Here is a 60,279-nt window from a genome sequence, read left to right as displayed (position 1 = left end):
GCGGCTGTAGCCTGAGTGCTCACAGAGGGAATGGGAGGAAATAAATCAAAGCAGAAGTGAACAATAACAAGTAATAGGAAACAAAGACGGGAAAGCACTGTGTTTTGTAGTTTTATATGGGCCAGACTCTTTGTTTTTCTGCATCACTGTGCAGCTCACACTGTCCAGACTGCTGACTGCTGAAAACGCTCTGGACTAATGGCCTTGCTGGCATTTCTGCAAATGCTTGACAGTAACATGGCAGCTGGCAGGCGGCCTAAGGAGGGCGAGTGACCTTAAGGGAGCAGCAGAGAAGCCATCACGATCTTAAAGAGACAGAAACCACGGCGTGTTTCTCACCATACAGTGTGTCTCTCACCATACAGTGTGTCTCCAGCCCATTTTATTTTTATTTTTATCACCACAAGGAAGATAGTAAACATCGTCAAAGCAATGAGAAGCAGTGTCACAGACTACACCAGAGCGGCTGTAAAAGCAGCTCTTACTATGCCAACAACTGTAACAACAAGCCTGAATGAAATGAAAACACATTAATCTTTGCTATGGTGAAATGGAGGCCATTCAAAGCAGTTGTGCAAACACTAAGCAAAGAAGATATATGTTGAAATACATATAGCTTGACCTTGGACCTGAGGAGGGGGCATGATCGTGGTATTTTAGTTCACCCATGGGTTTAGTGCTGAAACAGCATGCTGGTAAGGACGTGAACCCGGTGGCACTCTAAAACCGAGTGAATCAACTCAGAGAAGGCCCATATTGCAGGAAGCACAAACAATGAAGACGAAACAGGGAAATCTGGTTTACATGAGTATATCCTCAAAGGGAAGACTGTCTGAGGAAGGTGGAAGGATAGCAAAGAAGACAATGGCAGGAGGTCTTTTCCATTCATTATAAATGGAAATATGTTATTCAGGAACAAAAATAGCAGCTTGGATTGTACAAAGATCAAACCTCTCAAGCATACAAGCACAATTCACGTACAGACATAACACAATAACTGCATTCATTTTAAGGTCTTTATGGTATCATATTTATATTCTGATTTACCGAGCTCTTCTTGCTTAGTTCTTCTTCTACTCCTCGCGTGTGGGAAAGTCCTCATCATTTCGTCACCTAAAAGTCAAGGAAAATCTCAACGAAACATTTAAACTGCTTCAGTGAATGTATACTTGCTGACATTGACTGTTACAATAGTACCCCATCTAAGCACTAATTTTAAGAACTGAGGCTGAAAAGTTAAATCATTTTAAAATGTTGCTTTTCTGTTTAGATTTTTATTTATAATGTTCAGAAATAATTTTTTAAAATGCATGGATTCCGGACAAATAATGAGACAGACTCATTGTTTTAGCTGTACACCATGATCACCCCACTGAAGGCCCATTTGATGCCAGGAAAAAACCCTGTAAACAGAGTTGTTAGTGGAAATCTTGACATATTGCTAATGCAAGAGAAAAAGCTAAACAATCCCAAACCTCTTTTAGGATTTGTAGTGAGTGTAGAGATGGCTGGGTACAAATCCATGGATACCATACTGTGTTCAGCTATAATACAGGCCACTTGAGTCCAACATGGACAAACAGACACACCTAAATGAACAAACCTCTTCATTTATGCCACTGATATATTGATTTTAGTAAAGGGTGAAACAATAAAATATCTTTCTATTTTCATAATTGAGCTTTTCCAAGGATTAAATTGATGGGAAGATTAAAAAACATGCTGAAAACCAAAGTTTGCTAAGGCACAAACATAAAAAATTGCCAAATCAATGAAGGAACAAATTAGAAACACTGGCTCTCTCAGAAGCCTCGCTAGTAGCTCATTCTTGTTTATAAAATCCTCCAAGCTGGATAATAGCAGGTCAACTAAAGGCTGTATAGCATTGAGTGTATTAACTGAAACTACCTAGCCATAACACTCTTGAAAAAGGTTAAAGGTTGACTTAGATTGTAGGTGACTAGGTGATGACAAATGTAAACAAGGGTAGAGTCCCAGTGAAGAGAGTCCTTACACATTGGCACCAACTAAACCTGTAAAAATATACAATAAACACAAAGATACACATATATGCATAGGTGAGTGTGCTTCTCATATGTGATACTTGTAAATAGCTGCGTGAAGGGTCATAGTGTTTCTTGAGTATAGATAGCAAAAGTAATACAATGTTGCAATATAGCAGGGAAGAATTCAGAATCTAGAAATTTGACACAAACTCGAGGTGTGGTCAAAAAGCAAAAAAACAGTTTATTCTTTATTTAGATTTTATAGCACAGTACTGCCCACTACTCAAAAAAGTATTAGAATAACAACTAAAACCCCTTGAGACCCAGAGCTTACTCTTAGACTATAAGAAAATCACTACTCAGGCTAAATTACTGCATCAGTAAAAACATAAACCTAATTTTTTTTGCACTTCCTGTCACTGAGTTCATTATTCTTTAATGCCAATCTGTGTAAAAGTTGCATAAAAAGCACAGTTGGAGTGCTATAAATTCTTAAGAAGGCAGCAACGTGGAGGGTCAGACGAGAATCCCGGGGCCACTTGGAGCAGAAAAGAAAAAAAGAAAAAGGCAGAGCAGCCAGGATCTTGTGCGAACTGTAACACAAGGAGTGCTGAGCCTCGTGAGAGCTTGACACACATCTGAAAAGTAGGACAAAGTATCCAGGAAAGAGTGCTGTAGCTTGCATTTCCTATTCTCTGGGTGTCTGTGATAGAGACCAGGCTTGCTTGAGCGATTCAAACCACCGTGGATCTCTAACAGATGTACTGCTGCCTTAAGGATTGAGCTGGCATGAGCTGACATTACCCTGAGAGCAGAGTAAAAGTCCTGAGAGCGGTCACTGCCCTGAGCCCCCAAGAGAGTGTGGGTGGTGGGAGAGAGTGCAAAAAGACAGCGCTCTCCTCACAGATTTGTCCTCGCTGTTCTTCTGAAACAGGCAGTGCTCTTTTGAAATGGTGCCAGCGGAGGCTGGCCCAAATCTTTGCAGCTGAAACTTTTACAAGCTCGTGAGCAGAACGGGAAAGACACAGAGTAAGATCTGTGCAAGGAGTTTGCAGCTCCTACGTCTTCCTCAGCCTGTCGAGATATAAAAAAAGCAAAGAGCCACGCTTTCTTTCTTTGACAATGTATATAGTCTTCAAGATTATCAACAGAAATGTTCTGGATCGAAGACTGCATTGGAAGAGAAAGGCTTCAAAGTATGTGTAAGAAATGAATAAAAGAAAAATGAAGACTCAGTGACGTCACTCAGGAAGCTGTCTTGGATGTTGCCTGAGGAAAGATGCATTGTCTGTGGCATTCTTGGCAGGGACACCCTCGAACATTAAACCTGTACGCTCTATTCAAGACTGGAATATGGGATTATCAAAGTGATTTTCATTTCTCGGTGAAGCTCCGTGTGCAACATTATTTTGAATCTGTTTATTTTCACAGATTGGCTGCACTGTTGCCTTTGTTTTTGCTTCATAGCTCGATGACACAGTTTGTTACTTCAGGTTGTATTGTGGTAAACACCCGAGGCCACTCATTTATTTCGCTATGTTGACAGTAAACAGGGCCTTCCACTCTCAGCTACAACAAAACTACACCAAAGTCTGAAAGGCGAACTCTGCCTTTGCTGCTTTGCTCAAAATCTGACTAAAGACACAGGCAGGTGCAGAACAACTAAAGACGTCCTGAGCGACGATGAAAATGGGAGGCATGTACTACCTGGGAATGATGCCAACTGCTGACAAAAGCCTTTAATGCTCAGCTCCAAGAGAAGCCTTTAACTCATTTGACCTGAAATGCTACAGGAATACTGAAGTCTTTCCCAACTGTAGATAAATCTGTCAAACCTTTTGGCTTTGTTACAACACAGCATGTAAGTACTCACTTCTGATTTCTTTGCCCAAGCTTACATCTCTGTCTTTTTCTCTGCATTTCTTATCCCCTCCCAGCTGCAAATCCTACAGTAAAGTGAGATGTCTATTTGATGACACATAATCTTTGCTTCATATGGCTTTTCCCATTTAGTGTGGGGAACTTCAATTCTAAGCTACATGAAGTTTGTATATATTGTGGAACCATGTAAGTAAAATTTAGTGACTATGTGATTTGTTTGCCGAGCTCCCTTTCTCCTACTGTCTCTCTCTCTTGGCAGTAAGGCAAAAGTGGGCAGGGAGAGAGGAGGGCATGGCCCAAAAACTGCTCTCAAGCCCCAGCCCCTGTTCGAGTGGGGTTGCTTGCTGGTACACTACTCAGCCTTTCCCTAGTCTTGCAAGCAAAAGAGAGGGATGTGGAAATGTATTCTTGACTCTTTTCTAAGCCGCCTTTATTTTTCGTCTGCACCACCGCCTTATTGTTTGTTGGTGAACGCTATCCTGATCTTGACAAAAAAACAAAAACAAACCCTCAGGTATTTCTCATTTTTGATTATCTTTCTGTTTAGGCCTTGATGTTCCTCTTTGTATTCAAGCCTCCCTTTATTCATGTCTGCACTTTTACACTCCCTTTACTGTCACCTTCCACACTGTACACGTGTCTAATTCGCTTGCACCGAACACAAAGCCTAAATCTTAACCGCTACTGAGAAGGGATTTTGTTCCACATACTATTTGTTCTGCTAAATGCATTGCAAGCAAAGCTTTTGTATAAACTTACTGATGTGAGAAGTCTGTTTACGTAGCACTATTTGATAAAAACACATGCCACCAAGTAAAAAGAAATTTTAATACTGACATTACTGCCTCTTAAAGCACAAACCTGCAGCAGAAATAAAAATTCTGGCATATTTTACAGCAAGTCGTAGCCTAAAGACATCGTAACTGCAGTAGTTTGAACAAACTTTGCCCTTGGAAAAAAAAAAGTGATTATTAGCCCCACGTTTCAAACAGGAAATTCTCTGTAATAAAAAGGCAGTTGGTGCTTTTTTCTAAGAACTTTGGTGTTTGTGTTGCAGGACTGCTGCATAGATGCACGAATTCTGCAACATCAAAAAATCCCCCCGCTGCACTGTATCTGCTGTTAAACATCTATTACTGCGAAAATGAAAAAGCATCCTGTGGTTTCAATCATACAGTGAAACTAGATTATTAATGTAGTTTTCTTGAATACTGCTGTTTGACAGGCCTGTTTGAAAACCAGTATGAACCAGATCCATCTGTTGCAAGCACTGTACAATACATGAAGGGGCTTGTATTAAGGATTACAGCACTATGTTTCACATCAAGCCTCTCTGGTTTATTAGTGTTTGTTTTCAATCTTAAAAGCTATTGAAAGCAGCGTTAATAGTTTAAGTTAGTAAATCTACAGGAAAATTCATTTTTTAGACAAATTACACTCTTGCATGAATTAGACTTATGCGAATTGACTTTGTAAACATTTTGGCATGTGCTGCTTTGTTTGCATACAGTCGAGTCAGCTCTTAAGTTTGTGTTGAGTGTGTGCAACACTATTATTGCATACTGTACAGAAAGGCTGAATGAAGAAAAAAAGGAGTGGGAGGAACGCAGGGAGGATGGGCAGAAAGGGAGAGAGAGAGAACGAGAAAGAAAATGAACTTATTCCCTCCTCCCCCCAAGTTCTCCTCAAATGAACTTGCTTTGCTGCTTGATGACATGTTGTTTGGAAAGCCATATCCTCTGCTATTTGTGCTTCTCTCCTCCCCGTAATTGGAGTTACTTTGTAGTTACCAGGATCAAAGTCTCTCTTTTGGTGTTGCTTTTTTATCAAGTCGTGCCACATACACACTTCAGCTCTTCCTGTTAAAGAAAAAAATAATTTTGGGCTATAAACACCACGTCTCATTCTTTAGACATCAGCCGTTTTACACAGTCTTGAAATCAACAAAGTTACGAGCAAAAGCCATGAGAGATGGTTCACCACTATATTAGCAATTTTGTTAATATCTGTTGAATATTAAGTCAGAAAGAGGACAGATCATATAACAGTAGTTTCCTACTATTGCTAGTAAAAACTCTACTTTAAAAACACAGCCATGTGATCATTTACACTTGCAAACACTCACTGTACTGATACTAAGGAGCCAATGTTGACAAAAATATGACATTAAAGAGTATTTGCTAAGATTTCTTTTTAACCCAGGTCTCATGAGAATGTCACTGTATGTGTATATAAAGATTCATATGTGAAGCTGTTCTTAACTCAGAAGTACGTATAGCATGACAGGAACATGGCCTGCAGTTATAGACCGAGGAAAACTTCCCAGCCTGTAACAAAATATGAACCACAGACAGAAGCCTTCGAGCCTCATCGCAGTAGTAAAATACCACAAAATAAACAAACCCACTCTTGCACTTTACTTCACATTAGATGAAAATATTTTAAAAGTGCAAGTTGTCAGCATTAGCCTTTTAGCAGTGATGTAAAATGTTATTTTAGTTTAGTCCATGGTTAATGCACAATTTTCCTCAGTGGAAGTGTTTAGAATTACAAAAATAAAATTATAGTAAGTTTTCAGTAGTATCTTAAAATATCTTTACACTGCACTTTCATTGGAAGACAAAAAAAAAGAAAAAACTGCAGCAATTCAGATACCATTGAGCTGAATGTATTAAAGAGGAAGCCGATATGTAACCACTGATAACAAACAGCAACAGCTCATATGTTAAATAATTTTAAACACAGAATTTACTGCATTAACTGCAAATCAGCACAGCAACTCTGAACTATAGACCAACTGAAGTCCACACCAAATGTCCTTCAGATCTGGGCACATTTAATTTGTTATAGGGTCAGAGATTCAAAAACTAAAACCAGTCTAAGGGTATTCTAGCATGCTGTTGGGAGTTAGCCCTGTTCGAATCAGAAGCAGATATTTAATGGTGGTCCAGTGGGTCTACCTTGTCGCCACAAGAATGAACACCAGCGTGTGGGATTAGACCCAGAGACACTTGAACATCTCCACCTGGAGCAGAAACTCATTCCCACTCATGCATAGTGCCCTTTTCTGGCTGAGAACCATGGTTTCAAACTTGGACATGCTAATTTCTCATCCCAAGGCAGTGTAAGCAGAAGCCTAAAAAACCCACATGATCTGCAAAATGTAGAGATGGGATCCTGACCCCACCAAACCTAACACCCTCCACTTCTTGGCTGTGCCATGAAATGCTATTACTAAAAATGAACAGAATGCGAGTAAATAACACTGAATCCTCTTTCTAAAAGAATTGCTCAATCCTTTTAGCAAGTACTTCTTGTAAGAAATTGAAAAAAGTCAGCTATTTGATTTTCAGTTGACATGAAATATGTTTTAATATAAAGACATACTGCCCACAAGATGTATATTCACTCTTTTTACTTTACTTTAAACAGGATCAGGATGGACTCACACAAAAAATAAATACCTGTTCAACATATGGACGAAGCATGCTTATGGAACAATGGACCTTTCTTTAGTAGTATACACCTAGCTCACATAGCCGGCAATGCACTGAGCATCTGGCAGCAGGCTACACCACCATACCTTACTGTGTGGCATCACAACCCTTGTCTGACATGGCATTCTCTGATTGCTTGGCTGCCAACACTCTCCTCCCCCCTCAGTTATGGGCTCTGCCATGCTGCATCCACGACATCACCCACTTTTGTCTCACTGAGATTCAGCTTGGAGGGCAGACAATGCCCATTTCTTGGCACAAAACATTGGAAGGAGCAGCATAGGAGAACCCAGATCAGTCCCCGACACGCATGCCCTGTATTCCGCAAATCATCACGGACCAGCGCCAGTTTGAAATGGGTATTTTTTATGCATTATTATTGCCTAAATACTCAGTTGTTTGCTATCTGAGCATTTGACAACACAGATTTCGTTAAGAAGTCGTAAGTTTGCTGCTGTGAAATGAGCTTCTCTGGGCATATATACATACCCGAGGCAAAAGAGAATAACTGTGTCAGTGATATACTGATTGGAATGCTAATTGTTCTGAGTATCAGATAAAAGTTATGGATGAACAACAGAGCAGCCATTTCCCTTTGATCTGCAGCTTGTGAATAAGACTATTTTAAAGTGTCACTTCCGGTTGTAAAAAGCGAAATTCTTCTAAGAAACATATGAGTCTAAACGGTCACATATCATGTTACATTATGCAGGTGGGGTGCTAGTTTATCATGCTGACTGAATGGAAGAAATGGTGCAAGTTATATTATTACTGTAAACAGATGTTAAACCTAGCTATAAATTATTAGTGAATCGTATAGTGATAGTTGGTCACAACACAAATTTGACAAATTTGTTCTTGCTTTCTCTCCATCCCCTCTGCATTGGCCAGCCAGTTAGAAGAATCTGGTACCATTAAGCATCTGATTAATTCATCATCTCAGTTAATGCCACTCACTCCCTCAAGCCCCAGTGAGCATGCCCTGTCACCACAGCCACACAGACTGCCAAAACATTTCAATCACTGTTGACATTAATTGGGCCAAAGAGGAATTCAGAATGTTAATGAGCAGCCAAGCAGCTTTTCAGTGACCACCGTTCACATGCAAATTTATGCAAAATGTTCCAGCCTTTGCACGGTCTGGTCATCTACCACAACACTGCCTGGGCTGAGCTGTTTCGACCAAAGCATGGTTCTGTCTGGACTTGGACAGCTCCACCCAGCTTGTGTCCCAGACTCCAGCTGGCACAGTAAAGAAACTTCTTTCTCAGTGGCTTTAAATTGGCTGACTGAGCAAAAAGGGCAATTTTGAGAAGTCAAACCTTCCGTTTCTCTACTAAAGACCCCCCCCCCCCCCCCCCCCACACACACACACACACACACACAACAACCACCACCAAAAACACCCAAGAACAACCAATTTACATTGCTCTTTGTACATTCCCCAACATTGTTTGGAGAGGTCTATATTTTCAAGAATTGCAAGGAGGAGACAGTCGCTCCACAGATGTTGAGGATGGGTGCCAAACAGCTCCCTAAAATGGCTGAGGTACAGCCATTTTTCTTCCTTCATTACTTTCTGGTTGTAGAGATGGAGGGAAGCAAACTATAAAAAAAAGACATGATTATAAAGAACTTGGTTTTTCTAGTTGTCTTGAATTATGGACAAATTATTATAAACTTTTGTCTTACTTTATGTGCTATTTTTTTTTTATTAACTTTAATTACACAGGGTAACATGTCTGTCACATTTCAGTCTTTAACACTTGTCAAATATATTTCATATGTCAAGAGCCAGTAGTCAGATACAGGATATCAGTTACGCAAACACAGCAGCTCTATAATGAACTAGGCCTTGATTTTAGAGCTTAGGTTACAGTGGAATGTGGAAATGAAGCTAGAAAGTAATTCTTGGTAAATCTGCTACCATACTACATCATTCTGTGGTATCAGTGTATTTAATCGATGTGGTCTATAGTGTGTAGTCAGTCGAAAAATGAAGAAACGACACTAAAATATTTCAGCAACTGTTTTTCCGAGGTGAATACTGACATCTAAAAACGTGTGTTTTTTCTCTTTGTCTCACAGTTTGACTGACACATTTTCTACTGCTACGTGAAAAACTATCTGTCCTTAAGGTTGAGGTAGTAGATTGAATAGTTGTGGGGTTTACATCCTCCTTTTGAGATAACTATACAATCTACTGTCTTTCCTAAGGAAACAGGTTAATCTGCGGAGATGCCAAATCCTATGTGCACGAGAAGATCCCTGGATAAAGGAACGCATCACTTATGAAAATACAAATAATCTACCCACACCTGTTTAAAGACAACTGCAGTCCAAAGAAAGACTGTCATTTAATTATGTAATCGAACAGTAGAACCTGTCTACCCTTTCTAATTGGTGTATACTGACCAAAGCCTTGTTATTAAGGCTTTTCATTTGGGTTTGAAGTTGAGCCTAGCAAGGTGAGGTAGTAGGTTGTATAGTTTGTGGGATGGACTCAATCCTATTCAGGTGATAACTATACAGCCTATTACCTTCCTTGAGAGGTACAATAAGTGCTTGAAGGAGCCACTCTGATGCCATCTTGTGGCAAAAAGACTATTATAGCTCCACAAATGATCTTAACTTTGGGACCTGTATTGTATTTTAACCTGCATTGTATATATCTGATATAGTAATAACAGATTTACAGAATAAAAAACAGGCATATTTTCACTTGACAAGTTGATTTTAAATGAGCTGCAATATAATTCAATGACAAAATGTATAGCTTAAAGAACGCATTTCAATGAGCAAATGTTAGCCATCTAATTTCCAGTATGACTTCAGATTTGTAAAACAATTTCTTTGACAGAATATGTAAATCCACAAGTATTTAATATCCAGTGTCACATTAGGGAATTTGTATTACGTTGATATTAATACTGTCAGAAAGATCACAGTAAAAGTTTTACATGAACAAAATTTTGCATTTTGCAACTTAGTGGAAGAACTATGCAACATTAGGTTAGCAGACGGGTAAACTGAAAAAGGAATTCTTGATAATATCGCAACTAACCACAAAGTAACAAAAGATACAAGACCTATACATAAAAAAGAAGAACTCGAAGCTCTGTTTCCCATGTTTGCCTTCTAAGCTATAATTTTTTTCAGGTTCTTTAAAATATGTTTGCAAAGATATAAGGAAAGTTTGTATAGAATAGATCTGTACTATAGACTCAAAGAGAAGAATACTGCCAAGAATATTGATACTGCCAGTTGAGTCTGATGAGTTTTAATGTACAGTAATTTACACAGTGATACATATAAAATAATCGTACTGATTGTCTGAAGTTGTTTTCATTACATTTATTATCCAAAATCAGTATCCGGGGTCTGCATCTGAGGGCTAAGGGGAAGGTAGTCTGAGTTATGTATGTATATACCCCTCTTTTTTTTAATCCCTGTCTTTACTGGCTTGCATTTTTTATAGAAACATGTAGACGTCAATGTAAATGCCCGCCTAAAGGAAACATTTCTAAATAAACATATCTGAAAACATTATCCAAAATCAGTTACTATAATAAAATTTATAATAAAATTAAAAGGTTGTACATTGAATTTTTTCCTTAAAACTAGCATAATCATTTCTTTATTAAGTCCTGATGGTTGAACTATATATATATATATATATATATATATATATATATATATATAAAATGACGCATCAGTGGCTTAAGAATTTTATAAATGTTCCTCCATTTTCATTTCATTTTAATGAATTGAATATTTTACTGCCAAGCAGTGTCATTATCAAGGTCTGGAGATGTGGGTACTGAAGGTACTGAAGATGTGAGTGCTGACAGACATAACATGATGAATTGCACACTCTAAAAAAGCTATACTCTGCACAGCAAATTGCTGCAAAACTGATTGGACAGCGCTGCTGCATACTGCAAACGCAACCCAGGAGTTTCTGAAGGCAAAGAAATGTCATTCTTCAATTCTGAAGTCAATGATTTTTTAGTTTAATAAAAGTCAGAACTCAGGCATCAGTTACCCCTACACAATTCCATTTTATTTTACTTTAACTACCACTTCAAAGAACAGTGAATATAATTTTCGAACAGAATACACTGTCTGTTGATATTAATGGAGAGTCTTCATATCAACATATGACGAACTAGAACTTGAACAGAAACAGAGAAAGAGTGATATGAAACTTTATCTAAAAACTTAACTTTAAAAACAAGAGGAAGTTGGTCTTTTTTTCTGCACCAGTTTACACAATATAGACAGAAACATGTGCTTTACATCTGTACACACTAGGGCTATCTCTAAAACAACTCAGCAGTAAGCTACAGCAAATATTTAAAGCTTTGGCTAGATAGTGAAACTGCTATATTAAAAAAAAATGTTTAGTCCCCTAGTTGGCCTTAATGAAGTGAACTAAAGCGGCATCATTACTAGTTTAAATGACATGGACTCCAAGGATGTAAGCTGAGATGGATTAAATTTCCACATTTAAAAGAAACTAATATTTAGTGTGCCCAGTGACAGACTGGCAACCTGTCCAGGGGGTACTGCCACCCCTTTCCCTATAACAGCTGGGATCTTGTGACCCTGAATTGGATAAGAGAATAGATGGATGGATGAAAATTTAAAACTGAATACCTAGCAAACATATGAGTATCTAAATAATATAATATTTGGTTCTAGGCCTGACACACACCAAGGTAATCATCAACTCACTGGTTTTAATACATACATTTCAAAAGCCAATCAAATTTGATCCCTAATAAAATAGAATCAAACAAGGACGTCAGCCTTCATTCATTTTGGGCCAGACTATCATTGTTACTGCTGGACTTGTCTGTTGTCTGGCTTATCTGTGATTCCTGCTTTTCTGTTCCACATGAAATGCACTCTTTCCAGATCTTTAGATATGCTCTTTTGATTTTTTGTATTTTGAATGCATAGACAACTGGGTTGACAGCTGAGTTAGCATGAGAGAGCACAATCCCAACATTAAAAGCTTGTTTTGGTACCTCACTATTTCCAAAGTGCTGAATACAGTTCATTATGTGGAGAGGGAGCCAGCACAGGGCAAACAAGGCCAGTACCAGAAACAGAGATCCCGCCAGCTGTTTCTCTTTCCTTAAGTAATTGTAAGAATTTCGGGCATGGCTCCCTGGTTTGTCTCGAAGGCTTCTTCTGATTGTGCAAAACACATAGATGTATAAAGCAGTCATTACCAACAGAGGCGTCAATGTGCAGAGAAAAAAGTTGAAATAAACCAGGTATGACATTGGGATGACATCTGTAAACTTGCAAGTTGTATAATTTAAAGTTTCATTCTCGTGCCATCCAAACATAGGAGTAAAGCTGAGAGGAATTGCAGCAAGCCAACATGCTGCTACCACACAACAAGAGAGTCTGTGTGTTACAGTCCTTTTGTACCTATAAGTAAAAAAAATTCCTATTAGTTTCAAACTAATTGTAATTATTTTTAATTACATAAAGTTTTCATAAAGTTATTAGTATGGTGAATGCTTATAAATTAAAGATCTGGTTATGCAGGCCATCCTACCTGATAGGGATACACACCCGAAGGAAACGGTCTACAGCAATAGCTGCAAGGCACAGAACTGAAACAAAAGTCAGCAGGATGACCACACAGCTGATGAAGAGACAGGTCTTGAATGAAGTCTTCACTCGTTCATCCACCACTACAGCCAATGGTATTGCCACGCAACCTACTAGAAAATCAGCCACAGCCAGCGAGACAATAAGGCAGAAGGTTGTCTGCTGAATGTTTCTACTGATCCAAAGGGCCAAAATTACCAGCATGTTACCCAGACAGCAAATAACAGCAATGAGCACTTCCACCACGGTATAAATAGTGTCTTCCTCCTTCATTGTGCGTCCAGTCTGGTTGGTGTGTGCAGGTTAATGGTGCAGCTGCATTATGTGCAAAAAGACTATTATCACCACATCTCCTTCCGGTGAAACATTTGAGGAAGTTTTTTTTCTTAACTTTCAATGAGGCTTGTTTTTTTCTTGATGTTTGACCACACACTAAGGTTTTGCATGGTTTTCAATATGCATGTTTTAACGAATGTCTGGTTGCACTTTAATATTTTTCTGGCCTAACAAAAAAGAAAAAGAAACCAAACTGTAGGCATGTTGCATTATGTGGTTTAGAAAAACAGTTTAAAAAAAGAACCCTCATAGTCTTTCTGCTGAGAGGAAATGAGATATATGCTGATAACAACTTGGCCAGATTATACTAAAAACATCTGCTAATAATTATTATAAGTTTACAGAAGCAGCTTTATGTTATATTAGATAAATTAGAGGTTTAGCAAAATATAGCAACATAAATATTTTGTCACTCTGTTAGGGAGTCCTTGTTTTGAAAATATCATTCTAGAGCCTGAATGGGTAAGGTGACCAACCCTTAAACAGACCATAAATAAGGTTAGACAAATATGTGATTTTACAACAACTCTCCCCTAAGCTGACAGGAGAGTTGCTGACTGGTATTGGCCAATATGCTTAAAAATGTCATAATGTGAAGTATCAGTACAAATTTTTAACAGTGAAACAGATCTGTACTAAAAACAATTTATTTAAATTACAAAAATGCAGTATAAGAAACTATGTATACTGTGAGCATGCATGGTGACAGTTAAAAAAAAACAAAAAAAACATGTTTTGGGAAGTGAGTGATTCTCTCTCTGCTGCAAGTATGTGGTTATAATATAACACATAAAGCCAGAGCACTGTAAAGTGCAGGAGGGGTTCTTTAATTTACCCTAAACCGCCATAACCAGTGTACCAGTCATCTAAATGTACCATGTTCATTGCACCAGTTATTAGGGTCATGCAATATCATACTGTCCATGAAAATACCAATATAAATGTTATGTAACATGCAAGTGCCATGTTGCTATAACAACACCATGCCTTTGTGCTCCCTAGTAAGTGTGCACGACGAGACAAGCCTAGTCGTCAGGGCTTGTCTGAAAGTAACAGCCACAAGGGAGTCTCCAATAATGATAAAAAGTGAGCTACTTCAACAACCCTCAGTTTTATTATGTGACGTTATCATGCACCTCCTGACAAGTGACCAGTTGAATCTATTTGCAAAACTAAAGCATTAAGCATTATGTTATACTTCTATTTAAAATGTCCAGGGAAAGCACTAGACCTAGGCTACCTTTGACTCATACCGTGTGTCTCTACTGTTGCACTATAATGCTGCTGCTTGCACATTGTTTCAATAAACACTACAGTAGCTAATTAAGAAATAAGGATGGAAAACATATTTCATTTACTTGTCTACAAGCTGCGAACACTGATAAAACATTGTTTAGTTTAACATGAGCATGCCAGAGAGGCTTAGACTAAATAAAAATGATCATGATTTCACATTGGAAAGACTAAATAGTTCCACAGTTTAATAATAAACGTTTAATTTTTTTTTAAAGCAAAGATTTTCAGGAGCTTAAAGATTTAATGAATCCAGAGAACTCGAAAAACCTTAAAATCATATTGAATGGCAATCATCGACTTGTGAAGCACTGCATTAGCAACAAAAAGGATTCTGGAGAAATCAATGCATGTGCTCTGAAACAGTTCTGAACACATTTCCATTATTGTTCATTTAACATAAATAATAATGCAAGTATTTAATGGCTGAGCACAAAACTGTCAGGATCTGTGTGCAGCAAGCAGGAAAGTAGGCCCCAAATGCAGACTCGTGAAAGTGAAACTTAAGCTAAAAACCCACAGCTTTATTTTTGGCATAGGTCAAAACAAAACCTGAACTGGGGCAGCTAGAAATTGAGTTAGAAACAGAGCACACAAGCCAGACTGAGGGTGTGAAAAATCAATGCAACAATGAATAGGAACACACGCAGACACTTCAAAATACTACTCTTCTTAATTTATTAAAATATTTAGATCCAAGTTTAATATTTAATATTACAGTTTGCCTTTTCTTAGAAGCTAAAATACTGCTTGACTGTCAATAACATTGTTTGTAATGCAATGAAGAACCAGCATATCAACCCTGAGTGATCAGTTGATCTGGGTTAAACTATACCTCAACTTTAAAAATATAAAAACAAAGCCCGCTCCAAGAAAACAATATTGTACATTCAAGGTAGGGTATAAAGCAGATTCTAGACCCATAGGCTGTCTCTTGTGTTCTGCGTTAATTAGTATTTTTCAGAGTAGGAAATAAGTACAACTAGCATCTTGCTAATGCTATTAGCATAACATTAGCTATCTTATTTTCAAAATCAGACTTTTTCCAAATATCCAAAATACATAAAATTTAAATTGGCATTCTGGTCTACATATAAATACATAAAATGCGACAATATTTGCGAACAGTTAAGTAGTGTCACATCGAAACGTCAGGAGACGGTAGGGTTGCCAACTCCCTGAAAAATAAATAAGGGACACCTCGTGGCCAGGGCCGGGCGACCCAGTTGTCTTCACCCTTCCCAGTGTGGTGAATTTTCTAGCTCTTTTTTTGTGTGTGAAATTATTTTTTTAACCCTTTGACTTGAATTTGATTTAAGTAGATGTGTATTCTTTGTGATATGAACACATGTGAAACAAATGATCATTTAGCCATTTATTTTTAGCTCAAAATGACAACATTAACACAATAAAACAGGTCTCCTTCTTAAACAGAAGCCTGTCATGCTTAACTTTTGAGAATATAAGTAAATCTTTCTTTAAAAGAACTCTGTCCTGCTTAACTTAAAATAATAGAAAACAATAGAAAGAAAAACATTCTTGTAACAGTGCACATTTAGTGCATTTAGTACAATCGGCTTCAGTTGAAATATTATTTCAGCTTTTCTAATGCTAATCAGCTGCTCCTGTTTGTAAACCCGCTTGTTCCCATGATTACGCATCTTAACTCATCATCATTATTCATCTATGTATTACTTTTATGTATTAGTCATCTATTTGTTGTAATCATCTATCCTTGCAGTTGTTTATTACACAAAATAAATTATATTATCACTTCTGGCCACATAGCGCTGATATTCATTGCACATGCCCATATTAACTTTTTCCAGCCAGGTGTTTTCCTTTTCCCATTCTTCCCTTTCTCTGAGGGGAACAAACATTGCTGCTCTAATGCTGGGCTCACACTGTGCGGTTTTAGGCCCATTTTGAGCCGATTTTTGACCGATTTTGGCCTTCATCGTGCATCGTGTAGTATACGTGGGGTAACGAGAAGTGATTAACACCTCACGACCAGCTCCCGATCATCAATCGCTCGTGAGGGTCTCATCACAGCCGCTCACACTGCGCGCGCGCAAACACGTAAACGTTGGTGTAAAAGATGGAGCAGCACGGCTGTGCAGCGTGTGATCTGGACACAAGCGATGGAGGCACAACTTGTAGAACTTTGGAAAGCTCATCCGAGCCTTTTCGATGTGGCATCACAAAATTATCACGACCACAACAACCGTGAAAACAGTTGGATTTACACTGCTGCTCAATCACAGCTGCCTGATCATGTTTTTCATTAGCAATTTAGCAAAGTTGATGGTGGTGGTGTGTGTGTCTGTGTGAGTGTAAGACGGAGAGAGAGAGCGCGACAGATTTTCTGTTATAACCTTCGTGTTATGGAGGCACAGTGTGAGCACTCAGGTCGCATCAGAGCATCGGGCGGTATAGTGTGAGACCCTGCATCGTGACCTACCAACTTCTAACCCCTGCGAGTCAATCGTGCAGTTTGAGCAGGAGCTGAATAACGTGACTGAAAAAATCGCACAGTGTTTGCCCAGCTTTAGGTGTACTGTCGTCCGAGACTTGCACCGCCGTGTCGGCGTTTGTTTCCCTGTTGGCCATGCTTCTTGTTGTGGTCATCTGTTGTCTTCCGGTATTTTCTCCGTAAGCGACCTTTCCTCGGGTAATCTGAATTGTCATACTCGAATTGTCATAAGTGTGCTGTCAGCTCATTGGTCACAAAGCAGGAGAGGGGCTGGGAATTATGTTTTCAAACAAAGCGTTAATTCCATTAAAAGTTATAGACTACTTTTGATTCTCACTGTATTACGGGACAAAGTGCGTCCCTTATTAGCTCAATACGGGACGTGTACTTTTGTTTCGAAATACGGGACGATTCCGTATTTTAAGGGACGGTTGGCAACCCTAGGAGACGGATTAAACAAACGATATTGCTAATAGTTGCATGAAAGATTTAGGAGTCTTTCATAAATAAAAACTAACTTACCAGTTTGTGTTAGCGTGGAACAACAATCCAGAAAGCAAAATGAAATTTTCTTGAAATCAGTAACCAGATTAATCCTCCATTAATACTATTGTCATTGGTCTGTACCATTCCTTCAAGTCTCCCAATCAACCCCCCCCCCCCCCCGCCCACAAAGAAAAAATAGTGAGTGTATAAACAGGTTCTGCAGTGTATTTACCCTTTACAGGTTTCACTCAGGTGCAGATGTGTATCTTTGCGTGAGCACAAAGAGGATGAACAGTGCTCTGAAGAGTGAGAAACAGAAGCGACCTATGGGGACTTATGTTTTTTTTTGGCAGCCTTTACATAGAGCCTAAGGTGTACAATCAAACTAAGAGGTGAATAAATTATTGTTCCTCCCTTTGAAACAACAGTGGCCACAGTGATAACTGGTAACATAAGTGGTAACTACAGGACTTTTAACCTCTGACCAATTATTTGGAACATCTGTTCATTTTTGTGGCCATTTTTCTAGTTCAGGGTCATGGGGGATTGAAGTCTACCCCAGCTATAAGGCAGGGTACATCCTGGGCAGGTCACCAGTCTGTCAAAGGGCTAAATGGGAACACAGACTATGAGTTGCAAACAGTGTTAGGGAGTAACAGAAGACACGTACTGGAGCTACGTATTTAAAATACAAAATATGAGTAACTCTATTCCGTTACAGTTACCGTTTAAAAAGGTGGTATTCAGAATACAGTTACTTTGCTGAAATAAAAGGATTACACAGCAGTCTTTTCCTGTTTCATATGTTAGGCTATGCCCTCTCTATTTCTGGTAATTCCACGCTGGTGGAAACCCAAACAAAACACGCATTAAGAGGCTCTAATGCCTGGGTCTTAATCTCGCAGCCCATGTCACCTCTACTTGCGGCCCGCATAATGACGTGAGGAATATTTTTTTAAATTATTGTTATTGTTCAAAAAATTATTTAATATGAAGACAATAGGCAGAGTGTTACAGGCATATCCCCAAAGAATGTAGCCTCATGGGCAGTGTAGTCCAGTTGTAAGTAAGCTATTCAGACTCGACTGTATATTGTGTTTGTGTTTTTCTCTGAAACAATAAGTTCCGTTGGAGCAGCCTTTCAACGCCTCTCTCTGTCTAGTTTTCGGCTGCAAGCCCAACACAGAACCCGACATATTAGCCAGAGGTCCCTTTATATGTTTCGGAGCTGCGGACCTGTTTTATTTGAAAAGTAACCTTCCCAACACTGGTTGCAAACGCATAATCTCTGTACTAGTGTTGTGATGGTCGCGAACGAAACGGCTCTTAGAGGCTGGCTCTTTGAGGGAAGGAGGGGAGTGTTTTTCTTTCTTTCTCTCACCCTCTCACTTTTTTTTTGCTACACGAACCTTGTGTTTGCTGAGCAGAGGGGGGGTGGGGTGGTAGTTACACTCAGGGTAGCACAGGAACAGAGCGGGAGTTAAGAGAAAGAGAGCCAGGCGCAACAACAAGAGATAACATTGTCACATTAGAAAGGTATAGTAAAGAAAATGGGTGACACTAAGAAAAGAAGCAAAATCTGGAACCATTTAAATTTTATTGACAATACAAAGGCAGAGTGTAGAGTCTGCAAGAAAAGGATATCAGATAGAGCCGGCTCCACAAATAACCTGCACTGGCACCTGAAAACTGTCCACCCATCAGTGCAATGAGAAGATGAAACAGAGTCTGTTGAGTGTGATATTAATGAAGGTGCCAGTGTATCTACTGCAACTGTTGATGCTGCTGCTGCTGCATCTACAGCGTATTCCACCACAACCACTTAAATCAACCCAGAGCTCTATTACACAGTTTTTGCAGAAGTCTGTGACCCCAGCAAGACAGAACTCAATTGATAAGGACCAGCCAAAAGTGATCGCACTTGATTTCCAACTATTTTCAGTTGTGAATGATAAAGGATTTGGAAAGTTTATTCATGCACTGAATCCTATGTATGTAATTCCAAGCAGGAAAACACTCTCCCAAAAAAATCCCATCCCATCCCAGGCCTATATGAGAGAGAACGGGCATCTTCTTTTTGTTTTGCATATTTGAAATTCATTGTGTTGTGGTTTGCAGTGTTTTGTGTGGTTTCACTTTAAATTTGTTTAAAAGGAAAAAGATGAAAATTTAAATAGTTAAAAGTTGAATTGTAAATAGTTGGTTTTTGTATTTTATAATTTATTTTTTTTTACATTTTATGTGGAGTGAATAAATAAATTTATTTATATAATAAATGTATGTAAATAAAAAACATATCGTTTTACATTAGTAATTTATTTTGTGCATAATTTTATATTATTGTTGATAATAAATTAATTAAAGCAACAAAACAACCCGAAGAGCCGGTTGGGAGTTGAAAGAGCCGGCTCTTTTTAGTGAGTCAAGCCAGAAGAGCTGGTTCTCTAAAAAGAGCCAGAATTCCAATCACTACTCAGCACAAAAAAGGCTGGACTGGTAATCTGGCATATGTTGTCTATTTTCATTACTGACACTGGATTGCACAATCAAATCTTTTAAGCCAACCGACCGTTGACGTACCTTGCCTGTGCATTCACGCACCCTGTAGAACAGAGTTTAGTGTGGAACAAGTGGTTGGGAAAGATGGGCAAACAAAATTTTTAAAAAGTGGCGCTAAAAAGCTAAAAAAAAACTAAAAACAACAACAAAAAAACAAACAAAACAGATGCAGCAAACTGTATCAAATTAGTAACAATAGTTACAGTACTATTAGCCACAACTGGTAATGAGTGCTTGCAGTCACAAGAGGCTGCTGTTGCTGGCACTTGCTTTGGAGCAGTGTAGGAGGAGGGACAGCAGTTCTAACAACAGAGTGAAGAGATGGAGAAAGGTTGTAAGAAAATAAATGGAAGAACATAATTAGGAAGGGAGAGATTCAAGGATACAAGTAAAATGATTTGCTACTTCCACCTGTTTATTTTGTTTCCCTTTTATTCCCCCCCCCCCCCCATCTACAGCATAATCCGACTTAGTGGTGTGTGTTTCACCTGAAAACTCAGCTAAATGATTATGCCAGAGTGAAATAAATTCTACATTGCACCGGGATGCTTGATGAGGATGTTGAGAATAATTTTGTTGATTGATACCGGTAATAGAAGTGTTACTGTCATGTAATCCCTGTGGCACATGTGGAAGCGGATCCCTGCAAGGCCATAATCAAATTTATTTTTTCTGTTTATAGGTAATGATGGTTTGTGCATAATGCAGGTTGTGGAGCAATCAGGTGGCTGATTTCATTGTACAGCCTGTGACAGATTGGGACAAAAATATTTTGTGTAAAGAAATTTAACAAGTCTTCACTATGTTTGATAAATGTATCGCCACTACAGAGGAATTTGTAGTATGTTCAATATGGGCTGTGCACTGTTATGTGTGTGACAGAATAACTGCCTTACTTACTGTGGTGCAATTCACAGATTAAAGGGGCTCTTTTTTATTTTCATAAAAGATTAGACAGCATAAATAATAGGGCAACATACTAATCAATCTTTTGGTGTGAGGTACACTTCAAGACCGCCTAAACCAAGACCAAGACAGACCGAGTCAAGACTAAGACAAAGTCGAGACGAGACCAAGACAGAGACCGAGACAAAAAAGTCTTTAAACTGCTGCCAGATGCTGCTTCGTTTACGGGTGTCAGGCATATTTATGTGTTTTTGCGATGCACTCGCACAGCCCTGCTCACCGCTGTCTACTGTCTCACTCACTTACTGAGAGGACAGACGGACTCTCCACTTGAGTGTCGCATCTCTCACCCTCTCTGTTTTTCACATAATGATAATATCCCATATCCTCACATGTGATTGGCCACAATATGGAGGGATTGAAGTATAGCTGAGCCACTGTGTGAGAGCTGAGCAGCAAAAGGAAATTGAGTGGGGCTTTTGCGTATGACACATTATCGAACATTACGTTGTGTGTCATGGATAGTGTTGACTCCAAATCTCCCGACCACTATATCGATCTGAGACATCAAGACCGAGACAGCAAGACCAAGACAAGACCGAAGTCCGTCAAGACCAACACAAGACCAAGACCACATAAAAGTGGCCTTGAGACCGATCTCGAGACCACTTTTACGTGACTTTACAAGACCGGTCTCGAGACATCCAACTCTAGTGTGAGGCGAAGAAAGAAGCCTGTAAAACCAATGCGTGACAACTTGATGGGGATAGATAACCATGACTTTGAATAAATAAATAATGGAACCAAATACATGTTTCTTAGGCATGTTACATTAGCTTTTAATAACCACATTGCCACTAAGGAATATTTTAACTTTACTGGACTGTTTCACGAGAAAAAGAGGGAACAAGGAAACTGTCATAAGGATATGGATAAACAACAACAGGGTTCTATGTTACAGTACTCTGTATTCACGGTTATTTCCTCAGTACTGATAATGTGTATAGATTGATTATGGAGTGACAGAGGCCTGTAAGTCTGATTCAATGTTTTCTCACAAATGTCCTAATGCATACACTCAGGCCTGAGATCTTAGGCAACCGGCCAAAACAACATCCAGAGTCATCGCTTTCTTTAAAGTGAAGTGATCTTACTGAATATACTTATGGGCAGACATTCAATCTGCTTGCTTAAGCAACTAAAGACCATCTCAGTGATTGCTCGCTCAGTAATGCTGCCAAAGTCTTTGCATCCTTGGATGGACAATTAAATTAAGCTTTATAAGTAAATGAAGTTTTTTCTACTACCTGTGGGTAATTCATGTTATAGAAAAGCAGTTCAAAAGAAAGACCTGGGAAACAGTTTGTGTTTTAAACTTCAAACAGTCAAATGTTTATTAGTTTATTTCCACATAAATGTGCATTCTTACATTTAAGCTGCTCTAAACTTAAGAGGTATTTGCAGTGACTGATTGGAATTATATCTGTAAGTGAAACGAGCAATACAAGAGAACTTGACCTGTCAAATTGTCTTTGTTTATATAAATCTCTCTTTGGAAACAAATGATAAGCATTTCAGGGGTTTTCTTTATTAATTTATGCAGTATAATAAATATACTATTAACTTAGTTTTCCTGTTAGCCAAATTTTGGTTACTAATGTTGGCTAGTAATAATTTCTGCATTAGCAAACATTGTGACTAATGCTAACTGAATGCTCAGACCATGCCATTGGTCAGTTGCAATGTTGATCCTGGACCAATGATGATGTAGGAACAATACAAACACAGGGATATCAGATCATTCGTATGTATTTGTATGCTAGCAATAATTTCCACCTATACAGTCTATGAATGCCATTTGCTAAGCTGGCTAAAATAAGCTGGTAATGTAGCACTCCACACCCTGATCCAAAGTGGGTCAAAGGCATGCCAGGTAGGCTTTATGCCAGTGTGCCAACACATGAAAAGCCAGAACTACAGGCAAGACATTTCAGGCATTGCTGCAGTAGTATTTTCTTAGAGGATTTTTATTACATTCTAGAAAGCACTTCAACTTTGGTTGTAGGCTGATATATGTAAATCATTTTATAATACCATATTGTACCACTTCATTTATAAAGCACTTTTAGAAAACAACAAGAGGGCTGACCAAAAAGCAGAAAGGGTAAGAGATGCAGAAAAACAAAAGAGCTGTAGAAGTTAAACAATAAAATAGTACATAAAAAGTATCTCAGAATAACTGTTAATATCTCTCACTGGGTCAAAGGTCAGGGAGTAAAACTGTTTTTTTTAAACAAAAAAAACCCCCAAAAAGAGAGTGACAGAGTGAGAGTGATATATGGGTACAGCAGTTCAGACAGATAAAATGGAGCACAACTGTTAAGAGACTTTAAACAACTAAATGGATTTTAAAATGGATTTGTAAACAAACCGGATGCCAGTGAAGGAAAGCTAAAATTGGAGTGATGTGCTCTCGCTTGCACCAATACTTTGAGTGGCAGTTTTCTTTTGCACGAGCTCTAGGAGAGCAATACAAGGCTGGCTAATTCAGATAAAAATTGCACTGCAGTAATAGAGATTAGACATTTTGAAAGCATGCCTTAATGTTTTAAGGTGAGTTTCGACATAAGACCCTTAATTTTTGACAGGAGCCTCAACTGGAAAAAGCAGGATATTAGCACCATACAAGGTAAGATAAAATGAGTTCTAATGCAGAGCCATCTTGAGGTTAAAGCTCGCTATTATTAAGCCCTTTTGACAGTATTTCCTGCCAGTTATTACAGACCGCAGTTCCTCTCAAAAACCGCAAACACACACACACACACACACACACACACACACACACACACACACACACACACACACACACACACACACACACACACACACACACACACACACACACACAGTCACACAGATACACACTTAATGCAAGTGAAACTCTTGCTGCAGGATGCTGCAGGAATCAAAGTCCCTCCCCTTGATTTTATGACTTGTGAGAGAGTGAGTTGGTGAGAGCGAGAGAGTAGAGGACGTAGAAGAGTGGTGATGCAGGGTATCCAGTCCTGTCCAGAGCTTGAATGACATTCTGAGGTTCAGTTCTTCACCATGCCACCATGAACATAAGCTCCACTCACTGTGAAAATGGCACAAATAGGAAATTCCTCCAGTCAGGTAAGGAACATAAATAATGATAAATGGAAAGTTTGAACTAAATGTATTTCTTTAAGATAAGTGGGATCTGTGAAGTGTAATAATGACTTCCTGTCCTGTCCAACCTCACGAGCACATGGATATGGTGTACATCTCCATTGAGACCACTATTGCTCTGGCCTCTGTGGTGGGGAATGTACTGGTGGTGCTGGTGGTGTATGAAAACCGGGCTCTCCGCAACGCAACCTTCTGCTTCATTGTGTCTCTGGCCATGGCTGACATCGCTGTGGGACTTTTGGTCATCCCTCTAGCTATCGTTATCAGTGTGGGATATTACACTCAGTTCTACACATGCCTCTTCCTGTCTTGCCTGATTCTGATGATCACCCAGAGCTCCATCTTTTCCCTACTGGCAATAGCCATCGACAGATATCTGCGAGTCAAAATTCCTACCAGGTGAGGAACTGATTTAAAAGCAGTTGTTTGTGTGTTTGTTTTTTTTATTGTTATTTGTTTTATCTGAAAAGGTAAAAATAAATTAATTGGAATAAAGTAGTGAAAGTTGAGAATTACAGTATCAATGTAGTAAATCATGATCTGTTTACATTAAGAAGAACTCAATATTCATAGCAGAACACCATAGGAAACTGATGTCAGCATCCTCCTTGACCGATAAAGACTGCCTGATCCAGTCCATTGCAGCTTTCCTGTCCAAAATTAATCATGCAAATTAGTCATCCACTGATCTAGGTTCTGTACAATATTCATCCTACTTATAAGCATAAATTTATTTCACAAACATTTTAATTGATATCACATTATATAGCATGTGTCTTTTGAACTTGAACTAGCAGAACATATGGTGTTAATCTCTTTTTAATTGTCTTTAGAGTCAGAGAGCCTAATATGTGCTCAATCGAGTGAATTGGGTTCTCCATCTTCATGACTGATATACAGCACCATATATCTTTGCAAGGTTTAATGCAAATAAAAACCTTTTAAGCAAATTAAAATGTTCCTGTCTATGTAAACAACTGACAGAGGTAGCATTTTTATGAAAGCTGGCGGTCTACCACACAACATTTTTATATATCAGTTGGATCCTGATGTCAAGTGTCAGTTGTGAGAACTTTGAAAAATCTCAAAGGCTGACATTGGACCAATGAAACACTATAACTATAGTACTCATATGCGCATTTAGGTGAATCGGAAACCTGTCTTTTCTTTTTCATCATACTGCGCAGGTACAGCATCATAGTGACTAATGGGCGAGCGTTCGTGGCAATTTGTCTCTCTTGGATTCTTTCCTTCCTCACTGGATTGGTTCCGATGATTGGCTGGAATAACCGGGATACCGCAAACCGCAGCAACGCCAGTGAAATATGCTGCCAGTTCACCGCTGTTATAAGGATGGACTATATGGTGTACTTTAATTTCTTTGTCTGTGTGGCACCACCACTGCTGATAATGATCACTCTGTATGTGGAGATCTTTAGGGTCATACGGAAGCAACTTAACCGCCGTGCTGAGGCCACCTGTGATGGAGACAAGTACTTCCGGAAGGAGCTGAAACTAGCCAAATCGTTGGCCTTGGTGGTGTTTCTGTTTGCTTTGTGCTGGCTCCCAATACATATCATGAACTGCGTGACTTTATTTTGCCCAAATTGTATCAATCCGATAGCCTCAAAGGTAGGGATTTTCATGTCCCATGTAAACTCGGCTCTTAACCCGCTGGTTTATGCATTCAAGATGAAGCATTTCCGTGCCACACTCATCCAAATCATACGCCGCTGCATGTTATGTAAACCCTTAGAAGCGACCGCATACCCTACAAGCACAGTAGTCCTAAATTAGAGAGTGAATTTAAGTGTAAAAAAAGGACTGCGATATTTCTGTTCTTGGTTTCCAGTGATGGTGTATCAACAATACTAATGGGATTACATGATATATGGAACTGATAAGGAAAATAAACCCATTAGCTGGAATAACACAGCACTTCACTGAGTCTTGGGAAACACCCATATCTTAACCATTTACATTTCTGTGAGTTTCATTAGAATAAACCAAGGTTGCAGTGAGAAAAACTGAAAGAAAATTATATCTTCATCAGTCTGGCATTTGATTTGTTTTGTTTTTGTTATTAAGTTCTTTCCTTACTGATTCATATTGAATTTTTTAATCATTGTAATGTGCTGTAGATAAACATCATAAATGATGCATTCAATATTTCATGTTCAGAATGCTTCAAAGTGGAAACAAGAGATGTATTTCCCATTTTAACAAAATACATTCTACTCAGTGAGATGTTGCAGGTATGTCTTAGACATCGCCAAAGTTATTATATTTCAAGGACATTATCCATGTTTGTGTGAAAGCCAGTGGCATTCCATAGTGGGCGAAATATTGCAATATGTGCCAAAGTGGTCGACTGACTTATAAATGAGATTAGATTCATTGCAAAGATTGAATTTGGAAAACCACATACTAGATGCTTGATGAGTCACATGAACACAGTCAGAAGAGTGAAGAGATTTACTGGCATAATATCAATACAGAGTGCAGTTTGTTCTCTGGGTTTCACATAAACAGTTCAATATATGCTGAGATGAAAAGGCTCTGCCTTGAATGCAAATTAATCAATTCAGGCACTACACCAAATGAGACAAAAACTCTGCCAATATCAAAGCCTTTCAGCCATAAGTCTTTATCATAGGATGCAGGGACTTCCTCAGCGAATTCACATAGTTGAGGCCATATTTCACAAGCTGTGGCAGAATGGTGAAAAGGCTCTGGCGCATTTAAAGAAATTAACAACAGAGCATTATGCTCAAGTGATTTATTCCAACTCCAAGGCTAAAGCTTCTGCTAAAGCCGCATCGGTTCTGCATCGTCATCAGTTTGACCTCAGGACTACATCCACTCAGTACTTAATACATAAAAGCGGTATAATCCTTTTAGAATATTAAATGATTTTCCATTTGATATGCTCAGAACACCAGGCTTTGTGTTAAAACAATGGGGTTCAAAAAGGTATTTAATTATCGCTCAACATGTCAATATGTACTATATATTACCATCTCTAACCTTCATCCTCGCTGAGGGATTTGAAACTGCTGAGTGTGGTCTAATCCCCAGCACTCATCTTAGAGAAGCAGGTGCCGCATAACCAACCTGGCATTTACTGCCTTTGCACCACACAGCCCTGTGAGCACTGGCCTAACAATATCTACAGTAGAGAGGTAAAAGCATGGTGTAAGTAGGAAGTGTCTATCGTGACTTCATCACACAGAAACTGAAATCTTCGCAAGGTAAGACTATTTATATGTATATTTGGAGAAACATTTAAGGCTTCTACAAAACACTATCACTACATCAGTTTGCAAAATCATTTCTTACGTTTGCTTTTTTAACATTTTCAAGCAGCAACAGAATTTTGCATGCCCAACCAACTATAAGATGGCTGACACTCATAGAGAAGGAGAGGAACAAGGGGAAGAACAAGATCTAGAGGCTCCAGAAGAAGAGATGGACGAACATAATGCCTTGCTACACTTAAGCAAATACCGTGAAGCTCAGTTTGCAAAACCGTGGGAGCAGTGGACCTTCAGAGATAAAGCAAACTATTACATGGACCGCATCTTCCTTGGGCTTTTGGTCACTTTTTTGGTCATTTTTATTGGAGAATGTGGCTATAAAATCTGGTACTTGACAAACGTGAATGCGATTGTGGAGTTTGTTTCAGATTTGGTGGTCTTTTTGTTCGATTGGCTCTTCACGCAGGACAGACAGGAGCAGGTGGCTGAACTATAGGCTGCAATGAAAGGATTACTTGATTTTGTCTTTTTTTGTGTGTATTTTCTGCAATGTTTAAAACACAAAAGATCACTAGAGAATTTGTCTGCATCTTAGTAAGGAATTTTTGTAATATTACCAGTACCTGAGCACTATTTCTGATCATTTTTGATGGAAGTAAACATATTGAATGAGCTGTCTCACTGTCATGCAGTTCAATGATTTGTACCATGTGGTTTTTCCCCCAAACCAACTATGTAATTAAAAAAATTATTAATTTCAGCTATGATTTATGAATGACAACTGCTATAACTATGTTAGTTTCTGTTACGGGCTAATTAATATGTTAATATATTTTAAAGTTGGAACATTGAAACATGCAGTGCAAATGCTTTGAAGAGTGCTGTAAAGCTGATTTAAAGGACTAATTTTTTAAGTGCCAATTCCTGTTTAATTCTCAATTTCCTTTACTCCTTAACATTTAGATGCATTTTATTAGATATCATGTTACATTTTTATTTATATATATTTAGAATTGATTTATATTTACTTATAAATATTAAATGTAGATATATGACTTAATTGTTACAAGCCAGTTAATTTACTATCCAATCTGTACATGGAAAGTGAATAATAATAACAACAATAGAATGTTTTTAGTGTATTTTTATGAAAGGTGTCATTCTGCTACAAAAATTTTCCACTAAATCATGTTTTATATATATATGTGTATATATATATATATATATATATATATATATATATATATATATATATATATATATATATATATATATATATATATAAACTTATAATGGAGCGAATACAAATGTAACTTAATTGTTCGACTTCTTCACCAAAAATCAATAATAACATGGTTTCTTACTTGTAAAGTTACATTTATAGGTGTAAAATTTGGCAAATTATAAGAGTAAAGTTATAATAGCAACGACCCAGTGCACAAAAACGATTTTCTGTGTGCTGTTTTCCTGGAGATAAGCCACCTAAGTTGTTTGCACAATGGAAAATAATTTCACCAATATTTTCAACAATAAAAAGAAATTATTCTCAGTTGGGCACTTCCAGAATAAATGTACAGTGGTCTTTAGATCCGAAACTGCAGTTTAGACCAGCGTGTATTTAATATTGAAATTATAATAATTGTTACCGATTTATTTGGTCAGTGAGACGCTCGACTTCATTCTGTACCACATTACCCACAATCCAAGTCCAACAATGATTCTGACGTATACATCTGTCATCAAGCAGACCAATGAAATCGACGCACTCTATCTCATACAACCTCCGGTACCGCCTCTCTTCCTCTTCCGGATTTTCTAGCGTGACCGACGTTTCGTGTCTATTTAGACTTAAAAGTAAGTCCAACTATCCGTCACATTATAGATGTTAGTTTGTATCTCCTTATGATTTTTTAAGGTGACCCGTGTTTGATGGTTGATTTTATTCGGCTACAAATGTGTCGTTGTTGCCTAAATTACTGTCAATAATGGAGGACTGCTACAGACAAACACTGGGCGCCATGCTGCCTCTGTCGGTCCCAACTGATGTATCCAGCTTACATGGTTCACACCAGCATAGAGGCTGTTACACCATGTGTTCTTGGCACTGAATACAAAGTCGAACAGCGACCTGCATATTTAGTATGGTGATTTTTGTCCGTGTGTAATGTTTAGTATTTTTATTTGTAAAACATCAGCTACACTACAGCTGAACTGCTAAACCTGGGTTCTCCGAACATATTTAAAGACTCAAAGTATAATCTTAAAAACACTAAAGAATCAAAATATTCTTATAGAACTACTAGTAGTTATACACTTCAGTTTTTTGCTTTATGAAAGTACTCATCGTTGTCCTTAAATAAATTCACCGAGGGTGCGTGCAGGCCCCCTAGTGGCAAACCTGGAGTATTTCTGAGTGTCAGACTACTCGATAAAAATACAATTTAGAAATCACCTTTTCCTGCTTTAAAAAAGAAAGGTGCTAATCTAACGTATTTTGGCCTTCCACTCAAAGGAATATTGCCAAGACTATGATTTATCATATTTTTAACCAGCTAGTACTGCACAAAATACACGTTTGCCGATCATACGGGCAGCAAAAAAACGACATTTCTGTTGAGACATGTAGAAAAGACTTGCTTTAACTATATATGGACTATTCATGTTTGCATGCGTGGTCACCCACTACAGGCCTATTTTGAGAGAAAAGAAATACAGCTAAACTTACACTTTCTGAAATTGTTACCTGTTTATCTTCTAGTAATATAATTAGCAGCATCAATGCTCATTATACTCAAGTTCTCTAATCTCATGATTTCTCCCTTTTAATTACTTAATGTAAAAAATCATCAGGCAATCAAGATTAACTGTAACACAAACCGGAATATTGAGATGCTTTTCGAAATGAAATTTTCCAATTTACATTCGTAACTTGGCACACAGATTCTTCACTTCTGTTTCGTTATCACTACAGAATGCGTTACGTGGCCGCTTACCTCCTGGCTGTTCTCGGTGGAAACGCCAATCCTTCTGCCAAGGACATCAAGTCCATCTTGGACAGCGTGGGAATTGAGGCCGATGATGAACGCTTAAATAAGGTTTGTTGCTAAAACATTGAGCCTTTTCCTCTGAAAACGTGCCGTGGCTGAGTTGTCTCTTCTCTGCAGGTCATTAGTGAGCTCAATGGTAAAGACATCAATGAAGTTGTGAACTCAGGTAAAGGCCCTTCTTTGAAAATAACTGCAGAGGTCAAGATGATATACACTGGAGCTGGCTAACAGTTGTGTATCACTTTTTTCTTCCACAGGCCTCTCTAAGTTAGCCTCCGTACCAGCAGGCGGTGCCGTGGCGGCACCTGCTGCAGCTGCCGCTGGTGGAGGTGCTGGGGCTGCGCCTGCTGCTGGTACGTATATATTTATATATCTGTCATTAAAGAAGAAAATTAAAGCTTCTGCAAGTTTGGATGATAAATTTGTACTAACGCTGTAAAAGTTTAGCTGTGTGGGATCTCAGCGCTGGTAACTACTCTCTGTACTTATCTTTTCATTAAACAACATCTTGTTGTTTGCAGTGGAAGAGAAAAAGGAAGAGAAGAAAGAAGAATCGGAAGAGTCCGACGAAGATATGGGTTTTGGTCTCTTTGATTAATCTGCCTTCTCTGTGTTTAAAAAGCAATAAAAATGTAAAAGGTTTACACAAAATCACCTTTTCTTACTGTCCTTTAATTGATATTTATTTTAAATAACCCTTACCTAATTGTGACTGGGCAAAAGTAATCATTCACAAAGATATTACAGTTTAAGTGTCTGGGGCTTGACGCTAAAGCTTTTGTCTCATGTTAAAAATAGACAAGACTAGGAAACCAGTCATCATTAGGCAAACCAGACCTTCCGTGTGGTCTGTCTGTCGTATTGTTGGTAAGATAATTGAAACCACATAATGGTATGAGCAGTGAGGGACAGTCCATGAACCAGACCAGACCAAAATAATAAAAAAACAAGATTGAAACTGGTGTGCTTAAGGTTTAGGAAACACATAAATGACCTGTAACAACAATTCAGTCACAAGGAGAAAAAAAAAAACAGTATAGAAATTTGTAAAACGGGTCTTTTGGAACATGGAAAAAAATACCAATAAAGTGTTGATAGTATAAATTGTATAATTATCAATGCAGCCATACAGACACAATGATTCTTAATTTTTAAAATTACTGCAAGACTCATGAGAACAGGATCAACGGGAAGGGGGGAAGAAGTCAATCAGTAGATTCAAACAACAGCTAGCATAATGTTCAGTGCTCTCAATAGTTATTTCTCATGGTAAAGACGTTTGATTGCCCAACAAGTTGAATAGTAATGCAGCTGGCATGGATGGACACCTTAGTGACCTGTCATTGATTACCTGTGTGGTTTCCCTGTCACAAGCCAAAACCCTGCAAGGGCATAAATTAGAAGTGAGTCATTAGTCACATCACAATATATCTTTTGCAATTGATTTTTTAAATTGCATGACAGCATAAATAGTCACTCAGCTGTGACCTGGATTTTTCCACTACCTGCCATCTTCCACAAACTGCTTTTGCCTTACATAAGATACCCGAATTAAGGTCAACGAAGTAAGCAACTTAATCTCTTAATGCTGCCTTTGAAATGACTAACTACGGTACTCAAAGAATTAACGCTGATGTGTGGGCTTACTTTGCTTCAAGTTTCACTAAATCAGATCTCAGTGGTTCATGTCATACACAACACTCATAACTGTGTTGTGTTCATCATGCAGTTCCATTTGTCTTTTTCTCGTTTTTTTTGTAGAGCACAGCACAAAATCACACGTGTTCATTATTTTTAGTAGGATACTGAGGCAGTCATAGTACTTCATAATAATTATATTGACTGTTGATTTCCATTTAATATTTGCTTATTCCAAATATATTAAAGTCTATCAAATGTATACAGATTCTTTATACACTTTGAATTGTCAATGTAAAGCTTTTTTTATTTATTGCAAAGCTGATGAAAACATACTTTATTTATAATTGCAGTAGTTTTAACAAGTCTGTTTTATTGTCAGGGTTGTACAGCTTTTAAAATATGTTGTTATATGTTAGTTGTAAAACACAAAGGTGTGGCTGACCCAAGGTCTTTTTATTGCTTCAGCTTGCATTCATCTGTTAGAACAGAGTTTCTAAGTTTTTGTCAACCTGCAGCTGCATACATTGTATGGACAAAAGTAGCGAGCCACTTGCACATTATACCTACACGAGCAACTCCCGTTACAGTACTATGCTGGAATTCGGTGAGCTCTTATTTCCACAGAAGTTTGGAAAGGTCTACCACATGGCTAGGAGCCTGATTTTATATAGCCGTGGCAATGGGATTGAAAACACCTGAATTCAAAGGTTAAGAGGTGTGGCCCATGTATGTCAGAAGCTGATGGCTTTATTTCTTGAAGCCTGCTTCCTAACAGGTATAAACAGAGATCTCTAGCCTCTCCTAAACAGGTTTGAGCAGGTATGTAATAGCCTAAGGCTGATGTTTGATTTGTTCTATTAGCTTCATTTTTCTGTTTCTCAGGTGGTGGAAGGATAATGAATTTTTTTTAATACTCTTCACAATAATTATTTTTCCAACAAATTAAGGGAGATGCAAGTCTTAATTTTTGCTGTTTTTATTGTCAAGTTGATCTTAAATTAAGCCAGCCTTTAGATATACATCAATTCTCAATGGAAAAAAATATAAACATCTTTTTAGTATTTAATATGAATGCCAGCATTCATGAAAAACAAACATCAGTCACATTTTAGAATACCAAAATATTCAAGAACCTTGCACCAAGTTGTTTAGCTTATACATAAAAAAATTGCACTGATCTTTCACATTTTTACAAATTCATATACACAACTCAACCTAGCAAAGTGTCACAGTTTTTTTAGTTTTGTGAAACCAGCTGTGTTTGTTAGTAGTTTACTTATATCTCAGTTGAACCTTAATGTGAAAGACAACACTCATGCACTCAAACAACATCCAAACAGTTTTCTCAGCAGTCGTTCTGTTGCGAATTTATAGTTTAACACGCACTCAAAAACAATATTAAGAAAACATAACATAGATTACAGCATGTGTCTCTTTGCAGGCTTAAAGCATTTCTTAGCTAGCCCCTTTGTAAAAAGGAACTCAGGTGTGCAATGCATCCTTAACCACATCTACAGTGCTAAGAGGGGTTGTCAAAATTTAATGTGCAGCTATGTTTCTGCTTGGCTGCTTCTCAGTCATCACTGTCAGACCATGGATGATCTGTGCATGCCTGTAAGAGAACATAAGAGTTTAAATAAAACAAACTTTTTCAATGTCATTTTTAAAAATAAACAATATCGTACGCTATATTTAGCATCTTTTTTAGGGATATACATTCAAATATTGAAGCAAGGGAACATTTGCATTCCCATTTTAATCAATAATTAACTGATAACATCGTTTCATTATTATGAGAACAACACATGAAAGCTGTTTCTTTCTAATGTTTACTCTCTTTGCTTTATCCCTCTCCATTTCATCTGATCCTTACCTGTCTGTATTCAAATCGGTCCTGTAGATAACGGTTTCCCAGACCAGTAATGTGGCCTACATTCTGTTTGGAGAGTCCGGCTATCCTGGCCGTGAAGTCGAGTGTGAAAGCCAGTTTGACCAGCTCAGGTGCTGTTGGTAAGACAGTTGGAGGTTTTTGGGTCGATGAACCTTCTTTCTCAACATATGCATCAGCAAGCTTTTGGAAGGAAGAGTATGTCATCTGCTGAAAGAAGTAGCTCAGGGTGGGGTTATCTTTCATCTGTAAGACATAAGGAGAAGAGGAGGTCTGTTAATACAATCTGCTTTTGATTTACTAAAATAAACGTGAAGTCAACAGCTACTGAACAGTTATACAAAATGGGATAAAAAGCTAATTACAATTTAATAGAGTGCAAGGCTATCTTATCAGGAAGCCTAAATAATCATTAGCTGTAGCTGAGAGAACAGAAAGCTTTTAGTCTGATTCATGATGGGTCCAACTAATGATCATTTACATTATTGATTAGCAACCCATTTATTTTATCTTTGTACTGATTGTTTGGTCTATAAAATGTCAGAAAATTAAAAATGCTCATAGCTCAAATGTGGATAATATCTCTAAAGGCCATATTTACATGTGCAAATATTTTTGAAATATACCAAAAACAATTTATGATCCAATAATACAAAGAAAAGCAGCAAATCCTCAGACTTATGAAGCTGTCGTCATGAAATCTTTAGTATTTATGCCTGATCACATTTCTAAATAGTTTGTATTGCCAAATGCAGCCATACTTATTTAATGTGTGAACCTGTTGTATGAAAAAACAAAAAACTAACTGTAGTTTCAAAACACGCTGACATGCTGCTAAGTAGAACTTTGCATATTTAACTTTACACCTCTTCCTGTTCTCATGTAGGCCTCGTTTACTACTATTCTTATTGTAAAAACAGAAAACATGCAGGAGTAAATGCCCATGACAAATTCACAAAAACCCATTAAGTATTGCAGACAAACACAGGAACTTGAACATGAATTTGTGAAGGAGTTTGTACTTTTTCACTGGAGTTGGTAATGGTTATCTTTATAATAATTTGAGATTTATTAGTTAGCTTTTGTTTTCTGTTAAAACACATTTTATCTGTGTAATTAAAAACAATTTAAATTCAAGGCATTATATACAGGCCGACTATTTCACATAAAGTATTTCAATATTTGTAATTTTCCAAGACTGACAGTTAATACCAACCTTGACATCTATGGCATCACCCTGTTCCTTCATCAGAGCAATGATCCTGTTAATTACTTCCTCTGAGACCAAACAGAAAGATGAAGTGTAATTAATGCTCTGAGCAGTTCACAACATTGTTCACACCACAGTCTGCTACATGTAACAATGTGGGTTTAAGTGTATGGTATAGTTACATTTTTAGCACAAACCTTCCATTTGGTTTAGGAGTTGTTTTACTTTTCTTTCATCAAATTTGTTGCCAATACTGAAGTATTTTCAGACTGACATGTACATGACTTAAATTTAGAGAACTAAACAGTTTCTTACCATCTGAAAGTGGTGCAACCTCTTCTTTTTCTTTGACCTCATGGACAATTTTTTCCAGTTCCTCTGACACCTTCTCATAATAAGAGTATGTTGGTGTTACACTGACAACAGCTGCAAAATGAAGATTTGGTTATTTTTAAATGTGTATTTTTTTGTATTCCAGTGATTTGGCTTACTATAAAAATGTAAAAAATAACATTGATTATTAACTAAGGTCAGTTCTCCCACAGACATACCTTCAACTCCAGTGATGTCAGCAGGTTTGTTTGGTTTTGTCAGAGATGGCTGCCTTTTTGAGAATCTTCTTCTTAGGGACTTTTTTCTTGTTGACTTCTTTGGTAAAGTGACTGGTGTAATGGGCAAGCAGTTAGTTACTGTCTCAGAGGACTTGGACTTGTCTGGTGGACTGTCCTGCTCATCGTCTTTATCCTCATTGTCCTTCCGGGTGAAAAAGCCAATTATATTTTTCCAAAATGAGGTTTTCTTGATCTTCTTTGATTTTTTTGTCGGTTTCTCTGGTTCTTCGGGACATTTCTCGGTTTGGTTTGGTACATGTTCGACCGGAGAGAACGTATCAATTTCTTTGCCATCCACATTCTCAAGTGAAGGGGCCAAGTGAAGGGAGGGGTCGCTGGAATGATGTCTTTGTCTTTTTGGCACTGTCACCCATTTTTCTTTCCTCCCAGCCACTTTAAGCCCATGAGTGCCATCATTTAGGCTGAGGCTACGTTTTACGTATACCTCCAGGAGACGGACTGTATCCTTGGGAGGCACGGAAATCAACTGGCTGTGTGGAGGCCTTTGTTTTTCTTTCTCTGTTTCCATATTGGACTCTGAAAGGTGAAACACAACACCACATATACAACACATCCTTAACACTTTTGAAGGATACGATTTCAATCCAAATGACCTGACAATGGATGGTATCATCTTCTTAATTGTAACAAACAAAACAAAACTGAACAATACTGAGAAAAATGTAAACATTTGTAACAATTTTAGACCTTCAAATTAATAAATGTAGCAAGAAAGTAGTCGGCACAATAATCATTAATTTCAACTAAGATGGCAAATATTTTTTTTAGTCTGTTGTTAAATTGGAATAAATAATAGTAGGTAGCTCCATATAACCCGTATGGAGATATTTAACTTCCCTTATCTGAACAACAGCACAACCGAAAGCTAAACAGAAAAACAAATACGAATCTGGGACTTTCTGAAAACAGGTTGCTATTAAGTGTTCGTTAAATGTTTTACTTTAAACTACAAGCGGTAAAATTGTAGAGGCGGATTATACCATTAACAAGTTGGAGGAAGAAGAAAGACTGCAAAACAACAAGAAACGCATTAGTACCATTAGCAGTAGGCCAAAATGTAGACTCACCTTCACACACCGCAAATAGCTTAAATCTCTGCAAGGATCTGTGCAAGTCTGGCTACCACCACTCACGGTTCTTTTTAAAAAGTTATATGCTCCAAAGTCCGGCTGCCTGCTCAAAAACCCTCCTCCTAACTCCTTCGCAGAGTGGGCGGGAAGCTGGGAAAACACCACCTGTCTTCCTGCTTGCATTCGTGTCCAAAGTAGACGTCAGACTCAACGCGTGTTTACAGTTTCACCCTCGCCCTCGGTTCTGCTGTAAAACAATATATCCACCGGGTGCTTTGGCCGATTTTTACAGGAAGACATTTTGCTTCCTTTCAGCGGCTGCATTTAGAGGAAGCAGTACAAAACACGACGTTTTTTAAAATGACGTAATCATAGTGATTGTTTTTGGTTATATTTAGGTCATTCAACCACTCTTGCGCGTGTTTTTCTTGATTTGTGATAATATGTGGCTGTCTCTTTATGTATTCTAATACAGATGTCTTGGAAAAGTAATCACGAAACTACTTGTATTATAATAATGATATTATTATTATGATTAGCAATAGTAGTAGTAGTAGAGTAATAACATTGTTCTCATTTATTTTCCATTATGTCTTTAGTCCTGTGGTGGGATTCGTTTCCAAGGAAACTACTTAACTAACAATCTTAACTGTACTGTTTACTTTCCACTCACTTTTTAAAGAATATATTACAAATGTTCCAGAATTTATTTTTTGTTGTTATAGTTTAAAACCGAGCACCTCTAACATTTCACTTGGATTGCACCATTTGCTTTAATTTACTTTCATTAAAACCTTTATTCCCAAAAACTGACTGGATGCTCTTGTGACAACATATGATAACACAGTTCCCAGGATTTTGTAATCACAACTTTTCCCTTGCAGTTTTCCAAGCATAGAGCACTGTTATGCATTGCGGTGAAGTATTTCCAGGAAGTGGTTGTGATCAGACAAACTATTTTTGTTTAATTGTAAAACATGCCTATCCCTTATTTATGTGCTTACTTATCAACAGTCTTTCTGTCTGCAGCTGACTCTTATCAGTAGTCTGTTATCTGGCTGATTTACTGGAAGTCCATAGAAGGTGCAACGTTAAGGCATGTTAGTGGCAGATACACAACAGGAGACAGTAGTTTAATAATCTTTCAGTGATTAATTGCCCCATAGATTCCTTCATTTGATCTTATAATAGAAGAAAAGGTTTCAAACCACATAATATATCAATTTAATTTGTGCAAGTTTTTGAGTTTCTCTATACTGAAGCATAGTCCATTCTGTGTCCTACAACAATCACATACCTGTGCTTTACTGGTATGGTGGTCTAGGTTATAGAGCTCAGTTTCTGTTGAAAGTAATTTAGAGAGTTGTTATTTAACTTTATGGTAATTTTGCAGGCTGCTGATAACCTTACTGAATTTTCTCTTTGTATAGGCGGCTAAAGATTAACAGAATCCCAAACTGGAGCCTCTCATGCCGGTAAGCTACATCATGTTTTATGAGCCTTTAGTTCATCAGTGTGTTATTACATAATCTGAACAACAGGAAACAAATTCACACAAAAGTTATGGATACCATTGTGGTACATAGAGTCACCATGTGCATGAATGTCATGGCAATTTTGCAGGTTGTTCTTTGTCCAGGGTGGAATGATTGATACATTTATACAGTTTGTAGTACCAAAGTGAAGCCACTGGGTGTCCCTCTTAAAACATGTTCTGGAGGCTTTCACTGTCAAACAAGCATTTACATTATTTCCCTGCAGGCCATAAGCCATAGAGTAGTTTACTTTTCTTATAAGTATTTAATCTCAATACACATATGTAAGTATGTATTTTTGTATTCATACATTTCATGCTATTCCATGCTGCAGCACAAATTTAGTCACAAATAGTATGCTTGACTATACTATATTTATTTGATGCTGTTTTCACTTGTTACCTTTACAGATTAAGGTTTGTTTTTTGTTTTGTTTTCTTTAATGATAAATTTGACTATATTTTTGCATTCAAAAATATGGTAAGCCTACATAATTTGTTGTTCCACAGTATACAAAATAGTTTCACTTTTGGTATCCACATGTTTGCGTAACATTTTCAGTTCCACAGAACTGTGCCTTTATGATTGCATCATTTCCAGTAATTTTTCACAAACAGACTGCATCAGATCCCTAACCCGACTTTATGAAAAACCTTGGCTGTTGCAGATGTGCAAAGCACCTTGTGGTCTTCAAGGCAATGCATTACTGTCTGGCCCCACATGATACTTCAGGTCACCTTTTTCATTTTTCATGGGTCTTAAGCTGGACAAATGTGAGACTCACATTTCGTCCCACAAGATCTGGTCATTGACCTCCAGGGCTGACGCAGTGCAGCGGAGCAGCCACAGCGCGTTTACCTGCTGTAAATCTTTATCTGTTTGAATAATTACTCATCCTCTGTCTAGGGACTCTCCAGTCTTAAAATGATAGATGAGTATTACCCAGGTAATGCAGAGCTGTGCTAACAAAACACATATAAACAGATACTAGGGCATACAGTGATTACATTAATGTCTCTAGCCAATAATACTGCTGTACAATACACCCTAGAGGCTTTTTGATTAAATGGTGTAATAGCGTATATGATGCATTGAAAGCTAGCCACCAGAAAATGAAACTGAGTTATGTAAGTTCATCATCATGTCATTTAACAACTTAAGAGGTTTCTGAAACAAAGTCCTTATACTTTTAATGCTGAATCAGAAAGGAAATACAAGCAGGAATCTGTTAATGTGTAACATAGTTTCACATTTATTGTAGATGTTAAAGAGGAAGGAAATCCAGTTCACTTAAGACATAAATCTAAGCAGTGCATCCAATTTTACTGCAAAGCTCAGTGATCTTAACAGTTGGAGACTACAGATTTTAGTAAATAAGAATAAAATAGAAACAAATAATTTATTTGTTTTTATATATGTTATTCAGTAGAGCAGTATATTTTGCATAAACCGCCATGTTCATGAAAATGGCCACTTGAGGCTAACTGTCAGCCCAAAGCTAGCACATCTACAGGATGGCATAATAATAATGGATTGGATTTATATAGCGCTTTTCAAGGCACCCAAAGTGCTTTACAATGCCACTATTCATTCACTCTCGCATTCACACACTGATGGAGGCAAGCTACGGTTGTAGCCACAGCTGCCCTGGGGCAGACTGACAGAAGCAAGGCTGCCATATCGCGCCATCGGCCCCTCTGGCCAACACCAGTAGGCGGTAGGGTAAAGTATCTTGCCCAAGGACACAACGACCAGGACAGAGAGCCCGGGGATCGAACCGGCGACCTTCCGGTTACAGATACGCTACCCAACCCCCTGAGCCACGGTCAACTAACAACAATTTAGTTGCTATTGCTAATTTTCCTCATCCTTGAAATTGTTTTTAAAAACACATCTATTTAAATTAAAGTGGACCTAATCTGCCCATTTCTGCCTCAATATTTTTTTAATTCTTGGACTCCACTAAAGTAGTTTTTGCATAACTTAGAGGTCAAGCTAATTCTTAGTAATCTGCTTTTTATACTGTAAGATGCTTGAAACAGCTGTTTAAGCTCCTTTGCCTTTAGGACATTTTTCCTTGAAATCAGCTTTCTTTTGATTGGCTAACCCTTACAGACTGACAGTTTAAACACCAGGTGGTTGGGCTTAAGTCTAGGATTATTTTATTTTAAAAAGTGTAAACCGCATGTATGTGTAAACTTCACTCTATTCCTTTTGGAGAATGTGAAAAAATCCTTGGTATATAGAGATATCCACAACACCTTGTTGTGTTTTGCCTTGGTTTTTGTTTATAATTTATTGTAGTTATATAATGTAGTTATATTTATATTTTTGAAATGAACTAGTCAATTAATAAAAATGAATAATCAGCAGAGATCTGTGTCTACATGTTAAATCTATACAGTCTAAAGCTAGTTTTATACTTTCCGTGTCCCAGAGTCCAAGGGGGTCCACTTGGGTTCCAGTGACGTAAATTTCTTCAACGGACGGTGAATGGAAGGGTCCGTGGATAATTTACCTTACAATGCACCAACTACGCATGCACTGAGCTATCCGTGACTGTGTCCGCCACTAACTATAATCCAGGCTTAAAGTCCGTTGGGGTATGTTTTGTTTCTGGGTGTCTTAAAATTCTCATTTGCAAACATGTCTGTCTCTGATATTGTCTTGTGTCACAGACTTTAGACTTACATTAGTCACATTACAACGCCCCAGCTGGTGGACTTCAAAGAAGTATTGTAGGGATGACTACTTGGTTGCGGTGTTCCTAATTGCTATTTTTTAACGTCAACATTAAACTTGCTAATGTTAACGTAAAAAATTAGTTAGCTCCAACTCACCTAAATATGGTCGCTTCATAACATGGTGTCATAAAACCCAGATGGTTTTCGCCAAATGCCAAACTTTGAGGATTCAGAAAGTACCAGAAATAACGTCACTTTTATATAAGAGAGGGTTGCTAAGTCTTGCTAAGAAGGAATTGTTTGGGTTATGTTAAATGATATCTGATCTTTACCTTATGATATTAAGTAACATTTACTATGATCCTTTCATTGTTTTAATTTTTTAATGACATTTATTGACAATCAGAAACATAAAATATCATCAGCCTTATCCAAATAAGGAGGACTGAGATATGAGGTTCTTTAATTATTACCTAGAAGTTGATTCATGCGTGATGATTACATTTTAGATGTAACATAAATGATCTCCGGCATAGGTGAACAAACAAAACAACGGTTGAAAGGACTTCCCAACAAAACCCCATCTGTGGAGCATCGTGTTATCACATAGTGCCAGGATGCCTGATCCCCTCTCCACTGTAAAGAGGTGTACGTCGACCTTTCTGTTCTTCATCCTCGAGTGCTGAGAGAGCAGATGGAGTACCTTGCAAGATTGGTTTGTCCTGTGCCAAACATCTACTGCTCATTTGTTATAAAGCGGCTCTTCTTTGGTTTTGTTTTTCTAAGGTCATCATATTAGTTCTTTAGTTAATAAAAAGGCTATAAGAGTAATGCAGAAGCCGTGTCTAAAAGTCCTCAGTCAGCAAACTCATGGCACAGAATCAATGATTCAAGTAATACCGTAGGTATTAATCAATATTAAAGCTGTGAGGATTGCATTGCCACTCATTGCAGCGCTGCCTTCACACTTTGATCAAAACTCTATAACAACAAGGTCATCAAGCATTGTTTTTACTGGGCTTGTTCCAGCATCCAAGTCACTGGAAGAAACTGGAGACTTTTTAGAGTTTTATTACAAACACAAGCTGCAGAGGTCCAAGTGACTTTGCCCTCAGGAGGGTGTGAACTACAGTACACAGGCTGCTGTCTGTGCAGCTTTGAAATTGGCTTAACGTGTCTGCTGACAAAACAGTAACCCAATCTACTGATATGAGACTCATTGTCTGAGCTTTCATGTGAGACCAGTCCATTGTTTTCTTTTAAAGCAACGAGACAGAGCTTGTCACTAACTTGGAGAGTAAAAGGATAAACAGAGTCATGCAACAGTGATATTTTTAGATCCATTAAGGGGTGCAGTACAGTGTGCTGTGTCACAGTGACTGGACCATCTGCTTTGAATGGATTTCTTGGGGTGAATCTTTTTGTAAGGCAGGATAGATGTGATCTCTTCATTAAACACCCAATGAATTATAAATGATAGCCTCACATTAGCTTTGACCTTGCCAGAGCCACCTGTCTGTTAAATGCTAAAATGCTACCAGACCTTGTCTTTGGGCTATCACTGTACAATCAGTGATCAGTGGGGCAGAATGGTGGCCCGCTGACCTGAGTGTTAACTAGAGACACGGACAGGGCTCCAAACAGATGGTAATAAAACAGTCAGTATGTTTCAGCATGAAAACACTGCAACTACGTTTTTGATGGAGGAAAGACTTAGCACAAAAAATGCATTAGATATATAAAGTCTACACTCATAATACCTTGATATCGTTTACACATACCAACTGAAAATGTTTCCTTCCTGTGACTGTATGGGACAGTAAGACAAGTTAAATAGTCAGTGCCTAGCCTTAGAAGCCAAGATAGATAGTCTTATAAATGATTCATAAGGTCTGCATATTTAATTTGGTGCTTTTGCTTCAGAAACGATCCCAGTCAAAGGCATTGTTAGGCACACAGTATTAGAATTTCTCCATCCAGTGACGAGCTTTGCCAATAGAAAGGAAAAGCTAATCACGTTTCTATTTCACATTTTTGACTCAAAATCCCCCCATTTTTAGATTGCTCTATAATTTGATAATCCCTTTTTGATCTTCACACCTATTTCTGACAGAAATTCTATTCTTTATAGGCTTTTTTTTAGAGAACACACAATGACAAACATCTGCTCCTCCAGTCTTGATATACATCAATATTTAAAACAGCCTGACTTTTTCTGTCTCGTGATGTGACACAGTGTTAGGCATGAGTTTTTATAGAAACCTGAAGATACAGAGAGGGATGCCATCATGATATCAGCAGAGAACCAACAGCGAGTAGGCGTTAATAACAGCTAACATGAGGCGTTAATGAGTATTCATGCCTAAAGCTATACACTGAGACTTACACCTCCATTCATCACCATTATTATTAAACACAGGGGAGAAAAAGATGTTTTAAACATTTAAATTAAAACACAGGTGCATTTCATCCCAGAAAAGAAATTATCTAAGGAAACTTCACACTTTTAGAATACACGTTTAATGAAAGGCACTCTTTGCTGAATAAATAAAACAGCAAATTATGACTTGAACTGTACAATGTTGACACACACAGTAAGAGTCCTTAGATATTAAGTGCTTCATGACATTGTAAAGTGCTGAGTACCCAGGTGACGTTGATGTCACCTTATTGCATTTTAATTACAGGTATTGCTCTTTCCATGGGTGAAAAATACATTTTTTTTTCATCCGCACGTCACGTCATTATTGCATATTGTAAGGTTATTAGAAAGGTACCAACTGTTTTTCAACTATATCCATTTACACTTTAGTACAAGCTGTATTTATATGTTTCATAAACTTACATACAGTACATTTTCAAGGTCAAAATGTGGCATGCATATATAGTACCAATTCAAATAAACTGTGCACATTTATCATTTGTTCTCTTCTTTTCTCAAATCCACTTAAGGTATTGGCTTTTCCCATCACATGGAATACAATGCTCATTACTATAATGGTTAAAATACTACAATGCATTCAGCCACAGTAAATATTCAAAGGTTCATTTGCTGATAACAAGAAGTAAACCTCATTCCAGCACACTATGCCATGCAGTTAAAAATGAGAGAAAGAAGGCAAATGGAGATATGTTCAAATAAGAGTGCAAAGTCAATTTTTTTTTGCCTTTGTCCTTTCTCCAGCTCTCTCAGATACAAACTGAAGACACATGTTCTTTCACATTTTTTTTTACACATTTTTTCCCCTGCCAACAGTGGATGGTGCAAAATTCCAAAAGTGCTTAAGAGATATGTGGAAAAAAGCATTAAGTGCATTGGATTGATGTGTTTTTTAAAGGGTAAATTCACATTACACTTTAGAAGGTGATCCATATATCTAATGTGCATAATTTGGAGCAAAATCCCAAATAATAAAAGAAAAGTTGATTTTAAAAGCTGAAACTTTTTCATGCAACTACTGCATGTACAACATTATACTCTATTATATTAGATTTATATTCTTCAGCCATCTAAAAGATTTATGGCGGACATGCTAATGTGCCAACTGTTTGTCACACAGATATTGTTATGCTGTGTCATATGGAGAAGCGCTGCTTCTCCACAAGAATAGATTTGCTGATAAGTCACTGCGTGTGCTGATGTCCTTTTGCCTGGATACATTCATCTGCCCTTGAAAATCATGCCAAGTCCTCTCAAGATTCTGCTGATTATGATGAAGTATAGACTGACATGGGACTGTGATGTAATATGAGTACTGAATATACTTCCAGTTCTACTGCTGCTCAAAATAATTTTTGATTTGTTTTCTTCCGTCACTTAGTCTGCTAATACAGCCCAGAGGGACATTATACAACTGCCTGTCCCGTCGTTACAGTATTTACTCTAACAATAACATTTTCCAAGATTAAGTATTTGCCTCAAGTACATAATTGCTATGACATTTTTCTTCAAAGTGCACTGAATGAAAGATAATATGTTATACCTTTCAGTCATTCTCATAAAGGTAACTGACAGTAGTTGTAGTAATTGCACTTTGACACATTCACATGCAGGCAGACAACTTCTGTGAAAACTGTATTGCCAAACATACATCCATAGATTTATCCATAACCCTTTATCTAAGTCAGAGTTGCAGGGTGGCTGGAGCCTATCCTGGTTGCCACAGGACCACACGGTTCTTATTAATACTGTAATTTATCTGCACAAATGCTGCCATGTTTGTTGTATAAAATAGAGAGAAAGATAAACTGATTAGCCAGTGTATCTTATTAATGGATATGTTTGTTTTGTCCATTTGTTTTTCATGCCCTTTATATAAATAAATACTTGAGTTTCTTTATCAGTGCATGCCATTCTTTTCATTCTGCCAGGTGCTGTTACTTTTGTTTAGTGAAAGTGTGCTTCCACACTTATTTGCAGCTGACATTTTCTGGGCAGCCTCTGCTGCTGCATCCATCACCTGTTTCTCCTCCTGCTCAGTCTCACGGTGGTAAAAATAGTTGAAGTTGGACACGATGACAGGGACGGGTAGGGCAATGGTCAGGACACCAGCAATGGCACAGAGAGTGCCGACCATTTTGCCTCCCATGGTGATGGGGCACATGTCGCCGTAACCCACAGTGGTCATCGTCACCACAGCCCACCAGAAGCCATCAGGGATGCTAACAAATTGTGTCTGGGGCTCATCCACTTCTGCAAAGTAGATGGCACTTGAGAATAGGATGACTCCTATAAATAGGAAGAAGATTAGCAGGCCCAGTTCCCTCATGCTGGCTTTCAGGGTCTGCCCCAAAATCTGAAGTCCCTTTGAGTGTCGGGAGAGCTTAAAAATTCTGAAGACTCTCACTAGTCGGATGATTCTTAAGATTGCTAAAGACATGTTCTGACTAGAGTTCATATCGTCATCAGGTGTTGTAGCCAGCTCTGTTCCCAGGGTTACAAAGTAAGGAATAATAGAGACGATGTCGATGATATTCATGATGTTATTGAAGAAATCACTTTTGCTTGGGCACACTACGAAGCGGACACCGAGTTCAAAGCAAAACCAAATTATGCAAATAGTCTCCACTATGAAAAAGGGATCAGTGAAATATGCTAGCAGGTTTTTAGTGGTCTGATGAAGGTTAGCATCTTCTCGGCTGCCATTGATAAATTGGGTTACACCCGGAATAAAGTCATTGTCCTCCCTGAACTCTGGCAGAGTCTCTAGGCAGAATATGAAGATAGAGATGACAATAACAAGGACAGAAACCAGAGCAACAGATTTGGCCGCACTGGAGCTCTCTGGGTATTCAAACAGTAGCCAAAACTGTCGCTGGAGTTCATTGGTGGGCAAAAGAACTTCTGGCTCTTTGATAAACCCTTCATCTTCACGGAACTGCTCCATTGCTTCATGACCCAATTCATAGAAAACAATTTCATTTGCAAATACATCTAAAGGTACATTGGCTGGTCTGCGGATTCTCCCTCCTGACTGATAGTAGTAGAGAATCCCATCAAAAGATGGACGGTTTCTGTCAAAAAAGTACTCGTTTCTCATTGGGTCAAAATAGCTTATCCTCTTCATAGGGTCTCCAAGCAGTGTCTCTGGAAACTTATTCAGGGTGCTGAGCTGGGTCTCAAACATCAGTCCTGAAATATTGATGACAACTTTCTCATCTTTTTCTTCCATGTAGTGCTTTTCAAACAAATCTTCACTCTCGTAATAATCCCTCGGCATCTTACTGAAGACACTGTTGGTGGGAGACTCACTGTTGATCAGGAGCTTTAGATTAGAGATCAAACTGCCACTGCTGGAGTTGGCTTTGGTGGTCAGTGTAAGAGGAGTGGAAGGTGAGAGCCCCTCTGCACCAGACTGATGGCTGCGTCGTCTTCTGTGTGGTGACTGTTGAGGAGAAGTCAAACGCTGGGTTAAAAGGTTCTGATCAGCGGCCTCTGATGTAGGTGAGGTTGGGTACCCAGAATCACTTGGGTCTCCCAGGTTGATGCCAACATCATCCATGTTCTCAAAATTAACTAGTGGCACCTCCATTGCCTGTCTTGTCACTAGCCACAGCTCTGTCTATCAACGTTTTTTTGTAGACAGAGGAGACACCACAGCCAGTGCCACACGGAAGATCCTGGCAGGGGCTCCCTCCTCCTGGTTATCATTCAGGCAGCTGTACACTACTTTTTGGGTTCAGACCTCTGTGTAATCTGTGAAATAGGGGTGGGAAAAAGGAATGTTGTGAAATTGGACAAATGCTGCAATACACCTCTGTCAGCTCCTGTTTAGATAAGCAGAGTGCCAGCCATCTGATACTTTGCTTGTGCAGTTATCCCCCCCCCCCCCAAAATTCTCTCCAATAGCCTGAATGAAAACACAAACTCGGCAAATTCGGCCCTAAAAATGCTTACATGGAGTATGGATGGTATTATTGCTGATATGTATGGCAAAGCTGTTTCATTATAGAAAAACATCTGAACTTTCATTTATGACTGAAAACAGAGATTCATCAAAACCAAAGCACATTTATTTTGTCTCAGTATCTAAATGTTTGTCTGTAAGTACCTAACTAGTGACTTGTTTAATCCATCCAGACGCTGTTCAGCCTCAGGATAGTCTATCAGCATCACATTTACCTTATCTCTAAGAGGCTGTTTATCATTCCGTTTGTCTGGTTCGGACAGGTAACCAAATCCTGACACACGCTCGAAGGCTGCAACCTCTGTGTCCACTAGACACCAAGGGCCCTGACAGACTTGGGACTCAGTTTCCACTTGCAATGTAGCAGATAATGTAACAGTCTGTTCTTATGTAAGAATATTATATAGAGGTTATGCAAACAACTGAAATGGTATATTGATATATGTTTGGAAAGGAGTTACTGAGCCCAATAAAAAAAATGGACAAAAAAGTGCATTTTGGACAGAGTTCTTGGATCTCAGACATTTAAATCAATTATTATAATGATTTTTTTTGCTGCAGAAACCTTAAAATTGAGTTAACTCAGCATTATCTCACACCAAGATGATACTGAAAGACACAACAAATGATATTACCATAACAAGGTCTGAACATCAAAGCGCTCCCAAATCATGTCCAAATTTTCAATTAAAAAGTTAAAAGTTTAAATCCAGCTGTGTGCAGATGCCTGTACCACTCACCCATGTCCCCGCTCTGCAGAAGTTATTGTGTCCTCTCTAATCCTGCCTGGCAGCTCCGCTCTGCTCCCCTTCACTCCCTTCACTCTCCCTTATCCAGACTCACAATCAAGAGTGTCTCAAGCTCTATTAAAGCTCCCACTGGGTAATTTAACACCGAATACGAAACCAGAGATGCCAGAGGTACCCACACATACTCACAAACGTACACAGTCGCACACACGCAAACACAGACAAACTAAAACACACGTAAAGCGAACTCACTGTACTTTAAATGTGGGGGTCACCTGGCTTTGTTCTCCCTCCTCCCTCCTCCACCACTGGAGATAGGTAAGCTCTGTGATAGGAGATTTACTCCGCAGGAGCCAATCGCTGTTTGATGAGGCAAAGGGAGTGTGGGACCCCCTCTTTTCCGCCTTTCCTGCAGAGTAAGCACCCACATACAGGATCATCCAACCCACCCTCACCTTGGGATTTAACCATATTTTTTCCCTGTTACAATACTTGCCATTACCCTCATTACCCTAAGCAGAAGAACACATCATCCTAGGGGCTTCACCTCCCTTTTATTTACACATGTACACAGATGTGAACTGTTACTTCACCTGCCATTGACAAAACTGTCACAACTGTTTTCTAAATCTTAACAGAAATCTGCTTTTTACAATGGCTCTGCAAACATGTGATGCAAATCTATAACGTGCTAATTCTAGTGTGTGAAAAATATGAATTACAACATATTTTAGTGAATTCTATTGATAAATGGTTGAACTTTTCACAGGGGTTTAGTATATTCTGATTGTGCTCTCCCCTTGAGGTGTGAAGACTTAAATACCTCTGCACCTTCTGCAACTGAGATTTTGTCAGATTAATAAAGCAGCTAAAGTCCAATTCAAATTGAAATACTTTAATTACAGAGATGCTATACTAGTTAGTATAGTTTAATTGAACATAACCTTGCACTTTCTCAGAATGTCATCCTATTTGGCAGCACAGTTTGATTAATATGTTACTGGATATAAAACCAGTTGATGGAAACCAGAAATCCTTCCTTCATCTCACTTTTGCTCTGCTGCAGCCAGGAATCGGCTGTCTCCTGAGCCCCTGTAATACTGAGCAGGACCACTTCACATGGCTTCAAGGTCACAGAAAACTATTAAGACTTTACAGTCTGTGCTTTCCCATTGATCATCAACACTCACCTCTTGACATGTCATTATGTGTTCTCACATGAACATCATGCTCATGTACATTCATAAATATTAACTTAAGGGGAAATTCATGCACATAGAGCATGGCCACACAGAGACTTGCATGTGCAAACATCACCCAGCTAGGTCAACATTCTCAATATGTAGGGATCTTTTTCTTGTGTGATCCTGTTATATCCTGGACATGTTATTGAGAGTGCAGTCAGTCGAAGCATGACCTGTCACTTAAACACTTCATAATAGAATTTGTGACAGGCAAAGAAGGACAGGAAGATGGACAGCGAGGGGTGTTCATATACTACATGAGTCAGGCTGAGAGGGTAAATAATCGATGTATTCCTCTGCAAAACGATTTGTCACTGAAATGAGGAAAGGGGCGGTAAATGCCTGAGATATGAGCTCCAGGATGACGTGGACTGCAGCTGCTGCAGTGTTACTTGTCTCACGAGTACCGACAAGGTACCAGAGGGATAACGTCCCTCCCTCTGCCCTTTCATGCAGCCCTCAATCCATCATCCATAGCTCCTCCCTCCCAATATTCAGCCCTCTCCCCGATGACACTGTCACCTTACTGATAAACACAGTGTGTTGACAAAGCATTTTCTCCAACGTGAAGGCTTGTGTGAACCATACTGACGCTGCATGGGTACAAATCACCTCCTGCACACCTTTATGGAGCCTGACTTTGAGCCATGGACACCTGCTAGAAATAGTAACAACAGCTTATGAAAGCTTAAAATTTGCAATATTTGAAAGAAGTATCAAGTTTCTTTAGTAACCGTAGCAATGTCACACCCCGAAAACACTGACATAGGTAAAAATCCAGCATTTACTTTTTGATCTAATGAAGAGTAGTATTTACTTTAACTAGCACTAGGAAATACATTATTAGAATGCTTGATTCATCTCTCTTTTGCTCTGCAAAAAGTATACTTTTGCAGAGCAAATATGTATGTGACTACAGTGACTACATGCCAAAAAGATAGTTATACTTCCATAGAGATTAAGAGGCCGTGTAGTTGATTAATATAGTTGATTAACTGATTATCAGCAAATGTGAGCCCCTCTATAAAAGCAGACAATTTGGCAGTTTGCTGTCTAGAGCATTCAGCTGTGTGTTAACACATTGCAAAGAAGAAAAGACATTAACAGTGATCTTAGCAACTGTTGCTGCACACCAGTTTGTGAAGCAGTTTAAGGCCATTTTCAAGCATTTGCAGTCCATTATTTTACAGTGAGAAAGTTTATTCACGTGCGTAAAATATTCAAGACACTTTCCAAAATCTTCCTCGGAAATTTGGTCAGACTGTGGAATGCTGAAAGAAGCTGCACAAAACCCTAGTGCTTCATCTCATACTTTATTGGCCTCAGTTAAATGTTTGTTAAGTGTGATTTGGTATCTATCAGCATCAGCTGGGCAACTCCTCCGTATGCCAAAGTATTCTAGAGTCGATGTGAGACCATCTGTCCGACAGCTAAAGTTTGGCCCAATCTGGGTCATGCAACATGACAATGATCCCAAGTCTACAACAGAATGCCTGAATAAGGAGAGTCAAGGTATTGTAGTTGTCCAGGTAAAGTCCAGATCTCAACCTGATGGAAATGTTGTGATGGGACCTTAAGAAAGCTGTGAATAAACAAATGCCCATAAACATTACTGAATTAAATTAATATTATATAGAAGCTGCTGTTGAATCATGGGCTGTTTTGTTTCTAACAGACCGCAAAGAATCCTGGGAAAACACATTTTTTCCCCACATGACTATTTGTGAAATCTCACAGGTAAATTTACCTTCTGACTAATAGAATTTTGTGTCCAAACTATATTATAATTTATTGGGTAGTTTAAATATATTATAAGTGTAATTTATCAACTCTTTTGTTCAACAGGGACAGCAGATATTTAAAAGGCAAAATGCCAGAAAGGAAGTATAGCTGAACACTGACAGACTGCATGGTCAGTGTCTTAAATCCTCCATCCACCAGGATGCCCCAAGGGTTTAAAATAATAATGCATGAACTTATAAAGCTGTCAAATAAACATTATGTTCTGGCAGGTTCAATGTTTTTGAAATGTATACTTGCTTTAACTTGAAACCACTGACTCCCCCCCCCCCCCAAAATGCTCAACAGCAAACATCTTTACAGCGTTATACATAAAATAGTTTTCATCTCTACAGCAAATTCCCCTACTTATGACAGCTTGCTAGCAAAACTTTATAGCATTTGCTGATAACATTAATTGCTCTAACACCCATAACCTGCCACCAGAAGAATCTCTCAGTCTTTCTCTTTTGGCAGTTGCTCCACTATCTTCAACGACTACTCCTCAACTGCTTGCTGTTTGGAAATGTTTCTCCTTGCCTGCAGCAGCCTTAAAACAACACCACAAGGGGAGTAACAAACAAAGTAAAGTTGTGGGGGCAGAAGCTAAACAACGAGCTGAAAATTAATTAATGCTGAGCAGGACCACAGATTCAGTTGACAATCTGCTGTTCTATGGTGAACGAAATGTGCTTTTCACTGTAATTTGAAACACTGTAAATAAAAAAATTATTGATTTTAGCTTATTTAACTACTGTTTTCTAGTGAATGTTCTCAGTTGCATTCAACAGCTACACTATTTACTCACTGCTGAGAGACTAAATACACCGTTTGAAATGACAATGAACATAAGCTGGGAACTACTCATCTTGTGCACATGATCTAGGTAATACTATCTCAGAAGCCCATATGCTCAGAATGCATTGGCTTGCCCATTAAGGGTGACAGGATTTCAATGTGCATGTCAGGTAGCACGGATTAGACATTCCAGCCTCGTAATCTTATAGTGAGGTAACGACATCTGGTCTAGTAATCCTATATATTGCAGTAGAGGTGTCTTCATTGCAGAGTACTATATATAAAACCCTTACACAAGTCAAAGTATAATGTTAGGGAAGCTAAAGTGACATGCTCATCCAGGAGGATTTAAGATGCAGATCAAATGACTGCTGTATCCCCCTATGTTGTATCTTTGTTTAACCATGGAAAAAAAGATTAAAAATCTAATTTTCCAAGATTCATTTTCTTGTGAATATAGGAAAGGATTATTAATCATCTACAAATAGCATAGATTTCAAAACACTGACAATTTGTGAAGTACTGGCCGCCCACACACATTCAGATCAACAGAGGGCCATTTGATGCAAAGACTCCAAAAAGATCAAAATTTAATTAATCACAGGCTCTGTAGGTAAGATTGAAACTGTTGCTGTCAAACTGCAATCAGAGAGCCTGCACAAATTCGACCTGCATGGGAGGCACACCAGCAACAAGAAAGCTTGGCAGTCAGCAAAATCCCTCAACACAAGGCCTTTTTACCAACAAACACATTCGCAAATTCTAACATAGCTACTCTAGAAAGATGAATGAAGACAAGAATTTCTGGCCACAATAAAATTAGATATGTTTGGTGCAGACCAAGGATACCAGCTGTAAAGCCTTAAACTGGAAATATTGTCATTTGGGGTTTCTTCACAGCCTCAAGAATCAGGTAGCTTCAAGTTTTCGAAGTGTTGCAGATGAAGCAATGTACCTTGCAGTATGGGGCACCAAGTCAGTAAAAGACTGATAAAGAAGATCTTGTAAATAAAACAAGAACAGATTCATGCTGGGGTTATAATAGGCCAAAGGTCCTCAGTTTTTCCAATAGAAGAATGATAAATCTCTGTTGTTTTTTATTGAATGAAATGATTAAATAAGCCACTTTCTTTGTGATGCTTTCTTTGTGATGTCATCTACTACATATTCCCTTGTCTGTATGCACTTTAGTAATTGGTTGTCAGATGACTGTTTAACCTATTTTTTCACATAACTGTACATACAGGTCTTGAACTGAGGTTTTAGGTGACGAACATGCTAGTAATTAAGTCTTTATTCCACTGTACACACTTCCCTTCAGTAGACTAAGGATGTGGTCTGGATTGGATGATAGAGAGACTCCAGTGTTCATTCTGTGGACTGAGGACTCCACTAAGGAGATTATGTAATATAGAAGATCAGCCTGGAGAATCACCCTCACAGATAAACTGTGATGACTAAATACTACAGACTTAATTGAAATGTCTGGATTGTTTCCAGCCAGCCTCACTAATCAAACGACAAGTGCTAATCTTAACTGACTCTTTGGACCCATCATAGCAGGAGGAGGTTAACACTGACAACAAACCAGTCATGGTGCAGCCACGACTATTAACACCACAATCCTCTGTGGTGGCTTAAACTCACTGGTTAAAATATAATTTTCCTTTACCAACGCATCTTTCCTCTATTCCTTTTTTTGTTGTTGTTTTCAAGTACAAAAACCATCTTTTTTAATTTTTTGTATAACTAATGCATACTATCATTTCAAAACAAACAAGAAATTCCTTCAAAGCAACATAACACACTGTGGGAAGAATTGTTCTGAAATCATACAGCAATGATGAATGCCACACACCACCCACTGTTTTGATATCAGCATTGCTCACTGTTGGACAGGGAGGTTCCATAGCTGCAGGCGCTGTTTGCTCATCCAAAGCCTCCTGAGTTACACCAAGCCTCCTCCTCATGTTCCCATATGGCCTGTTGATGTGTGCAAAACATTAGAATGATGAGATTGATGAGTGAGATTCACGAGAGAGAATCCTAGCTGAGATTTTTTAGCATTTAAATATTTTTGTGATACAAAAACAAGTATTTTTATATTCACTAGTGAAATATTTCACAATCAAGACTCTCATCTGTGTAACTGTAATACTGTTCAGTATTATTCTTAGTAATAAAAAACTTCACTGCTAAACTGTAAAAATGCAAGCTAGCAAATATTGTTGCTAGGAAAGTTTTCAAATGTATTTTATTTGACGCAAAAATAAAGATTTGCTATTGGCAACAAGCAAAAACGTGTCAGTCCAAATATGTCGCCCTATAGTGGGGCCAGCGGGGGAGCTGGCCCCAGGGAGGGGTCACTTGCCCCTCCCTTCCTTCCCTCCCCATCTCCAGCTGCCTCCCTCTTCCTGCTCCACCACAACCACCCACACATGCAGGGCCTTGGAGTAGGGGTATGTCACCAGGGTGCAGAGGAGGCTACCCCCCCCGTCCCCTTCTGGCTGCCTCTGCCTCAATTTTATCCCACAACTTAGACATTCACATTACTCACACTCTCATTACACATACATATAGGATCTTGGGGGTGGGCACGATACACGGAGTCCAAATTACCATCAGGGTGTACACCCCACCCCTGGCATCGTTGCCCACCTCTCAATTTTAAATACACGTAGACATTGAGGGCTAGCAGGAGGGACCATGCGCTTACCTGCTGCTCTCTGGCAGGTAGCTCCAAGCCCTCCTGGGTTTTAAATGCACCTTAGAACACACATGCATCAACACTACAATGAGCGGGTGGAGGGAGGTTCGGAGTCTTCTCTCACCCCCGTTCTCTGCGACCTGCTGGAGCAGGGGGGCTAGGACTAGGAGGAGGAGTTGGCCGTCCGACTGCGGTCTGGAGTGTGGAGCCTTCCTGCTGCTGCGGAGTCGGGGCGGTCTGCCTCCCCCCACCGCAGGGAAAAGGGAAACACCACCTGGGTCTGGGTGCAGTTCCCCCCTCCAGGGGCGGGGGCACCTAGACCCGGTTTGTAGAGTACGCTTGGGGAGTGTGATCGTGTGTACAACGTCTCTTTATGTCTGTCTCCACGTTGGTTGACTGTGGAGTAAGTGCATATGAGAGCATGAGGGTGGGAATGGATGTTTGTATCTGTGTGTGCCTGTATGTCTGTGTCTATATGTCAGGTTGGGTGTCAGGCGCCACCTCTCTGGGGACATCTCAGGCCCTCCAAGGTTTGGAGGCCTATCTCCCCCTACCACCTCTTCCCCTGCCAGTGGCGGACCCCCTCAGACATCGGTGCGTTGGTGGTTCTTTGTGTCCGGGGATGGGCGTCCAGGTACACACCGGCTCACTCCTTGGCGGCCGCTTATCGGGGCCTGGAGCCTGGGGCTCGCTCGGGCCACTTCGGAGGTGGGGTGCCCCCGGCCTCTCGGCCTGGGGCTCGGTCACTCAGGCGCAGCTGGCTGCCGGCGGAGCTCACGGGCGCGTCACTGCAACTCCCCCTGGCTTCTGCTCCGCGGCTGCTGAGTGAGCCCTCATCTGGGACTCTCCTCAGCTCTTTCCGGGACAGTGGCGCAGCTGCCCCTCTGTTGGTCTTCCTTGGTCTCTTGTGTTCTGGGGGCCTCTGGATGTCTGGAGTTTTGATCTCCTCCACACCTGCTTCACGCCCTGGAGGACGGGGCTGTGGCCCCCCCACACCCTCTAGCAGATTATTACATGAAGGAACCTTTTAAAAAACAAAAAACAAGCGCGTCCATGCTCACAGGTGTACACACGGGTGATCACACCCACAAACTACACCCTTTTTGGCTCCTACCTCAAAGCACACTGTGTTCTGTTGATCTTATGTGCTGCACAATAATGTTTAACATTTAGTATTTACTGTCATATTCCCATATATCATTGTGATGTTGTTTATTCTATTACTCTTGTTCTCTTCTGCTTGCTTTCTTTTTTCTTTCTCAGCAGGTGATCCAGGTGATTGATATATGCATTTTTTTTTCTCTGCCCGTTCTGTTGGTTTTTGTCTTTTGCCCTTCTCCCCCGTCCCTCTTCTCAGCTGTTTCTCTTTCCCTCTTTCTTTCTCCCCTTCTTTCCCCCAGTCAAGTCTGTCCCGTATTCAGTAAGTGAAAATAAAATAAACAATAAAAGGTGAATCAAATGGACCATTACGGCAAGGCTGGGATGGTCAGTTTGGTAAAGTAAATCCGTTGGGCATCTTTCTTTGCCTTTAGACAACAATTCTGATGGCAAAAGAGCCAAACGGGACAGGCCAAAAAAAAAAAAAAAAAAGTAATAAAAAACTTCACTGCTAAACTGTAAAAATGCAAGCTAGCAAATATTGTTGCTAGGAAAGTTTTCAAATGTATTTTATTTGACGCAAAAATAAAGATTTGCTATTGGCAACAAGCAAAAACGTGTCAGTCCAAATATGTCGCCCTATAGTTGCCCTAATACATTTTTCTAAGCTATAAAACAAGAATTACTAAGTTACCCAGGAAACTAAGCTACAAAATAATCTTAGAATTATGTTTTTTGTGCTACTTCATTCCAAAAATAGTACAAAGTCTTCTTATATTAATAACTGTGTAATAGTAACGCACTTTTTCAGTGAAATGTAAAGCCTCTATTTAATTTACCTCTTCATCCAGCCATGAAAGAAGCTTGTCTGCACTCCGTCACGCACAGAGTTTGATTAAATATCTGACCGGGCATTTGCAGAGTCTTAAGGAGCAGTTGTAAATCTCTCCAAAGCGTGAGGTTTCGACAGAAGGGAGGGCAGTTACAGTTAAATATACAAGACAGATGTTTTGAACAACAACAAAATTCGAGTCATTTAGTCTTGTGCAGCATGCAAAAATAAACACAGTAAACGTTATCTCATGTTGATAACGTTCATTAAGCTTTTTGCACAGGAAATGCACAGTGTGTAGGGAGATATCAGTGAATGTAACACTGTAGTAATCAGCAATAGCAACAAAATTACTGCACACAGGGACAGTAGATGTCACTGTAAAACTTCTTTGTGAGTTCTTAGTGGAAGCTTCTTCTTTTCAGTCGTTTGTCTTGTCCATCTGTCCTCCCGTCGTCAGTATAACAAGCCTGAAAGGAAAGCACACCTGTGTTTATGCAGCACTGGGATCGTTTTTCTCATTGCTAGTAAAGTCCTGAACCTGTCTGTCTGCCTGCCAGGTGCTCTTGTGTGGCTCACTATCAAATTTCACACCCGTGCGTAGGATTCACTGGTCACATGCCAGTGTTTTTTCTCTGCGCGCTCACCTTTTTGCCCTCACTTTGGTCCATTTAATGGTTTTTTTGAAAGTCAGTTGGGGTTGATAGACTTAAGGGAGAAAAAGAAAATAAAACAAATGAAACTGAAATTTTATTTATTTATTTTTTGTTTTATTTTCATGTCTATCTGTGTGGGTTGAGCCACTACACAGACACAGGTTCATTTCGTATCATTTAATCTTGATTTTATATGACTAAAAATTGCTTTTAACTCTTAGCTGTGCTAACCTTTTTGCTCTAGTAATAGTAATTTTGTTTTATTAGTCATTTGCCCAGCCTAGGAACCCCATAGTGTAGTGGGTTACACATTTGCCTAATGAGCACCCTGGTTCAGTTCCACATGGTGACACAAAAGCCCTTGTGATTTGCGTCAGGAAGGGTATCCTGTGCAAAAAATCTGCCAAATCAAATACACAATGCTGCTTACTGTGCTTACAAAAGCATCTCTCTCTCTTTCTCATTTTGGATCAGGTCTGTGTTAACACAACTTTACAATGTTTCCAGGAGAGGACATCCTTGCAAATTTCCCCCAAGGTCAAGCTGTGTAATGCTCAGAGACACTGCAATAAAAACCCAAGTGCTTCATCACAGACTTTACAGGCCTCAATTATCATGTTCAGGGCTAAAGTTCATGACAGTACACTTAGAAAAGGACTGAACATGTATGGGTTGTTTGGACGTATTGCCAGCAAGACTGGAATGTACAACACCTCTTGCCAGCTGTCAAGCATGGTGATGGAGGAGTGATGATTTTGCAGCCACATGATAGAACAGAGCATGACTTTCTCTGTATTAAGTCAAATGTGAGGCAATTTGTCTGACAGCTAAAGCCAAAACTGGGTCATGCAACTGAACAATGATCTCAAGCACAGCTGCAAATTAACAAGAGAATGGCTGAAAGAGAAAAGTATCAAAGTGTTGCAATAACCCAGTCAAAGTCCAGGCCTCAATCCAACGGAAATTCTGTTTGGCACACCACTGGGACAAAGTTACAATGATTTCATGGCCTGAGATATCATGCATTCATATTCAATATTCTAATAACTTGGGTTCAGTGATGGGGAGCAGTGAACTAGTAATTTAACTATATTTTGTCATAGCTTAGTAATTCAGATAATTGACACCAATGACTGAATTTCTTTCATTTTTTTATTTTTATATAGTTAAATGCAGAAAAAACATTTTTGTTGGAAAGGGGATGTTTTTTAATGTTAACCTGGTAAAAATAAGACACAATATCTAATAATATTATCAAAACTGAAGCTTAATAAAATAATTTCACCTAGTCTCAGATACTGCGTTTGGACACTTTAAAACAGCTTAACTTAATAATACAGACAAAACTGTACCATACGACTTTTTGCTTAGCGATTTATTCTTCTAGAATGTTTTTTTTTTAATAAATCCACTCTGATCATGCTCTGTTTTTCATCACATTTCAGTGTAAACATTGCAATGCAGTAAACTGTTCTATCCCTAATAAACGTGATTAACATTCAGCACCTGTCTTCCACATAATGCAGGTTCTTGTCTCTGAAGCCAACATAGGCCTTATCACCACAGTACAGCTCTAAAACTCACACAATATGCACGGTGCAATCCTCTGCTTCTAATTCACTCTCCTGGAATACCACTTCTGTTTGGCTTATAAAATATTTCTGTACCAAACTCTTGTCTTTAATCCTCGTGAGGTCTCTGGTTGCTTTGTTCAGCCTCCGTGTATTCGTATGTGTAGGAATTAGATACCTCAGCGTGTGTGACAGAGGTGCTGAAAAGCCCTGCTTGCGGCCATGTTGGTGGGGACAGATGGACAGGTATTCAACTCTAAACACTGGGTATCTTCTTATCCAGTGGAAAGCTGTTGGCCATTGTTGCCATGGTGTGGCTGCATGGGCTGCTGCTTCAGGAGAATAGAGAAGCTAGCCTATAAATCTTTCAGCCTGCAGAAGTCAAAGCGGTGGTTTTCACACACCACTGTGGTTCTAATAATGAAAAACTAGCTAATGGCAGTTTATTGAGAAGTGCTGTGTTTACACTTCTATACTTTCCTTTATAAATGACTGAAAAACATCCCAGTTTAACCTCTACGTATCAATGGTATTGAAGTACCATCCATCATAAAACACAATTTCACCCTACTATTATGACTTTGCATTCCTCAGTGGTACTTGATCACTCTCTTTGATCAAACATGAATAATGAATGAAGGCAACCTTCTTGCACCTGACATGAATGCTCCACCCTGGAACTCAGCTCCAATTTCTCAAATGACAATAAGCCATTTAGGGTCAGAAGGCATAGAAAATACTTCTCTGCCTTATAGTTCACTGCATTAATTGCTTATTTTTCAGCAATCAGCAATCAAATCAGTTGATTGCTGATTGCTTCGGGGTTTTAACATATTTAGTCACTCTTACCTTTTACTACTAATTATTCTGCTGCCTCAAGTGGCAAATAGCTGGTACTGGCTTAAGGGATAATCCAGTTGTTTTGAGTATTTTCAAGTGTCGAACTGGACACCTTGGCAATATTTGACAGTCTATTGGTTATGTGCTCTGAAAGCATTATGCCTAGAAATCAGCAATGAGGTGAATTCATTTTTTATCCAGATTATCTGCACTATTAGATTTGGCACTATATCTGTGGCCTAATTGCACTGGAAGAGTGTACACATATAGCAACATACAATACAATGGGTTGAAAGATAGTGAAGAAGTTGGTTTATACATAGATAACACTGTGTGTTTACCACAGATAGTTATGT

General features: G+C 38.8%; 5 protein-coding genes across 7 annotated transcripts; 2 read left to right on the top strand and 3 right to left on the bottom strand.

Moving 5' to 3' along the window:
* Positions 1-11,109: 11,109 nt before the first annotated feature.
* LOC113022026 (adenosine receptor A1-like) lies at positions 11,110-15,846 on the bottom strand. The gene is made up of 2 exons (XM_026166990.1): positions 12,960-15,846; positions 11,110-12,829 (listed from the first exon to the last, which is right to left on the bottom strand). The coding sequence occupies exons 1-2, from the start codon at positions 13,286-13,288 to the stop codon at positions 12,199-12,201; spliced, it is 960 nt and encodes a 319-aa protein (XP_026022775.1). The 5' UTR covers positions 13,289-15,846; the 3' UTR covers positions 11,110-12,198.
* Positions 15,847-23,964: 8,118 nt separating this feature from the next.
* Positions 23,965-28,295, top strand: LOC113022025 (adenosine receptor A1). 2 transcript variants are annotated; one of them, XM_026166988.1, is made up of 4 exons: positions 23,965-24,242; positions 24,355-24,677; positions 25,466-27,529; positions 27,645-28,295. In XM_026166988.1, exons 1-3 carry the CDS (start codon positions 24,213-24,215, stop codon positions 26,073-26,075), a joined length of 963 nt encoding a protein of 320 aa, XP_026022773.1. In that variant the 5' UTR covers positions 23,965-24,212; the 3' UTR covers positions 26,076-27,529; positions 27,645-28,295. The 2 variants fall into 2 exon arrangements, with proteins under 2 accessions (XP_026022773.1, XP_026022774.1); XM_026166989.1 differs by having other exon boundaries at positions 23,965-24,677; positions 27,642-28,295.
* A 1,011-nt stretch (positions 28,296-29,306) lies between these two features.
* On the top strand, positions 29,307-31,236 carry rplp2 (ribosomal protein, large P2). The gene is made up of 5 exons (XM_026166987.1): positions 29,307-29,389; positions 30,507-30,630; positions 30,700-30,748; positions 30,840-30,935; positions 31,104-31,236. Exons 2-5 carry the CDS (start codon positions 30,508-30,510, stop codon positions 31,178-31,180), a joined length of 345 nt encoding a protein of 114 aa, XP_026022772.1. The 5' UTR covers positions 29,307-29,389; position 30,507; the 3' UTR covers positions 31,181-31,236.
* Positions 31,237-33,183: 1,947 nt separating this feature from the next.
* LOC113022023 (uncharacterized) lies at positions 33,184-37,367 on the bottom strand. 2 transcript variants are annotated; one of them, XM_026166986.1, is made up of 6 exons: positions 37,021-37,367; positions 35,873-36,469; positions 35,637-35,747; positions 35,328-35,389; positions 34,097-34,357; positions 33,184-33,835 (listed from the first exon to the last, which is right to left on the bottom strand). In XM_026166986.1, exons 2-6 carry the CDS (start codon positions 36,459-36,461, stop codon positions 33,797-33,799), a joined length of 1,062 nt encoding a protein of 353 aa, XP_026022771.1. In that variant the 5' UTR covers positions 36,462-36,469; positions 37,021-37,367; the 3' UTR covers positions 33,184-33,796. The 2 variants fall into 2 exon arrangements, with proteins under 2 accessions (XP_026022771.1, XP_026022770.1); XM_026166985.1 differs by having other exon boundaries at positions 35,873-37,367.
* A 7,277-nt stretch (positions 37,368-44,644) lies between these two features.
* On the bottom strand, positions 44,645-48,590 carry LOC113022021 (potassium voltage-gated channel subfamily A member 10). Its single transcript, XM_026166982.1, has 2 exons — positions 48,390-48,590; positions 44,645-47,438 (listed from the first exon to the last, which is right to left on the bottom strand). Exon 2 carries the CDS (start codon positions 47,272-47,274, stop codon positions 45,583-45,585), a length of 1,692 nt encoding a protein of 563 aa, XP_026022767.1. The 5' UTR covers positions 47,275-47,438; positions 48,390-48,590; the 3' UTR covers positions 44,645-45,582.
* Positions 48,591-60,279: the final 11,689 nt, after the last annotated feature.

This window comes from Astatotilapia calliptera, chromosome 5 (genome assembly GCF_900246225.1).
Source record: "Astatotilapia calliptera chromosome 5, fAstCal1.2, whole genome shotgun sequence".
Taxonomy (NCBI): Eukaryota; Metazoa; Chordata; class Actinopteri; order Cichliformes; family Cichlidae; genus Astatotilapia; species Astatotilapia calliptera.
This window is presented reverse-complemented; position numbering and strand designations above follow the sequence as displayed.

Excerpts from the sequence above, each read along its gene's own strand:
- LOC113022026 (XM_026166990.1), bottom strand. The coding sequence starts at position 13,288 with ATGAAGGAGGAAGACACTATTTATACCGTGGTGGAAGTGCTCATTGCT. Across the intron at positions 12,830-12,959 it reads CGGGTGTGTATCCCTATCAG|GTACAAAAGGACTGTAACAC; the intron begins GTAGGATGGCCT and ends TTTTACTTATAG.
- LOC113022025 (XM_026166988.1), top strand. The coding sequence starts at position 24,213 with ATGGCACAAATAGGAAATTCCTCCAGTCAG. Across the intron at positions 24,243-24,354 it reads TAGGAAATTCCTCCAGTCAG|CACATGGATATGGTGTACAT; the intron begins GTAAGGAACATA and ends CAACCTCACGAG. Across the intron at positions 24,678-25,465 it reads CGAGTCAAAATTCCTACCAG|GTACAGCATCATAGTGACTA; the intron begins GTGAGGAACTGA and ends CATACTGCGCAG.
- rplp2 (XM_026166987.1), top strand. The coding sequence starts at position 30,508 with ATGCGTTACGTGGCCGCTTACCTCCTGGCTGTTCTCGGTGGAAACGCC. Across the intron at positions 30,631-30,699 it reads ATGATGAACGCTTAAATAAG|GTCATTAGTGAGCTCAATGG; the intron begins GTTTGTTGCTAA and ends TCTTCTCTGCAG. Across the intron at positions 30,749-30,839 it reads CAATGAAGTTGTGAACTCAG|GCCTCTCTAAGTTAGCCTCC; the intron begins GTAAAGGCCCTT and ends TTTCTTCCACAG.
- LOC113022023 (XM_026166985.1), bottom strand. The coding sequence starts at position 36,623 with ATGTTTACATTTTTCTCAGTATTGTTCAGTTTTGTTTTGTTTGTTACA. Across the intron at positions 34,358-35,327 it reads GTGATGCCATAGATGTCAAG|ATGAAAGATAACCCCACCCT; the intron begins GTTGGTATTAAC and ends TATGTCTTACAG. Across the intron at positions 33,836-34,096 it reads ACCGATTTGAATACAGACAG|GCATGCACAGATCATCCATG; the intron begins GTAAGGATCAGA and ends GTTCTCTTACAG.
- LOC113022021 (XM_026166982.1), bottom strand. The coding sequence starts at position 47,274 with ATGGAGGTGCCACTAGTTAATTTTGAGAACATGGATGATGTTGGCATC.